Source organism: Barbatula barbatula (assembly GCF_947034865.1).
Source record: "Barbatula barbatula genome assembly, chromosome: 17".
Classification (NCBI taxonomy): Eukaryota; Metazoa; Chordata; class Actinopteri; order Cypriniformes; family Nemacheilidae; genus Barbatula; species Barbatula barbatula.
In genome coordinates, this window is record NC_136780.1 from 20,185,925 (window position 1) to 20,258,013 (window position 72,089).

Below are 72,089 nucleotides of genomic sequence, written 5' to 3' on the forward strand. Positions count from 1 at the left end.
GGAGGTTACACACGTAACCGAGACGTTTACAAACATCGACACCCTTGAAATAATTGAACTACAAAAAGCGACAACAGACATTAATGAGGAACTTCTGGACATTACCTTTGATCATGACTTAACCCTCTCCCTCTTCACTGCAGTTGACAACAAATCAACCCGGTCACCAAAAAGACCAGCAGAAGAAGGTGATGAATGTGGGAATTAAGATCAATATATGGATCGATATAAAAATGGATGATTGATGTTGTTTAAATCAGATGTATTTTCCTACATGACATGATTGTGAACAAAAGCTTGAAGCTGAGAGTTCTACAGTTGCTAGATGTTGCCAGAGATCGGAATGTGGTCAGTAAGTGGGGGGTTGCCTGTTCTGCTTATGTGTGTGGGGGAACAAGAAGCATCTTCTTTTTTGGGGAAGAAATGTGTACACTGAAGGATCTTATTGTGGTATTAAACGTGCCTTTACATTTAATATGCTTTAGGATTTCATTACAGATTACTAATTGTACATAATATGTTGAAAATATAACCAAGTGTGTGAGTTGTGTTAGCCAAGAGTTGGGGATGATATTGAGGGTATTTTTCCACAGGAAACGGTATATGTGTGTGTAAAGATTAGATTACACGGGGAGCCCCATGGAATGTGGTGGATTGTGGGGGCCTCTATATAATTTGTTACAGATGGTGATTTGAAAAACAGGGCAGGGAGCTGATTGGCTGGAGACCAAACAAAGGGGAGAAGAGCTGATTGGACCCGAGCTGAAGAAGAGACTCGGCGAGAAATACCATATAAATAGCTGTAAAACTGTTTCTCGTGGTCGATTCTTTGTGAGACGTTTTTGTGTCTGAGAATCCACTGAAACAGCTGTTTGTTTGAGACTTCTGATCAATAAATTTCAACGTTTTCTGAACTGACCTCTCTCCAATTTTTGAACGCGCAGAACATTGCCAAAATGTTCATCATGAACCATGTAAGAAAAGTCTTCTCATAAGTGAAGCTATTTATCTGTCATTATTGGTTTCCTCCTTTGGGGAAAAATATTTTTGTATCGATTAATTTGAGTTAATGGAAAAGTAACCTTCTCTTAGCTTCTTAAAAAATAAAAGTACTTTAGTTTCTTACTATATTAGGAAAAAAAAATTCTAAATTTCATAAATTTAGCTTTATTACAATTTAGCTTTATTATTTAGCCAATTATTACAAACTCTGCGTACACACACATCTATAAAACACTCGCACATACATATAAACTCTGCACACACGTCTATAAAATTCTCGCATATACATATACACTCGATGCGTGCAAAACACATCCATGAAACACTGAGAGCTATAATAGCATTGACGTTCATAGTCCTTTACTTGCTTGTGCAAGTTGCAATGAAGATGATATAGCCGATTTATTTAATAGCATTTTACACTGCCTTACACGTATACAGCAGGATCCCAGGGAGACACTATATAGAGATTTAGAACAATTGCCAGAACAATTGACAATCTTTTGTCCGTGGTTAGTTATGGTCAAAATGTTGAAACCAGAGAACTCGTTGTTCTCGAAACCATGCTTGAGGGTGGGAGAGCTGCTGGACAACTACCAGTCCCACCACCGATATCTAGAACAGGCCAAATATATAGAGGCCATACACAATATGACATCTCGTATGAGTAAATGTTGTTGAGTAAACGTTGTTCTCGAAACCAAGTTTGAGGGTGGGAGAGCTGCTGGACAACTACCAGTCCCACCACCGATATCTAGAACAGGCCAAATATATAGAGGCCATACACAATATGACATCTCGTATGAGTAAATGTTGTTGAGTAAACGTTGTTCTCGAAACCAAGTTTGAGGGTGGGAGAGCTGCTGGACAACTACCAGTCCCACCACCGATATCTAGAACAGGCCAAATATATAGAGGCCATACACAATATGACATCTCGTATGAGTAAATGTGCCAGTTAAACAGAAGCCGGAGACAATGGAACATTTCCCCCAATCCCTGGGATCCTGCTGTACACGTGTAAGGCAGTGTAAAACGCTATTTAAGAAAACGGCTATATCTTCATTGCAACTTGCACGAGCAAGTAAAGGACTAACTTCAACGCTATTATCGCTCTCAGTGTTAGATGTGTTTTGCACGCATCGAGTGTATATGTATGTGCGAGTGTTTTATAGATGTGTTTTGTACGCATCAAGTGTATATGTATGTGCAAGAGTTTTATAGACTTGTGTGTGTGCAGAGTTTATATGTATGTGCGAGTGTTTTATAGATGTGTGTGTGCAGAGATTATATGTATGTGCGAGTGTTTTATAGATGAGTGTGTGCAGAGTTTGTTTTATAGATGTGTGTGTGCAGAGTTTGTTTTATAGATGTGTGTGTGCAGAGTTTGTATGTATGTGCGAGTGTTTTATAGATGAGTGTGTGCAGAGTTTATATGTATGTGCGAGTGTTTTATAGATGAGTGTTTGCAGAGTTTATATGTATGTGCGAGTGTTTTACAGATGAGTGTGTGCAGAGTTTGTTTTATAGATGAGTGTGTGCAGAGTTTGTATGTATGTGCGAGTGTTTTATAGATGAGTGTGTGCAGAGTTTGAATGTATGTGCAAGTGTTTTAAAGATGTGTGTGTGCAGAGTTTGTTTTATAGATGTGTGTGTGCAGAGTTTATATGTATGTGCGAGTGTTTTATAGATGTGTGTGTGCAGAGTTTGTTTTATAGATGTGTGTGTGCAGAGTTTATATGTATGTGCGAGTGTTTTATAGATGCGTGTGTGCAGAGTTTATATGTATGTGCGAGTGTTTTATAGATGAGTGTTTGCAGAATTTATATGTTTGTGCGAGTGTTTTATATATGTGTGTGTGCAGAGTTTGTTTTATAGATGTGTGTGTGCAGAGTTTATATGTATGTGCGAGTGTTTTATAGATGTGTGTGTGCAGAGTTTGTTTTATAGATGTGTGTGTGCAGTGTTTATATGTATGTGCGAGTGTTTTATAGATGTGTGTGTGCAGAGTTTGTTTTATAGATGTGTGTGTGCAGTGTTTATATGTATGTGCGAGTGTTTTATAGATGTGTGTGTGCAGAGTTTATATGTATGTGCGAGTGTTTTATAGATGCGTGTGTGCAGAGTTTATATGTATGTGCGAGTGTTTTATAGATGAGTGTTTGCAGAATTTATATGTTTGTGCGAGTGTTTTATATATGTGTGTGTGCAGAGTGTGGCAAGCATAGACGAGACAGACACAGTACTTCGAATCTTTCTAGCCCCGGAGGGTGGTTTAATGGGAGACACAGCAAAAGGGTTACAGGTAAGTGCAGCTGTGGGGAAGTTAGCTCCTCGTGTGCTCCCGGGTTCAGAGGTGGTGCTCGTGCCTCTTAGGTGAAAGGTGGTGAAGTGTCTGTGCCTGGTGAGCGGTGCCTTGGTGATCGTCACTCGCTGGTCTCTGTTAAAGGAAGCAAACGACACGTTAGACAATAACATCTCCGTTGAGAACAAGCTCACCCTTTCCTCTTCCTCCTCTGTTTATAAAGGGTGAGCTTGATAGGGACCAGGTGGTGACGATCTGCCGGTGTGGTGGCTTGATTACGCCGTTGCCATGACGACGCTGATTGGCCACTGGCCCGCTCGTCATACTCCCCCCCCCTAAGCGTCGACATGGTATGGCGGCTCGCTCTGTACGGAATTAGGGGGCACTGGGGGGGAATTTGTGCCCCTGACCTTGATGCCCAACCTGACCACATCCGGGATAGGCCATCGGCGTTGCCATGGGAAGCCCCCGCCCGATGTGTGACTGTGAAGTGGTAGTCCTGGAGCGCAAGGAACCACCTGGTCACCCTGGAATTGGAGTCCTTGGCTTTGGCCATCCAGGTCAATGGTTCGTGGTCTGTAACCAGGGTGAAGCTCCTTCCCAGCAGGTAATAGCGGAGCTCCAGGACAGCCCACTTTATGGCGAGGGCTTCTTTCTCCACCGTGGCATACCGGGTTTCCGCTGGGGTGAGCTTCCGACTGATGTAGACGACCGGGTGTTCCTTTCCATCCAGGTCCTGGGACAGGACCGCTCCCAACCCGGTGTCGGAAGCATCAGTCTGGAGTGTGAAGGGGCAGCCGAAGTCTGGGGCGTGTAAGACGGGCGAGGAGGAGAGAGCCTGTTTCAGGGCCCGAAACGCTGCCTGGGCCTCCTGGTTCCAGATGACTTTCTCCGGCTGCCCCTTCTTGGTCAGGTCGGTCAGGGGGCTGGCTAGAGAGGAGAAAGCAGGGATGAAGCACCTGTAATAGCCGGCTAACCCGAGAAACGCACGCACCTGGGTCTTCGTGGTAGGTCGGGGAGCCTTCTGGACGGCCTCTGTTTTGTTGGGCTGTGGTTGGATTAATCTGCGTCCAACTCTGAAGCCGAGGTAGTGGGCTTCCGCCAGGCCCAGGTGGCACTTTCTCGGGTTCGCAGCGAGCCCTGCCTTCCGCAGGTCCAGCAGGATCTTCCGGAGCCTCGTCAAATGTTCCTCCCACGACCCCGAGTGGATAACCAAGTCATCCAAGTAGGCTGCCGCGTAACTTTGGTGGGGCCTCAACAGAATGTCCATCATGCGTTGGAACGTGGCAGGTGCTCCATGCAGTCCAAAGGGCAAGACCCTATATTGCCAATGGCCCGACGGTGTACTGAAGGCAGTTTTCTCCTTGGCCTCCGGGGAAAGGGGTACCTGCCAGTAGCCCTTGGTAAGGTCAAGCGTTGAGATAAACCGTGCCTTCCCTAACCGGTCCAGGAGTTCATCCACTCGGGGCATGGGGTAGCTGTCGAAAGCGGAGACCTCGTTGAGGCGCCGAAAGTCATTGCAGAACCGTAATGTTCCATCTGGCTTTGGTACCATTACGATTGGGCTGGACCAGGGGCTACGTGAGGGTTCAATCACCTGCAGATCTTTCATCCTGGTAATTTCTTCCTCAATAGCCAGCCGACGAGCCTCAGGGACCCGGTAGGGCCGATGTCGGATGACGACTCCCGGGGGTGTCCGAATCTCATGTTGGATGATTCGAGTCTGCCCGGGTCGTTCCCGGAATACATCAGAGAACTGACTGACCAAGGTCTCTAGATCGCCCTTCTGGTCTGGGGAAAGGTGCTCGCCCACTTGAACCACTGGTGGTTCCATCTCCGCGAAGGCGGCCATCTCTTGGTTCCATCTCCGCGAAGGCGGCCATCTCTTGGGCTGGGGCCACCCACTTTTTTAGCAAGTTCACGTGGTAGAGCTGTTCGAGTTTCCTTCTGCCCGGCTGACGGACCCGGTAGTTGACCGGCCCAACCTTCTCGACGATGGTGTAGGGGCCCTTCCAGGACGCCAGGAACTTCGAGGTAGCCGAGGGGGTCAACAGTAACACGCGGTCACCTGGCTGGAATTCTCTTGGCTGTGTGGGCCGGTCATACAACCGCTTCTGGGCGCGCTGGGCCTCGAGCAGATGCTCCTTCACGAGTGGCATGACTCGGTCGATGCGTTCTCTCATCTGTTGAACATGCTCCGCAATATTCCGATGCGGGGCGGGTTGTTGCTCCCAGGCATCTCGGGCTACATCCAGGAGCCCCCGAGGTTGACGGCCAAACAGAAGTTCAAACGGGGTAAACCCGGTAGACGCCTGGGGTACCTCTCTCACGCCGAAGAGCACGTAGGGAAGCATGAGGTCCCAGTCACGCCCATCCTCTGCCACCACTCGCCGTAACATCCTCTTCAGGGTTTGGTTGAATCTCTCTACTAAGCCGTCCGTCTGAGGGTGATATACCGAAGTGCGGAGCTGTTTCACCTTGAGTAGGTGGCAGAGATCGGCCATCAGCCGAGACATGAAGGGGGTCCCTTGGTCCGTCAATATCTCGGAGGGGATTCCCACCCTGCTGAACAGCATGAAGACCTCTTTGGCAATCGCCTTGGTGGTGGCTTTTCGAAGAGGGAGGGCTTCCGGATACCGGATGGCATAATCAACGATTACGAGAATGTATTCATGACCACGGGCAGACTTCGGAAGGGGCCCCACCAGGTCCAGGCCAATGCGCGAGAAGGGTATCTCTATCACGGGGAGAGGGATCAAGGGGCTAGGGGGAGGTCGTTGGGGGGACGTCAGCTGGCAGGTGGGACATCCTTGGCAGAACCTTTTTACCTCCGCTTCGAGTCCTGGCCAGTGGAAACGGTCCCTTATCCGCTGGGCCGTGTTGGCGGCCGCGAGATGTCCGGCCATCGGGTGAACATGTGCAAGCTCCATAACTACCCCCGTCTTCGCCTTGGGAACGACCAACAAGGATTTTTCCTCCCCCCGCCTTAGGGCGACACAGTACAGCAGCCCGTTCTTCACGATGAAGTGAGGAAGAGGGTGAGGAGCTGGATGTCTGACTTCCTCGTCGACTAGTCGAACTTGGTTCCAACAGTTGCGTAAGCGGTCATCCTCCCGTTGCTCCCTTCCAAACGAACCCCCTTCGGTGACCCTCTGAAAAAGATCAACATCCAGGTTAGTGGAACGAGGAACACACTCACCCCCTTGCTCACTTTCGGTGGCCATCAGCGCTGGCTGAGTTCTCGCTGTGCGTCGGCGTCGCGGGGGCTTGGTCCTCCATCGATTGGGCTGCATCGTCGCGGCCAACAGTTGGTCGAACCCTGGCCAGTCACGTCCGAGGAGAAGAGGTACAGGGAGGTCATTCACCATGCCTACTTCCAAAGGCCAGGACCCGGGGCTTGCCGCGATCTCAACTCGACGGCTCGGGACCTCGCGGGTGTCTCCATGGACACATTTTATAGGAAGTCGGGTGTTCCGCATCGGACGAGGGGAGAGTACGCCGTCTCGAACCAGGGTAATGGAACTGCCGGAGTCGAGGGTGGCCACCAGGGTCTTGCCGTCGACTCGTACGACCCTCTCTGGGGCGCTTGGTGGAAGTTTCCTATGGACGATGCAACCCGCCAGCCACGCCCGTGGTGAAGGAGATGCCGGCTCCGTGGGCATCGGCTCGTCCTGCGGTGAGGCCACCGGGGGTCTGCTGACTGGCCGAGAGATACCCTCCTGCGGTCGCCAAGGGGAGTTCACCCTCCGGGGCTGAGGAATCGCTCTCTCTCCTCCTTCCCGGGCGAGTGCTGCATCCGCCAGCTCGACAGACTCCACAAGCTCTCGGAGGGAGGTGGGGTTACGCATGCTCACCGGATTTCTAACACGGCGAGGCAGGGCCCGGAGTAGGCGATCAAGGACGACCTTCTCTGCGACTTGTCTGGCCGAGAGTTCCTCGGTTAGGAGCCACAACTGGGCGAGCCTCGACAGCTGCGCAGCCTGTACCCGAATGGGAAGTTGTTCGTTGTACGCCCACTGCTGGAACTGTTGCGCCGCGGCTACCGGTGATAACCCCACCCGGGCGAGGATTTCGGCTTTCAGCCTCTCGTAATCCTCTTGATGTTGGGCGGGGAGAGCGAAATATGCCCTCTGTGCCTCGCCGGTCAAGAAGGGCGCCAGCAGTCGTGCCCAATCGCCTTTGTCCCAAGCCTCTCTGGTAGCGATTACCTCAAATGTGTGGAGGTACGCATCGATGTCATCTAGCTCGGTGAGCTTGGTGAGATGGTGGTGGGCTGTGGCACGGCCATCTGGGAGGGGAACCCGCGCTGCGGTGGCCCGGATGGTTTCGAGCTGGTGCTCCAAACGCTCTTGCCGGCGAGCGAGCTGTTCGCTGAACACATGTTGTTGGGCGGAGATGTCCGTGAGGCGCTGAATAATTCCTTCCATCTTCATCCGAACTCGGGTTGGAGCGGAGAGAGAGAGAGAGAGCGATTTCCTACAGACGACAAGAAAAAAACCAGACGGATTCTGTTAGAAGCTGTCCCGTCAATGTGCCCGCATTCTCCACCACTGTGGCAAGCATAGACGAGACAGACACAGTACTTCGAATCTTTCTAGCCCCGGAGGGTGGTTTAATGGGAGACACAGCAAAAGGGTTACAGGTAAGTGCAGCTGTGGGGAAGTTAGCTCCTCGTGTGCTCCCGGGTTCAGAGGTGGTGCTCGTGCCTCTTAGGTGAAAGGTGGTGAAGTGTCTGTGCCTGGTGAGCGGTGCCTTGGTGATCGTCACTCGCTGGTCTCTGTTAAAGGAAGCAAACGACACGTTAGACAATAACATCTCCATTGAGAACAAGCTCACCCTTTCCTCTTCCTCCTCTGTTTATAAAGGGTGAGCTTGATAGGGACCAGGTGGTGACGATCTGCCGGTGTGGTGGCTTGATTACGCCGTTGCCATGACGACGCTGATTGGCCACTGGCCCGCTCGTCACAAGAGTTTGTTTTATAGATGTGTGTGTGCAGAGTTTATATGTATGTGCGAGTGTTTTATAGATGTGTGTGTGCAGAGTTTGTTTTATAGATGTGTGTGTGCAGTGTTTATATGTATGTGCGAGTGTTTTATAGATGTGTGTGTGCAGAGTTTATATGTATGTGCGAGTGTTTTATAGATGAGTGCGTGCAGAGTTTATATGTATGTGCGAGTGTTTTATAGATAAGTGTGTGCAGAGATTGTTTTATAGATGTGTGTGTGCAGAGTTTATATGTATGTGAGAGTGTTTTATAGATGCGTGTGTGCAGAGTTTATATGTATGTGCGAGTGTTTTATAGATGAGTGTTTGCAGAGTTTATATGTATGTGCGAGTGTTTTATAGATGTGTGTGTGCAGAGATTGTTTTATAGATGTGTGTGTGCAGTGTTTATATGTATGTGCGAGTGTTTTATAGATGTGTGTGTGCAGTGTTTATATGTATGTGCGAGTGTTTTATAGATGTGTGTGTGCAGAGTTTATATGTATGTGCGAGTGTTTTATAGATGAGTGTGTGCAGAGTTTATATGTATGTGCGAGTGTTTTATAGATGAGTGCGTGCAGAGTTTATATGTATGTGCGAGTGTTTTATAGATGAGTGTGTGCAGAGATTGTTTTATAGATGTGTGTGTGCAGAGTTTATATGTATGTGCGAGTGTTTTATAGATGCGTGTGTGCGGAGTTTATATGTATGTGCGAGTGTTTTATAGATGTGTGTGTGCAGAGTTTATATGTATGTGCGAGTGTTTTATAGATGAGTGCGTGCAGAGTTTATATGTATGTGCGAGTGTTTTATAGATGAGTGTGTGCAGAGTTTATATGTATGTGCGAGTGTTTTATAGATGAGTGTGTGCAGAGTTTATATGTATGTGCGAGTGTTTTATAGATGTGTGTGTGCAGAGTTTATATGTATGTGCGAGTGTTTTATAGATGAGTGTGTGCAGAGTTTATATGTATGTGCGAGTGTTTTATAGATGAGTGTGTGCAGAGTTTATATGTATGTGCGAGTGTTTTATAGATGAGTGTGTGCAGAGTTTATATGTATGTGCGAGTGTTTTATAGATGAGTGTGTGCAGAGTTTATATGTATGTGCGAGTGTTTTATAGATGAGTGTGTGCAGAGTTTATATGTATGTGCGAGTGTTTTATAGATGTGTGTGTGCAGAGTTTATATGTATGTGCGAGTGTTTTATAGATGTGTGTGTGCAGAGTTTATATGTATGTGCGAGTGTTTTATAGATGAGTGTGTGCAGAGATTGTTTTATAGATGTGTGTGTGCAGAGTTTATATGTATGTGCGAGTGTTTTATAGATGCGTGTGTGCAGAGTTTATATGTATGTGCGAGTGTTTTATAGATGTGTGTGTGCAGAGTTTATATGTATGTGCGAGTGTTTTATAGATTAGTGAGTGCAGAGTTTATATGTATGTGCGAGTGTTTTATAGATGAGTGTGTGCAGAGTTTATATGTATGTGCGAGTGTTTTATAGATGAGTGTGTGCAGAGATTGTTTTATAGATGTGTGTGTGCAGAGTTTATATGTATGTGAGAGTGTTTTATAGATGCGTGTGTGCAGAGTTTATATGTATGTGCGAGTGTTTTATAGATGAGTGTTTGCAGAATGTATATGTATGTGCGGATGTTTTATATATGTGTGTGTGCAGAGATTGTTTTATAGATGTGTGTGTGCAGAGTTTATATGTATGTGCGAGTGTTTTATAGATGAGTGTTTGCAGAGTTTATATGTATGTGTGAGTGTTTTATAGATGTGTGTGTGCAGAGATTGTTTTATAGATGTGTGTGTGCAGAGTTTATATGTATGTGCGAGTGTTTTATAGATGAGTGTTTGCAGAGTTTATATGTATGTGCGAGTGTTTTATAGATGTGTGTGTGCAGAGATTGTTTTATAGATAAGTGTGTGCAGAGTTTGTTTTATAGATGTGTGTGTGCAGTGTTTATATGTATGTGCGAGCGTTTTATAGATGTGTGTGTGCAGAGTTTATATGTATGTGCGAGTGTTTTATAGATGAGTGAGTGCAGAGTTTATATGTATGTGCGAGTGTTTTATAGATGAGTGTGTGCAGAGTTTATATGTATGTGCGAGTGTTTTATAGATGTGTGTGTGCAGAGATTGTTTTATAGATAAGTGTGTGCAGAGTTTGTTTTATAGATGAGTGCGTGCAGAGTTTATATGTATGTGCGAGTGTTTTATAGATGAGTGTGTGCAGAGATTGTTTTATAGATGTGTGTGTGCAGAGTTTATATGTATGTGCGAGTGTTTTATAGATGAGTGTGTGCAGAGATTGTTTTATAGATGTGTGTGTGCAGAGTTTATATGTATGTGCGAGTGTTTTATAGATGAGTGTGTGCAGAGATTGTTTTATAGATGTGTGTGTGCAGAGTTTATATGTATGTGCGAGTGTTTTATAGATGTGTGTGTGCAGAGTTTATATGTATGTGCGAGTGTTTTATAGATGAGTGTGTGCAGAGATTGTTTTATAGATGTGTGTGTGCAGAGTTTATATGTATGTGCTAGTGTTTTATAGATGAGTGTGTGCAGAGTTTATATGTATGTGCGAGTGTTTTATAGATGAGTGCGTGCAGAGTTTATATGTATGTGCGAGTGTTTTATAGATGAGTGTGTGCAGAGATTGTTTTATAGATGTGTGTGTGCAGAGTTTATATGTATGTGCGAGTGTTTTATAGATGCGTGTGTGCAGAGTTTATATGTATGTGCGAGTGTTTTATAGATGAGTGCGTGCAGAGTTTGTATGTATGTGAGAGTGTTTTATAGATGTGTGTGTGCAGAGTTTGTATGAATGTGCGAGTGTTTTATAGATGTGTGTGTGCAGAGTTTGTATGAATGTGCGAGTGTTTTATAGATGTGTGTGTGCAGAGTTTGTATGTATGTGCGAGTGTTTTATAGATGTGTGTGTGCAGAGTTTATATGTATGTGCGAGTGTTTTATAGATGAGTGTGTGCAGAGTTTATATGTATGTGCGAGTGTTTTATAGATGAGTGTGTGCAGAGATTGTTTTATAGATGCGTGTGTGCAGAGTTTATATGTATGTGCGAGTGTTTTATAGATGAGTGTTTGCAGAATGTATATGTATGTGCGAGTGTTTTATATATGTGTGTGTGCAGAGATTGTTTTATAGATGTGTGTGTGCAGAGTTTATATGTATGTGCGAGTGTTTTATAGATGAGTGTTTGCAGAGTTTATATGTATGTGTGAGTGTTTTATAGATGTGTGTGTGCAGAGATTGTTTTATAGATGTGTGTGTGCAGAGTTTATATGTATGTGCGAGTGTTTTATAGATGAGTGTTTGCAGAGTTTATATGTATGTGCGAGTGTTTTATAGATGTGTGTGTGCAGAGATTGTTTTATAGATAAGTGTGTGCAGAGTTTGTTTTATAGATGTGTGTGTGCAGTGTTTATATGTATGTGCGAGTGTTTTATAGATGTGTGTGTGCAGAGTTTATATGTATGTGCAAGTGTTTTATAGATGAGTGTGTGCAGAGTTTATATGTATGTGCGAGTGTTTTATAGATGTGTGTGTGCAGAGTTTATATGTATGTGCGAGTGTTTTATAGATGAGTGTGTGCAGAGATTGTTTTATAGATGTGTGTGTGCAGAGTTTATATGTATGTGCGAGTGTTTTATAGATGAGTGTGTGCAGAGATTGTTTTATAGATGTGTGTGTGCAGAGTTTATATGTATGTGCGAGTGTTTTATAGATGAGTGTGTGCAGAGTTTATATGTATGTGCGAGTGTTTTATAGATGAGTGCGTGCAGAGTTTATATGTATGTGCGAGTGTTTTATAGATGAGTGTGTGCAGAGATTGTTTTATAGATGTGTGTGTGCAGAGTTTATATGTATGTGCGAGTGTTTTATAGATGCGTGTGTGCAGAGTTTATATGTATGTGCGAGTGTTTTATAGATGAGTGCGTGCAGAGTTTGTATGTATGTGAGAGTGTTTTATAGATGTGTGTGTGCAGAGTTTGTATGAATGTGCGAGTGTTTTATAGATGTGTGTGTGCAGAGTTTGTATGAATGTGCGAGTGTTTTATAGATGTGTGTGTGCAGAGTTTGTATGTATGTGCGAGTGTTTTATAGATGTGTGTGTGCAGAGTTTATATGTATGTGCGAGTGTTTTATAGATGAGTGCGTGCAGAGTTTATATGTATGTGAGAGTGTTTTATAGATGCGTGTGTGCAGAGTTTATATGTATGTGCGAGTGTTTTATAGATGAGTGTTTGCAGAATGTATATGTATGTGCGAGTGTTTTATATATGTGTGTGTGCAGAGATTGTTTTATAGATGTGTGTGTGCAGAGTTTATATGTATGTGCGAGTGTTTTATAGATGAGTGTTTGCAGAGTTTATATGTATGTGCGAGTGTTTTATAGATGTGTGTGTGCAGAGATTGTTTTATAGATGTGTGTGTGCAGAGTTTATATGTATGTGCGAGTGTTTTATAGATGTGTGTGTGCAGAGTTTGTATGTATGTGCGAGTGTTTTATAGATGAGTGTGTGCAGAGATTGTTTTATAGATGTGTGTGTGCAGTGTTTATATGTATGTGCGAGTGTTTTATAGATGTGTGTGTGCAGAGTTTACATGTATGTGAGAGTGTTTTATAGATGCGTGTGTGCAGAGTTTATATGTATGTGCGAGTGTTTTATAGATGAGTGTGTGCAGAGTTTATATGTATGTGCGAGTGTTTTATAGATGAGTGTGTGCAGAGATTGTTTTATAGATGTGTGTGTGCAGAGTTTATATGTATGTGAGAGTGTTTTATAGATGCGTGTGTGCAGAGTTTATATGTATGTGCGAGTGTTTTATAGATGAGTGTTTGCAGAATGTATATGTATGTGCGAGTGTTTTATATATGTGTGTGTGCAGAGATTGTTTTATAGATGTGTGTGTGCAGAGTTTATATGTATGTGCGAGTGTTTTATAGATGAGTGTTTGCAGAGTTTATATGTATGTGCGAGTGTTTTATAGATGTGTGTGTGCAGAGATTGTTTTATAGATGTGTGTGTGCAGAGTTTATATGTATGTGCGAGTGTTTTATAGATGTGTGTGTGCAGAGATTGTTTTATAGATGTGTGTGTGCAGAGTTTATATGTATGTGCGAGTGTTTTATAGATGTGTGTGTGCAGAGATTGTTTTATAGATGAGTGTGTGCAGAGTTTATATGTATGTGCGAGTGTTTTATAGATGTGTGTGTGCAGAGATTGTTTTATAGATGTGTGTGTGCAGAGTTTACATGTATGTGAGAGTGTTTTATAGATGCGTGTGTGCAGAGTTTATATGTATGTGCGAGTGTTTTATAGATGAGTGTTTGCAGAATTTATATGTATGTGCGAGTGTTTTATAGATGTGTGTGTGCAGAGTTTATATGTATGTGTGAGTGTTTTATAGATGTGTGTGTGCAGAGTTTGTTTTATAGATGTGTGTGTGCAAAGTTTATATGTATGTGCGAGTGTTTTATAGATGAGTGAGTGCCAGTGTTGCCAGGTTCGCGGGTTTCCCGCACAATTGGGCTATTTTTAAAATGCTGCCGCGGGAAAAAATACAGAGTCGCGGGCTGCGTGTTTTTGGGCTACTTTTAAAATGTGCCGCGGCCGCAAATTTGTTTATGTAAACTTTAACAATAAATAAAATTGTTCCGTTTTCAGTGTATTTATCTCATTTAGGAAAACCTGCCAACCCAAGTAACAACGCAGCAAACGTGAGTGAATGGGCACGTTAACCTTGCGGCTTGCGTCATCATTACGTGCGCTTCGTTTTCCCGGGATGTTGAGGTGGTTCGTTAGTGCGCGGCTTGGGTGAAAAAGCAACAAGTATTCACAATGGCAGGTAAATGGGGGAAATATGGTAAAAAATACCGCAAAGAATGGGAGACGGAAAATGGTTTAATGGGATGGATTCGAAGTGTTCCAAATGATGACAAAAAAGCTTTCTGCAAATATTGCAAAAGTGAAATTCGAGCTCACCACAGTGATCTAATAGCACACGGAGCTACTGAGAAGCATAGAAAAAATGCAGCTCCCTTCTCAAATTCAAGAACATTATTTGACACAGGCTGTTCCTTTCAAAGAACAAATATTGCTGCGAAAGAGGCAGAGTTACAGATGGCTGTTCACGTTGCGTGCCACTCAAGCACCTTAACTGTTGATCATTTAGGAAGCGTTGTGGAAGGAATTTCCAAGAAAGGGATCAGTTTACACCGAACTAAGTGCACAGCATTAATTAATTCAGTAATAGGACCAGTAATGCATGAAGACCTTCTGGAGGATATAGGGAGTGGACCGTACTCTCTTATAATTGATGAGAGCACTGATGTCACGAGCAAAAAACAACTATGCATAGTCATCAGATATTACAGCAAAAAGCTCTCACAAATTATTAGCACCTTTGCCGGAATGTTACATATAGTATCTGGTGATTCACTCACCATAGCAAATGCTTTGTTCAAATTCCTGGATGACAACAAACTGTCCATACTAAATTGCATAGGTCTTGCAACAGATGGATGTAACACTATGTGTGGGCAACATAACTCAGTGCTACAGAAATTCCGTGACCGTAATCCTCATATTGTTTACATAAAGTGTGTGTGCCATTCTCTTCAGCTCTGTGCATCTAAAGCTGTCAGTGTCTTGCCCAGAAATGTAGAGTACATGGTTTCTCAGACCTACAGCTGGTTTTCAAATGCTACCCAGCGTCAGCAAAAATATTCAGAACTCTACAAAACCATAAACGTAGGTGAAAAGCCTTTGAAGATTCTGCAACTATCTGACACCAGATGGCTCTCTATCAGTGAGTGTGTCAAGCGTGTCCTTTCACAGTATGATGAGCTTAAGTTGCATTTCCAGTTGACAAAAGAAAGTGAGAGAAGCTATGCTGCAGAATTGCTGTACCAAATGTACAGTGACAGAATAAACCTGATTTACCTAAAATTCCTCCAACCGATTGTGTCTGAGCTAAACAGACTTAATAAAATATTTCAGCTTGACAAGCCTGATCCTGCAAAGCTCCTTACAGAACTTTTAACATTTTACCAGTCCCTTCTTGAACGTATAGCATTGCCAAAGACATTTCTGAACTGGCAAGACGTTATGGAGTTTAACCTTTCTGATGAGAATCTTTTGCCCCTTAATGCAGTAGACTTTGGGGTCCAGTACCGCCTTGCATTGCTTGAATCAAAGGGAATAAGCGAACAAGCAGAACAGGACATGAAACGTAGGTGCAGGGACTACATGCTGGAGTTATCTAAGGAGATTAGGAAGAGACTTCCAGACAACATGAAACAATTAGAGGCTCTCAAATTCCTGTCACCAAGACATGTTGTGACTTCAAGCAAGCCAATGCTTGATGATCTTCCTTTTTTCTACCTCTTCAAGGGAGATGTAGGAAAAGCAGAGCAACAGTGGAGAATAATTCACACTCTAGAGTGGGAAAATAAAGAGGATAGCAAAACTGAGGACTTCTGGGTAGAAGTCTCTGGGTATACAGATACTGCAGGTGACAGAAGCTTTGAAGAACTTGGCAATTTTGCATTGTGTCTTCTTGCTTTACCATTCAGCAATGCAGCAGTCGAGCGTGCCTTTTCCCAAATGTCACTAATAAAGAACAAGCTCAGGAACAGGTTAGAGCAGACTTCTCTGTTAAATATAATGAGGATCCGAGCCTACATGCAAAGAAGAAAAATCTGCTGCCATGAATTTAAACCATCACCAAGCATGCTATCCCTCTTTACTGCTGAAATATATTCAACACCAGCTGAAGAGGGTAGAGAGGAGAGCACAGATTTCTAAATGAAAACAACCCTAAGACTGTACATAGTTCTTGTTCAAGCTGTAATAAAAAGGAGGCAGCACAGTTTTGCAGTATAAAGTTTTAAGTTCTGAAAAGAAGGCAACCAAGAACAGCTTTCAAGTTTTCCAGGACAGTGTTCAAGTTATCCAGTAAGCATATATACTGTATTGCTAACAATATTAAAATGCCAGTTTATGTTCATTTAATTTGCCTGTGTGTTAAGTTTTGTTTTGATGCTTGTGTGTTGACAGAACAACAGTGAATAAGAATGAGAAGAGAGCAGTGAAATGAACAGAAAATGTAAGTACACGTCATTTTAATTTGTTCATATATGGTAGGTGCAGGGTGTATTATGTAATACTATGCAATACATATAGGCAAGCCAAGATAATATAATCTAAACAAGACTCAAGTAAAATAAATAAAAAGTAATGCTAAACATATATTTTAATGCATTTTGTGGTAAACACACTGTTGTCAACTGCGATTGGACACGAGAAAGATTGGGCTAGTTTTTATTAGTTTTGGGCGGGTTTTAAGTTGCCTTTGGGCTGGAAATTTTTATTGGACCTGGCAACCCTGGTGAGTGCAGAGTTTATATGTATGTGCGAGTGTTTTATAGATGAGTGTGTGCAGAGTTTGTTTTATAGATGTGTGTGTGCAGAGTTTATATGTATGTGCGAGTGTTTTATAGATGTGTGTGTGCAAAGTTTATATGTATGTGCGAGTGTTTTATAGATGAGTGAGTGCAGAGTTTATACGTATGTGCGAGTGTTTTATAGATGAGTGTGTGCAGAGTTTATATGTATGTGCGAGTGTTTTATAGATGAGTGAGTGCAGAGTTTATACGTATGTGCGAGTGTTTTAAAGATGTGTGAGTGCAGAGATTGTTTTATAGATGTGTGTGTGCAGAGTTTGTTTTATAGATGTGTGTGTGCAGAGTTTATATGTATGTGCGAGTGTTTTATAGATGTGTGTGTGCAGAGTTTATATGTATGTGCGAGTGTTTTATAGATGAGTGTGTGCAGAGTTTGTTTTATAGATGTGTGTGTGCAGAGTTTATATGTATGTGCGAGTGTTTTATAGATGAGTGTGTGCAGAGTTTGTTTTATAGATGTGTGTGTGCAGAGTTTATATGTATGTGCGAGTGTTTTATAGATGTGTGTGTGCAGAGTTTATATGTATGTGCGAGTGTTTTATAGATGAGTGTGTGCAGAGTTTGTTTTATAGATGTGTGTGTGCAGAGTTTATATGTATGTGCGAGTGTTTTATAGATGAGTGTGTGCAGAGTTTGTTTTATAGATGTGTGTGTGCAGAGTTTATATGTATGTGCGAGTGTTTTATAGATGTGTGTGTGCAGAGTTTATATGTATGTGCGAGTGTTTTATAGATGTGTGTGTGCAGAGTTTGTATGTATGTGCGAGTGTTTTATAGATGTGTGTGTGCAAAGTTTATATGTATGTGCGAGTGTTTTATAGATGTGTGTGTGCAGAGTTTGTTTTATAGATGTGTGTGTGCAGAGCTTATATGTATGTGCGGATGTTTTATAGATGAGTGTGTGCAAAGTTTATATGTATGTGCGAGTGTTTTAAAGATGTGTGTGTGCAGAGTTTGTTTTATAGATGTGTGTGTGCAGAGTTTATATGTATGTGCGAGTGTTTTATAGATGTGTGTGTGCAAAGTTTATATGTATGTGCGAGTGTTTTAAAGATGTGTGTGTGCAGAGTTTGTTTTATAGATGTGTGTGTGCAGAGTTTATATGTATGTGCGAGTGTTTTATAGATGAGTGTGTGCAGAGTTTGTTTTATAGATGTGTGTGTGCAGAGTTTATATGTATGTGCGGATGTTTTATAGATGAGTGTGTGCAGAGTTTATATGTATGTGCGGGTGTTTTATAGATGAGTGTGTGCAGAGTTTGTTTTATAGATGTGTGTGTGCAGAGTTTATATGTATGTGCGGATGTTTTATAGATGAGTGTGTGCAGAGATTGTTTTATAGATGTGTGTGTGCAGAGTTTATATGTATGTGCGGATGTTTTATAGATGAGTGAGTGCAGAGTTTATATGTATGTGCGAGTGTTTTATAGATGAGTGTGTGCAGAGTTTGTTTTATAGATGTGTGTGTGCAGAGTTTATATGTATGTGCGGATGTTTTATAGATGAGTGTGTGCAGAGTTTATATGTATGTGCGGGTGTTTTATAGATGAGTGTGTGCAGAGTTTGTTTTATAGATGTGTGTGTGCAGAGTTTATATGTATGTGCGGATGTTTTATAGATGAGTGTGTGCAGAGTTTATATGTATGTGCGAGTGTTTTATAGATGTGTGTGTGCAGAGTTTATATGTATGTGCGGATGTTTTATAGATGAGTGTGTGCAGAGTTTATATGTATGTGCGAGTGTTTTATAGATGAGTGAGTGCAGAGTTTATATGTATGTGCGAGTGTTTTATAGATGAGTGTGTGCAGAGTTTGTTTTATAGATGTGTGTGTGCAGAGTTTATATGTATGTGCGGATGTTTTATAGATGAGTGTGTGCAGAGTTTATATGTATGTGCGAGTGTTTTATAGATGTGTGTGTGCAGAGTTTATATGTATGTGCGGGTGTTTTATAGATGTGTGTGTGCAGAGTTTATATGTATGTGCGGGTGTTTTATAGATGTGTGTGTGCAGAGTTTATATGTATGTGCGGGTGTTTTATAGATGTGTGTGTGCAGAGTTTATATGTATGTGCGGGTGTTTTATAGATGAGTGTGTGCAGAGTTTATATGTAAATGCGAGTTTCCTGGAGTGAAAAGTCTGCCCCCGCAGGCCACACCTTGATGGTCTTCACTGATGGCTTCACACGATTAATGTACTTGGGGGTGAGGAACAAAGAAATGTGATCAGATTGACCCAGGTGGGGGAGGGGGGTCGCGGTGTAAGCTTCAGCCATGTTTGTCTAGACATGATCCAAAGTTTTGTTTCCTCTTGTGTGGCAGGAAACATGCTGGTGGAATTTAGGGAGCACTGTCTTTAAGTTTGAGTGATTAAAATCTCCCGCAACAATAAATGCAGCCTCCGGGTGAGCAGACTGAAAATACAGCAAACTCATTGAAAGGTACGTAATTTAATACAATTGCTGATACATGTGTGAAGTGGGCAGGAATTCATTGGTATTTGCCACGCCTGAGATATCAAACAGTATTTTGGTATAAAATTTGGTATCCAGCTAGCGATCATATTATACACTAGATAAAACACATCTATTTTTTTAGCTATCTATATTGTTCAAGTCCTCTGGGGATGGCTTCACAAATTGAAATGACTGGTTATGAGGATTGAAAACATTTGGCTTCTGACATAGGCATTTCGATCAACTTCATCTCTGTATTGTGAAAAATGGCTTGTTTCATGTCAACTTTAAAACTATTTAAGCTCTGCCTGTTTCTTTCCTCAAACAAAGCTCGTTCTCAAATGCTGTATTTTAAGTTGAGTTGGTGTTTTGTTTAGTTTTTTCAGGACTTCAGCAAACCAGTGAAACAGAAGGTTTGTTTGTAGCCTTTTCTACATTGACATGCAAGAAATATATTTTTTCCTGTAATCTTTACATAAGACAATGATAATTGTAATTTTCATTAAGATATTTAATTTGTGTAATTTCGTTCACAGAAAAGTGGCTGTTAATGTGTAAAGTATAAATTATGTTGAATTAGGCCTTTATCAATAGGCCACATTTTTGTTATTCTGCTTTCAGAGATTTTGATTTCTCTTTTATAAGGTGCACCCACTTTACAGATTGCTCTTGACAAAGCAAAACAGACAATAGAGATCCAAAAGCAGAAGATTCTTCATCTTCAGGAAAAAGTTGACTCTCTGACAGATGGGTCATTCTATAATTAGGGGTACATTTCAGATCAACATAAAAGTGAAGAAATCAGTGTGATTTTCTGCAAAAAAATCTAGTTGTTACCATAATATAGCCCCATATTGTTCTAAATTCATTAGTTGCCAAGCTTAAGCTCAAATTACTTTTTAAATATTTAAATGAAAATAAATATTCGATTCATTGTTTTGTCAACTGTGTTACAGACAAATGTGGTGTCATAAAATACATAAATGAAGTACTACACATATGATAAAACATTTGTTTGAAAGTTCTTGAGTCTATTCACCAGGGGTTTTGAGGTTGTATGTCTAACTGATTTAAAAAATATGAATTTTAAACTGAATAACGGATATTCTTTGGTATACTATCATCAAGGATGGATATTTTTTCAACATAATTCTCCATTACACTGAATTTAGAATTATTTAACGTCTTTATGTAATACTGGTCACTCTAGAGATGTCATTTTTTATCATTTTTATACAATTTTAGCCTACAATTAAAGATTGTAGCAAACCCATTTTGTTGTGCTTGCTGTTTCCTATTTTGTACACTAGAGGGCAGCTGCATTGTTTGATCTGCTTTAGATGCATTTGTTCTTATTTTTGATTTTATCTCTATATATATGTTTATATATATATATATATTTCGTAATTTGGGTTGGTGTCATGAAAATGTAATTGAATCTGTTGTGTATATATATATATATTTGCCTGTTTTAAAGGCCTGTTGAAGATAATTGTTCCGTTTTTAGGATACTTGACTTTTATTTTGAAAACCATTTCTTCCTACCTGCTTACAGTGTTGTATTGCCTAACGAAGAAGCTGCTTAACCACGGAATGAATGCGCTAACACTAAGCAGTAAAGGTTTATGGTAAGCTAAGGAAAATACGACAACAGAGTCAGAAACGGCATGTTAACAATAGAAACGGCAAAGGCTGATTGTATTTTGGCAACCCCCGAAGAGGCACAAGGTTGGTGTTTGTTGCACGTACTGTGATTATTTTATAATTTGTGTCGGAAAATATGCTAACTCTTTTTACCTCATGCTTGGGGAATTAGCGGTTTATTGCTTGGTATAATTTTGATTTATATGAGAAAGTACAGTGATCATTTACCAATTATTGTGGACAAAAGGGGACACAAATGTGAATGCTTTGTTTTCTTTCTTTTTTTTGTCAGTTCTCACGTTGGTTTATGGAGTTGATTTTCGACAATAAATAATAAAACCATCAGTCGAGTCTCTTACCATCTTTCGGAGGGTATGTCACAGTGAGAACTTCACCCAGCAAGGGACCAGTGACAACTTTACCACATGCAACACCATTCTGCCTGTGAACGCCACGATCAAAACGGCACGGTAAGGCACAGAGCAGCGCTGCAGTATCGTATGTATGGTAAAGTGATGGTCAAGGAACACAATTACAGTCAAAATGGATGCCTTAAAGGATCAGATAAATAATCTACATGCAGAAATTGAAGAAAGTAGAGGCTTACTAAATCAAGGGGATATAGAAGGCTCGTCAAGGCAGGAATTAAAGGAGCTAATTGAAACCAAAAGAAAGGAACTACTTAAGCTGCAGCAGGAAATTGATGACAATGAGAAATTAAAGACATTACGTCATTCAGATCGCAAAAGTGTACCCACAGAGAAATTTCTCGCTTACCAAAAGGAGGAGCAAAGTAAAAAAGAAAGGAGACTGCTTAATCTTTATGAACAATGGAAAGTTCAAATCAGAACAACCAAAGAGAATTTAAAGAAGAATGCATCAGATACGGAACTAGCTGAAATGGTGGACGTCATTGAAAAGGGAAAAGATGACATCATGAAAGTTTACAGTGAAATAAGACAGGGTGCCATACCATCCAATGATCTAAGACGAAAAATAGATGCTTGCGAGGCAGTCACCAAAGACATTATGAGAATAATCAATGAGCGCTTATCCGGAATAGACGGTGACTTTGATGCAGAGCGTGAAAGGCGCAAACTCCGTGAGCTACATGCACATGACTATGCCCACTCCATATATGGAACTGCTTCTCAGGCAGCTAGCAGTCACTTCTCTGAAACAACAGTCATAACAGCAAAGAGGGCGGAAGCAGCCGCAGAGCTCGCAGCAAAGGAGGCTCAATATAAACTAATGGAGGAAGAAAGAACGCAGAAAGAAAAAATAAGGATGATGGAGTCTGAATTAGAGCGTTTGCAAGCAGAAAGGGATATAAAAGTAGCACGCGTCAGATTTGAAAGCTATGACAGGGAAATCAGACAGGAAACGGAGAGTCAGCTCTCACAGCAAACAAATAATACACACAGCAGGCAGAACCCTGCTATTTCCTTTGAGTATCAGCAGAATCCTTTTATCGTCCCACCAAATCCCTCCATTGACGTCTCTTCTCTAGCCCATGCAATACAAGACAGCATAGCCATTAACAGACTTCCCATGCCAATGCCCACAATGTTTAGCGGAGACCCTATCCACTACATTGAATGGAGAGCATCATTCATGTCGCTGATAGACAGAAAAGGTATCTCAGTAGCCGACAAACTTTATTATCTAAAGAAATATGTCAGTGGCCCTGCTCATAAATGTATTGAAGGCACCTTCTATCGAGACGATAATGAAGCATACAAAGATGCATGGAGTAAACTCAACCAACGCTACGGACAGCCATTCGTCATTCAAAGGGCCTTCAGAGACAAGCTGTCAAAATGGCCAAAAGTACAGGCCAAAGATGCTGAAGGGTTAAGGGCCTACTCGGATTTCCTAAATGCCTGTCACCAAGCCATGCCTCATGTGAAAGGTTTAGAAATATTAAATGATTGTGAAGAGAACCAGAAGCTGACACAGAAAGTTCCCGATTGGCTAGTAGCACGCTGGAACCGTCGGGTCTCAAAGGCCCTCATGGACAGCGGAGACTTCCCCACTTTTGAAGATTTCGCAAAATTTGTGTCGATAGAAGCAGAGATAGCATGTAATCCGATCACTTCCCTACATGCTCTGCATTCATCTGGCTCATCCTATATCAAAAGAGGCACAAATGAAACAAAGGGAAGTAAAGTAAGTGTCTTCAGCACTCAAACAAATGCAAACACTGAAAACTTAAGGTCAAACAATGGAAAAGAAAAACTTCCCTGCATGTGGTGCAAAGACGAAAAGCATCAACTGTCCAAGTGCACAAATTTCAAGGAAAGGTCTCTTGAGGAACGACGAACATTCATAAAAGACAATAAGCTGTGTTATGGATGTGTCAAACCAGGCCACAGTGCCAAAGACTGTCGTCACCGTCACACTTGTGAGCTATGTAAGGGAAGGCATCCCACCTGTCTACATGACGAAAATTACAAAAGGCATGAAGAGAAAGACAGACATTTAGTCATGGAGAGAAAGAGATCTCCAACTGAGGTGAACGCAGCTTCAAACCGTGCAAATGAAATTGTGACAGCTAGCCCACTCTGTGTCACTAAAGAGGGTCAGTCCTGCAGCACATCCATGATCGTCCCGGTGTGGGTCTCCTCTGCCACACAGCCATCCAAAGAGCAGCTCATCTATGCACTGTTAGACACACAGAGCGACAGCACCTTCATTGAAAGAGAAGTAAGTGATGAATTACAATCAAATGCTTTCCCTGTACAACTAAAACTCACTACTATGATGGGAGAGAGCATGATACTGAAAAGTAAAAGAGTAGATGGACTCCGCGTCAGAGGCTATAATTCAGGCGTTTACATCGACCTTCCTCCTTCGTACACAAAAGACTGCATTCCCATGAACCGTGATCACATACCTACCTATCAAACAGCGAAACAATGGCCTCATTTGGCAGCAATCGCAGATCAGATGCCACCTCTCCTGAGCTGTGATGTGGGACTCCTCATTGGGTATAACTGCCCCAGAGCTATAAAACCCAAACTTATAATTGATGGAACGGACAATGAGCCCTACGCCGTACTTACAGATTTAGGGTGGAGCGTTGTAGGCTGCTCTACACCTGGCCTTAATGAAGAACAATCTAGCCTGTGTCATAGAGTCACAGTAAAGGAACTCCCTCCAGTAACGCCAATGGACATAATAAGCATTCTGGAGTCAGACTTTAAGGACACCAAAGGAGACGACAAAACTGTCTCACAAGAGGATCTAATGTTCCTGAGCAAACTCGAAGATGGTATAAAAAGAAATGCCCAGAGACATTATGAGATGCCTCTCCCCTTTAAAAAACGGCCATCCCTACCTGATAACAAAAGGCTCGCTGAAATCAGGCTCAATCATCTACGGCGGAAGTTCGGCAAGGATGAGAAATACAAAAGAGACTACACAACGTACATGAAGGAAATCATCGAGAGGGGTGATGTGGAAGAGGTGCCTACAGATGGAGTTCAAGGTGAACGATGGTATATTCCCCATCATGGCATCTATCATCCTCAGAAGCCTGACAAACTACGTGTTGTGTTTGATTGCTCTGCAAAATACTGTGGCACAAGCCTAAATGAACACCTGCTTCCGGGGCCAGACATGATCAATAATCTAACAGGCATCCTCATAAGGTTCAGACAGCATCCCATTGCTCTTCTATGTGACATAGAAAAAATGTTTCACCAATTTCACGTCCATGAAGAAGACCGCAACTACCTCCGGTTCCTCTGGTGGAAGGATGGAGACATAACCACACAACCTCAGGAGTATCGCATGAAAGTACACCTTTTCGGTGCGGCGTCATCCCCTGGGTGTGCGAATTATGGACTAAAATATCTCGCCAAAGAACACAGCCACTCCCATCCAGTAGGAGCCCAATTTGTTGCAAAAGACTTTTATGTGGATGACGGAGTCACAAGTACTGATACGGTGGAAAGGGCCATTCAGGTGGCACAGGAGGCAAGAGAAATATGCGCATACGGTGGTCTTCGTCTCCACAAATTTGTATCAAACAACCAAGCTGTATTACAAAGCCTACCCCCATCAGAGTGTGCAGCAGAGGCAAAGACAAAGGACTTGACTTTCGATGACACACTGGCGCGAGCTTTAGGAATTCAATGGAGTATAAAAGAAGACAGCTTCAGATTCAACAGCATCTTAAAGGACCAACCAGCCACACGTAGAGGCATATTGTCTACAGTTGCCTCCATATATGACCCTCTTGGCTTTCTCGCTCCATATGTCCTCAATGGGAAAAGAATTCTTCAAGAAATGTGCAACCAGGGCACTGGCTGGGATGAACCCCTACCAGAGAGGCTAAAACCACGGTGGGAGAGTTGGCAACGTGACTTTACCAACCTACAGAAAATAAACATAGCTCGCTGTTACTTACCTGCTAACTTCGGAGAAGCCGTCGAAACAGAACTACACCACTTCTCGGATGCGAGCACCAGCGGATACGGACAATGCTCTTATCTGAGAGTCAAGAACAAGAAAGGAGAGGTTCACTGTTCCCTAGTGATAGGAAAGGCCCGTGTTTCTCCCACAAATGTGACTACGATACCACGGCTTGAATTAACCGCAGCAGTGGTTTCAGTCTCCATCAGCAATATGCTCAGAGAAGAATTGAGAATTGTCAACGGAAAAGAATACTTTTGGACGGACTCAAAGGTAGTGTTAGGCTACATAAATAACGATGCTCGCCGATTTCACACCTTCGTCGCCAACCGGGTCCAGAAGATCCGCCACTGCACAAACCCCCAGCAATGGCACTACGTTCCCACGGATGAGAATCCTGCAGATGGGGCATCCCGAGGTAAAACTGTACATGAACTTCTCACCTCCAACTGGTTCACTGGCCCTATGTTTCTCTGGGAAAGGAAGATACCCACGGTAAATGATGCAGTGCCAGACCTATCTATAGGGGATCCAGAAGTCAAAAAGGCACAAGCTTTGCAAACAAAAACCTCAGAAATAATGAGCCTTGCCGACCGTCTGTCCAGGTTCTCATCATGGTCTCGAGCTACAAGAGCCGTGGCCCGTCTGCTTCGCCGAGCTAAAAAGGTTGTATCACATGCTCTTTCTACAGTGAGCGAAAGAGAAAGTGCCGAACGTTTCATAATCCGGGATCTGCAAAGGCAAGCATATGAAAAGGAAATCAAATTGTTGAGCAAAGGTAATCAACTTCAGCATTGCAACAAATTACACCATCTTGATGCTTTTCTCGACACAGACGGACTCCTCAAGGTGGGAGGACGACTCCGCCACTCATCGCTCACTGACTCTTTCAAGCATCCAATTGTCATCCCCAAAGAGCACCATGTAACAAAGTTGATAATAGCTCACAACCATGAAAAGACAAAACACCAAGGGAAAGGCTTCACAATCAATGAAATTAGAGCCAGTGGATATTGGATTCCTGGAATGAGCAGAGCAATAGCATCATACATTCATCAATGTGTGAGTTGTCGTAAACTCAGAAGAGCTGCAGAGGGTCAAAGAATGAGTGACTTACCTGTAGAGCGTGTTGAGCCATCCCCCCCTTTCACATACTGTGGGATGGATTGCTTCGGTCCTTTCACTACTACACAGGGAAGAAAACAGCACAAACGATACGGCCTACTCCTTACCTGCTTTTGCTCACGAGCCATTCACCTAGAGATGTTAGAGGATATGTCCACTGATACCTTCATCAATGCTCTGCGATGCTTTATTGCTGTTCGAGGTGCAGTCCGTCAAATTCGGTGTGATCAAGGCACTAATTTCGTTGGTGCTAAAAATGAATTCAAGACAGCTCTACAAGAGCTTGACACACAGAGACTGAGCACATTTCTCTCACAAAACCAGTGTGACTTTGTCATGAATGCACCCCACTCCAGTCACGCAGGGGGAGTGTGGGAACGCCAGATAAAGACTGTTAAAAGCGTTCTGAGCTCCACTCTGTCACCTTCTCAAGGCAGACTCAATGATGCTTCATTACGGACTCTACTGTATGAAGCCATGGCCATAGTCAACAGTCGACCCCTCACTGTGGATAACTTAAACTGCCCTGACAGCCTTGAACCTCTCACTCCCAACCACCTAATCAACATGAAATCCAGTACAACACTCCCTCCACCAGGCAAGTTCCCTACAGAGGACCTGTATGGAGTAAAAAGATGGCGTCGAGTACAGTTTCTAGCAGAACAGTTCTGGAGTAGGTGGAAACGGGAATATTTGCACAACATCGCCACAAGGCAGCGGTGGCATACACCGAAGAGAAATCTAATGGTGGGTGATATTGTGATGGACAAAGATGAAACGTCGCCCAGAGGCGAATGGCGACTCGCAAGGGTCATAGAGACTGTCAGCGGTAAGGATGGATTTGTAAGGAGAGTGAAAATCTCATTAGGAGATAAGAGACTGAGTAAGAAAGGTGAACGTCTTGCTAAACCTTCCATATTGGAACGCCCAGTGCAGAAGTTGGTTCTGCTGGTTGAAGCTCCTTAAGCTTTTGGCTACATAAGGACAATGACATTCTTATTGACAAAATTATTTGTAGTTCATGGCACTTAATATGAAACACTCATAATTTTGGTGGGAGTGTAGCAAACCCATTTTGTTGTGCTTGCTGTTTCCTATTTTGTACACTAGAGGGCAGCTGCATTGTTTGATCTGCTTTAGATGCATTTGTTCTTATTTTTGATTTTATCTCTATATATATGTTTATATATATATATATATTTCGTAATTTGGGTTGGTGTCATGAAAATGTAATTGAATCTGTTGTGTATATATATATATATTTGCCTGTTTTAAAGGCCTGTTGAAGATAATTGTTCCGTTTTTAGGATACTTGACTTTTATTTTGAAAACCATTTCTTCCTACCTGCTTACAGTGTTGTATTGCCTAACGAAGAAGCTGCTTAACCACGGAATGAATGCGCTAACACTAAGCAGTAAAGGTTTATGGTAAGCTAAGGAAAATACGACAACAGAGTCAGAAACGGCATGTTAACAATAGAAACGGCAAAGGCTGATTGTATTTTGGCAACCCCCGAAGAGGCACAAGGTTGGTGTTTGTTGCACGTACTGTGATTATTTTATAATTTGTGTCGGAAAATATGCTAACTCTTTTTACCTCATGCTTGGGGAATTAGCGGTTTATTGCTTGGTATAATTTTGATTTATATGAGAAAGTACAGTGATCATTTACCAATTATTGTGGACAAAAGGGGACACAAATGTGAATGCTTTGTTTTCTTTCTTTTTTTTGTCAGTTCTCACGTTGGTTTATGGAGTTGATTTTCGACAATAAATAATAAAACCATCAGTCGAGTCTCTTACCATCTTTCGGAGGGTATGTCACAAAGATTTATGACACAAATATCACACGTAACACAATTGACAGATGCATTAGGAGAAAAAGAGAAACCTTTCTTTAAAATAAAACCTTTTTATTTTGACAAGTGTCAGCAACAAGAGATTATAATTAATTAACTCTCTTGGAACAATGGAGAAAACAAACAAAAACTTAAAAAAATGCTGTTAATACTATAGTCTCATTCACAAAACAGTCCTTTACAACTCATCCTACATATAGTCCATTTCATCTTCCAGTTTCTTTTGTCCTTTCATGTTTCTTTTGATTTCCAACAGTTCACATTTCTGAGATCTTGGACCATATGTCTCTGTCGATCTCCACATGATCTCGACGTGAGGTCACAAAAGTTGGAGGAGGAATCATCCTGATGACGTCATCATGCAAATACCATAGGACATCATCCCGTGTTGGCCAGAAAAAGCGGTTGACTCCAATCCGGTGCATACATTTGACTTCGACATGCGTTTCAGTCACCTCTTGTATAATGCCAGGATAAATATCATCGTCATATTTGAGAGAACACCACTTGCCAATGATGTCTGAGTTTTGCCAAGAAATTTCAGACAGGTCTTCACTGTTATTCTTCTGTGTGGGTGCTGTTGCCTGAACCTCAAAGGTAAACGTTTTTGTGTCATCACATTGACACTCCAGGGTCTGTCTCGTTGAGCAAAGGCAGCTCACATCTCGGTAACTGATTTTTCTTGGGGTAACTGTTACCACTTGGTGAATGCGCATGGTTGATGGTACCACCGGGAGACTATGTGGCATATTCTTTGTGGCTTCATCTACATCATCCTCATTTATGTAGAACAGTTTTACTGAGGTCTGTGCATCCACCAGTGCCTTGAAGAAGATCTCAGCATTTGGGATGTCTTTTCCATGGCTGACAAGTCGGTCAGCAGTCCTTTTGAGGAGGCCTCCAACTCCATCTGGAGCACCCTTGCCGTGGCTCGCCTCAAAAAAGTTCCAAGTGCCTGATTTGAACCCATATTGCTGCAGCTTAGTGCAAAACATATAGAAATTGCCTTTTTGTCTGTATTGTGTGCATGGCCCATCGCTGAAGAAATGCACCACAGTCACATTGGGATAGGAAGCCTTGACCAGATCGAGGATTGGGGAAAGATGGGTCCATATGGCTGCTGGGCCTTTCTCTTTTGATGAGCTGATTGTGCCAAAGCACACATGTTCTTCCACTCCACCAACATGTAGAACTCCAGTGTGAAGTGTTGCCTGCTGCTGGTTCGAAGCGAAGTGTACAGCTTGTATTTCAGAGGAGTACTTACAAGCATAGTTTTCTGAGAAATCTACATGAATTAAGCATTCATAATCTTTCATACTTCTCCTTAGTTCCTGATGGTAGGTGAATTGCCGTTTTATGTTAAATAGATGTCTTCTGAAGTTTTTTAGTTGGCACTGGAAGAGCTCTAGCAGGCTCTCCAAAGTCGTCTCCGTCGTCTTTTTCACTGTTGTTTTGACAGACACTTTCTCCTTTTCACCTTCCTTGTTCTTTTTCTCTCTGAGAACATTCTCTGTTGTCCACTGTGTGAAAAAAAACCTTTCTTGCAAATCCCCCTCAGTTGCAACTGGAAAGTCTCTAACTTTGCAGTTGGGACATTCATTGTACATGCAGTCCTTCAAGTTTGAGTCACAGCATATTGACTCTGCCATGTTCTCCAAATCAGTGCTTCCAATTAATCGGAGAGAATGTTGCTTTTCTACAAGAAAACAGAGATTCTCATGTACCTTGCAGAGGCAGGTCTCTCTGTCTGCAATGGATGGATGGACCACCCAGAAGGGCCGCATACGGCAGAACAAACTGTAGCAAATGCTGTTGTTGGGGCTCTCAAGGAGGAATTTCCTATGCAGGTTTTCATGGTGTCATTTAGGAACCTTTTCTGTTTCTTTATCTTTCCTCTTGTTATTGTTTGCGATTTTCCAGCTGTTAGGCGACTGTTGTCATCCCTTGTCCAGAAGGACATAACTTTGTCATGCTGTTTAAAACATAGGGATCTGTACTTCATCTTGTTGGAGATTATGGATATATCACAGTGGTTCTGCTGTTTTCTCGAAATTGCTAGAGTCTCCTGAATTTTTTTTTTCAACCTATATTTTTTCAAAATTCTTCCTGACACTACAGCTGCAATTACCTGTCTAGATTTCTTGTGTTTGGTAGAGGCGTACTTTTTGCGGATGCTGTCCACTAGGGCATGGTGGAAAACTAACGTTCTGTGCACTTCTCTAGGCACAGGAAATCTTCCTAAAAGGCGCTTGGTTTTTGATCTGGGTGAGTCTGAATCTTTCTGTAGTCTAGCAAATCTTTTTCTGTATTTGTCTGTTTGTCTTTTCTGTTGTTTGAGTGATTCCCTCAAAGCCTGAATCTCCCTGTACAATTTTGACTCCCTTCTCTGCACTTTCTTCCTTCCAGCAATTCTCTGTCTGAAATCATACACAAAGCATCGTGTTTTCATTTATGCTCAATGGACAGAAGAAGGATGACCAGCAATTGCTATTATAATTTGTTTCGATTATATTGTTAAAACTATTTTCTGCATGTTGTTCACAAAACCTCTACCTTGACATCTGAGGCTGTGGATCAACTTCAGAACTCAAGGGTGGAGTAACCTGGTTCACTATCACTTGCTTTCTCTCTCTGGACTGGTGTTGGGCTTTTCTCCAATATGCTCGTTTCCTTCTCTTCTCCCTCTCACTTAAATCTTTCACTGTCTTCACCTTTCCTAGCTTTTTGTCCTCATGCCACGTATCTCTATGTTTTTGTAAATAAGCAGTCCTTCTCTCAGGATCAGCATCACGCCGAGCCCTGTACTGGCGCTGCTTCTCAGCAGCAGATAACCTCATTTCCCTAAAACAAGATTAAGAGCACTTTATAGTTTTTCAACCTTGATTGATAGGGATCACATTAAATAAATGTCAGCAGAAACCCACCAGTCCAAACCATAAAATCATATAAAAATGAACCATACTTCATGAAATCCTTGTTTGTTGATATATGTATATTTCTGGAGATAATATAGATTTAGCTGAAAAGCTTTGGAATGCTCCTTTAATCAAGTGTAATGATTTATTCAGTGTAATATATAGATAATATAATAGTGCTAAGATTACGGTAGTTAAATTAATCCCTTAATGTGAATCACATGTTTTTATAAAATATCTATTACTATGTAATTACACTTACATTTTACCATGTCATTCCTGTGTAATAACAATAGTTAATGTATGTTTTTATCAACAATACTCAATATATAGACATAAACTATGACAAGAAACCCAGCCAACATTATCAACCGTGTTAATCCCTGTCAACTGTGTTACACTTGATGGGTAACACAGTTGACAAGTAACACAGTTGACATTTCTTCCATTTTAGGGCTTTGTGCAAACTGTAGACCTTTGAACATGTCCCCACATTACCTTGATCAACTGGTGTTTTTATACATTTTCTTTACATTTTTGTAAATATAATATCTAAAGTAAGTACACAAGACCATGATGATAACACAGTTGATGAGCAATTCATCTACTCTTTGTGTAGACAATAATAATGATTACAAATTGAAGTGGAGGAGTAGAAACTTACCACACTGTATTTCAAATTCCCGCCACTGAAGGTCGTGACATCACATGATGTTGGACATGTGACTTTGGAACAAACCATTGCTGATTTATAGGGGTTTTGTCAATGGGTAACACAGTTGACAAAGATTTCTCGGACACACACAAAGTTAATAATTTAATAGATATAAACGAGTGAATTAGTTTTTATAATACATTTGCCTTGTTTAAATGATTATTTTTAACAAAAATGATGAAAATAATATAAATGTAGTGTTAATTTGAAAGGCAAAACTTAACTTTTAGCAAATCGGACGGCACAAAAAACTGTTATTTCCAGTACAGCATATGCATTTTCTCCTATTTAACTTATGGAACTGGTTTACTTTTCAACATGAAATAAAGAGGAATGTGCCCAAATATAAAAGTGATCATTGCTTGAAGTGAATTTTCAGTAAAAATTATAAAAACAACCCATGGACTTGAAATGTACCCCTAATTATAGAATGACCCAGATTACAAAAAAATTCTCCGATCAAGATTGGAGGATGGTACGTAATAGGGTCACAAACTTGTTTTAAGAACAATTCTGCCAGTCATGTTGCAACTTTTAATTAGAAATGCTTTCATCAGACAAGAAGGGCTGTGGACCCTGAGGGTGACATTAGTTGTTTTAGGAATTTGGTTTTAGGAACCAGCCACAAGGGTGGTTCCCTAAGAACTAAATGATCCCCTAGGGCCATTTTCCTAGTTGCATTTACACCAAGCATTGAGTCTTCATTAGTTAACAGTCCTGTCTAATATGGTATAAGATTAGAAGTGTTATACAAAGAAAGTAATCAATATAAGACAAAGAATTAGTTTTTGCCATGTGGTTGATATCGAATGTCGCTAGCTGAGCAGAAATTGATAGTCATGTATCGCCCGGTCATATCAAACTTGGGTTGGATTTTATCCTCCGTGTAAAGTTCAGAGGTCCATCTATCATGGTTTTCCGTGTTCGTAGAGTTAGTTCAGCCAATTAGCCTACACTTACTGTCACTGGTAGTTCCTATTTTGCTGGGTAAGACCCTACTCTGAAGCAGGAGCTAAAGGATTTTGTAGAACTAAATTCATTCTGATTTCCTGCAGTGTGAACACACCAAAAAGCGGGTACTTCTGCCAATAGTTATAGGAACTGTAAAAGATTCCTCTAGTGAGAAACCCCCTATTCCTAAATGCTAAATTGTAATCAGTGAGCCATTAGGGTGACAATAGTTTACATGCCCTGTCAAAAGACTGGTTGTTAAAGAATTTTGTTTTAAGAAGGTTGTTGACCAATAAGGTCACCCCTCTTTTTTGCGTTTGAGACATTTAAAATGTTTTCCTAAATTAAGTGTGGTTAAAAAAAATATATGTAAAGTATTTACATATTGTTTTGTTCTCCACACATTTTTTCTTTGTCATAGCACTTCTTAGGCAAGAAGCAGTTATCTCGCTTTGACTGGCACTGACTGCATCACAGGAGAAAGAGTCCAGTGATGAATCTTCTGATTCCTCAGAATCTTCAGATTCATCAGATTCTGAACCAAGCGCAAAGAAGAAAAAGGATAAGTATAAAAAGCGAAGAAACAAGAAGAAATCCAAGAAACTGAGGGTTGATTTTAGGAGAGGTATGTTTATTCTATCAAAAGTATTAAAAGGTATAGTTCATCCAGAAATGAAAATTGTCAAGGCTTTAAGTGAATAACCGGATAACATGTCTCAACGCACCTGGTGATTAACACATGAAAGTGTTTATAATAATAAACTTAATTTTTTATAGTGCCTTTAAAAGTTGCATCTCAAAGCACTTTACAAGAACATACAAATTAAATACATTGACACCAAAAATAGAAACATGCATCAAAACAAATGTAAGAGACAGATGTATTAACCCCCCCGAGGCCGTGTAGGTAAACATGATGGCAATATATGGGCGGTTGATGGCAATATGGACTGACGGCCAAATGTACACCATGTCACTTTTTGTGCTGTAGCGGTTCATAAACAAAACTGCATCTGTCTCGCAGTTACAAACTTTTAATGTCTAAAAGGTATTTCGCAACACTTATTTTGAAACCACTGCTGATGTCTGAGTAGGGTGGAATAAACACATGACACACTCGATTTGATGCAGATAAAAACTGGAATTTATTACAGAAAAGCCGAAGCCACTAGATCCAGTTCGTTACTATTAAATGTAGTGTGCTATGTACAATCTCAAGAGTAGGAAACAGTTTAGAATAAATGGTTGGTGAGGGGCTAGCGAGCAGGCAATGGAGTAGGTTACAAGTTTAGAGAGCTCTGCACAAAATTATATTTTTTTACCCTTTTAAATGGTGCTTTAATTGACTATGTGATACAAACGATTATCTAAGACTGCCCTGCATATTCGGAGACGATTTATTCCCTTATAAATATAAATGGCGAGCAACCTGCGTAAATATAAGTATACGGGCAAGGCCTCTACTAACAAGACGAGCACCGAGAAACCTAGCGTTAGCAACGAAGCTAATACGATACCCGAGACGGCTGAACGAGCTCAACGAACTGGAGAACAGATTGATGTGACGACGGTGACGAAGGAAGAGTTATTGTCCTCTATAAAAACGGAGATGACCACGCTTTTCCAAACTGAGTTGAAGTCTATTATGGCTAAAGAGTTTGGAGTTAGATCAGAGCTACAAGCAGTTAGGCAGGAGATAGCTAACAACACATCAGCTTTTCGGTCAGACCTGGAAGTGATTCGAACGACTGTGTCAGACATGGAAAGAGGACTCTCAGGATGCTCGGATGATATCACGGAGCTACAAAACACTGTGCGCAAGCTGGAGGGAAATGTTCAAAATTTACAAGAGAAATGTTTGGACATGGAAGGTCGGATGCGGAGGTCAAATATCCGCATTTTGAATGTTGCTGAGGAAGATGGCCCCAGTACTCCTGCTTCTGTTTCAAGGCTAATTAAAAAAGTCCTTAAAATAGATAAAGATGTGCTGATTGACCGATCCCACCGCACTCTACAGGCGAAACGGATGGATGGCAAACCAAGAGTGATTATTGCAAATTTACACTACCATCAAGACTGTGTAGAAATCCTCCGCCTCGCATGGGAATCCGGCCCGCTACAACACAACGGCTCAACCCTACTAATCTTTCCTGATTATCTACCCAGTGTAGCGCGCGCCAGGTCGGCATTTAACGAGGTTCCGTAAACTGCTTCGAGGACGAGAAGGGGTCCGATATGGTCTTCTACACCCAGCCCGATTTCGTATTACGTATAAAGGGACGGATAAGCAGTTTCAAGACGCAGTGGAGGCCATGGCGTATGTTAAGAACAACATCCTGCGTGAGGTGGCTTAGCTTCGCTTTTTTCGTCTCAGTCTATTGACAGCAGACTGTTTTTTTTTGTGAGTGTACGAGCTTAGGTTTGGTAAATAATGCAAAATACTAGAATGAGACTTTTCGATATGGGACTTAACACTTCGTTTCTTTTAAGGATTTTTTTTCCCTCATCTCTTTTCTTTTTCTCGTCAATGAAAGACTATGCTACATATTATGTTCTTTTTCTCTTTTTTTTTTTTTTTTTTGAGGGGATATTTGGGGTTATATTCAAATATTTTGTCAACATGTCTGTGCAAAGCGAGCTGCAGAGCTAGAGTTCTTTAAAAGCACTTTATGTGTGGATTTGTTATTTGCGAGATGTTAATTTTTCACCATGTTCTAGTTGGTGACTGGGGAAGTTACTGTTGCACTAAATTAATTGCTCCTATTTTTTGTTTTGCTAATTCTGGGTTAATAGAGGGACCCTCTTCTGTCTACATGGCACAAAAGTTACTTAGGTTGGATCCGTACTACTACAAATTATAAATATTTAATACTAATATAAATGAACGCTTACACTAATGTATCAGGTAGATAAACTTTGTTAGTTGGAATGTTAAATCACTAAATCACCCAGTGAAACGCCGAAAAGTACTCTCACATCTTAAGGATTTGAATACCGATATTGCCTTCCTGCAAGAAACTCATTTGAAGGCATCTGACCATTTTAGACTTAGAGGGGGATGTGTGGGACAAATTTTTCACTCTATTTTTAATTCCAAATCTAGGGGAACGGCTATTTTGATCAAAAAGACTATCCCGTTTGTAGTGTCAAAAGTTGATGCTGACTCTGCTGGTCGTTATATAATAGTAGTGGGCAGACTAAACAGTGCCCCAGTAGTTCTAGTGAATGTGTACGCACCTAACTGGGATGATAGTGCATTTTTTACCAACCTCTTCTCTCGAATTCCTGATATAGATACACATCGTGTCATATTAGGAGGAGATATTAATTGTGTATTGTCACCCTCACTGGATCGTAGTTCACCTAAGACTATGCAACTAACTCGTTCTACAGTAGTACTTAATCAACTTCTTAAAACTTATGGATTGACTGATGTTTGGCGCTTTCAGAATCCTGGGTGCAGGTGCTATTCTTTCAATTCACCAGTTCACAAAACATATTTTCTTGAATCGATTATTTTTTGTTGATAATAGTTTACTTTCATTAGTTAGTAAATGTGAATACCAGGCTATAGTAATATCGGACCATGCTCCACTATTAATCACTTTAAACTTGCCTACTACAAGTAGTGGATATCGGCCATGGCGATTCAATACATTACTACTCTCAGATACTGAGTTTGTAAAATTTATTTCCAAGGAAATACATGAGTTTTTAGAGTGTAACCGGACCCCAGGGGTGTCTTATTGTCTAATTTGGGAAATGTTAAAAGCCTATCTCAGAGGCCAAATCATATCGTATAGTGCTCGTGTAAAGAAAAAGCAACAGGAAAGGCTTAAAAAGATAGAAAGTGATATTCTGCAAATTGATAGGGTTCTCTCACACTCGCCATCAGCGGATTTATTTAAGGAACCTTCAGACAGAGTTCAATCTGTTATCTACTAAACTTATTGAGAACCTTTTGAATAAGTCCAGACACAAGTCTTATGAACACGGTGAAAAAATAGGAAAAATCTTAGCTCATCAACTACGGCAACAAAGTGTCGACCAGTCAATCCTTGAAATTATTGATGAACAAGACAAAAAATTAACTGATCCATTAGAGATTAATAATAGGTTTAGGGAGTATTATTCGCAATTATATACATCTGAATCCAGTAGAAATGAGGCACTGTTTGACTCATTTTTTAGCAAATTCACTCTGCCCACTATTGATGAACACTATGCCTCAGATTTGGAAAAAACATTTTCAAAGGCTGAAATATTGAAAGCAATTGCCACCATGCAAAGTGGAAAATCGGCAGGTCCAGATGGCTTTCCGAGCGAATTTTTCAAAAAATTACTTTTTACTCACTGTATATGATGAGTCCTTCATGTCAGGGTCATTACCAGAAACCATGAAGCAAGCAGTTATTTCTTTAATTCATAAAAAGGGTAAAAGTAAATTAGATTGTAGCTCATATCGACCCATTTCATTATTAAACGTTGATAGTAAAATATTTGCCAAACTTTTAGCATGCCGATTAGAGACGGTTATACCTTCAATAGTGTCTGATGATCAGATTGGCTTTATCAAAAATCGATTTTAGTTCTATAATATACGCAGACTTTTGAATATCCTTCATTATCCCACTCCACCCGATATACCTGAGGTGATTTTGTCACTTGATGCTGAAAAAGCATTTGATCGGGTGGAGTGGGACTATCTCTTCTATACCTTGAAGAAATTTGGCTTTGGTCCTAAATTCATTTCATGGATTAATGTTTTATATTCTTCTCCTGTAGCAGCAATTTGTACAAACAATAACATATCATCCTTTTTCCAATTAGGCCGTGGGACTAGGCAGGGTTGCCCATTATCCCCCTCCTTATTTGCGCTGATGATTGAACCCCTGGCAGTGGCAATACGGTCCGATAATGCTATTAAAGGCATACTGAGGGGTGAATTCGAACATAAAGTGTCCCTTTATGCAGATGATACCCTCTTGTATGTGTCTGAACCGCTTAAGACCCTGCCTCGTCTACTGTCATTACTTAGTAGCTTTGGGAAAATATCAGGATAAAAAAAAATAAACATGCAAAAAAGTGAACTTATGCCGATTAATGCTGCTGCCAGACTTATCTAATTTAACTCCTTACCATTTAAATTGAGTAAAGATAAATTTAAGTATTTAGGTGTATGGGTTACTAATAATTACAAGAACCTCTATAAAACAAATTTTATTCCATTGATAGATTCTATAAAACAAGATTTTGAGCGCTGGGGTACACTACCGCTATCACTAGGAGGCAGGATAAACACTGTCAAGATGAATATCCTACCTAGATTTCTATATCTGTTCCAGTGTATACCGATATTTTTAACCAAATCGTTTTTCCTACTGATAGACAAGCTGATATCAGCATTTATATGGAATGGGAAAAATGCACGCATCCGTAAAAGTGTTCTGCAGCGGCACCGAGAGCATGGAGGACTATCATTACCCAATTTTCAGCACTATTATTGGGCAGCTAATGCTCGTTCTATGTAATATTGGTTTAATTTGCATGCTGGTGGGCCTAAGTGGCTGTCCCTTGAGAATTTATCATGCCATCCTGCTTCTTTACATGCATTGCTCTGCTCAACTTTGCCGTCACCTCATCCAATATACAAATACTCTTTGAATCCAGTGGTTAAGCACTATTTTAAAATATGGGGACAGTTTAGAAGACATTTTTCACTTAATGATCTATCAGAAATCACATGTTTACTCCATAGGCGGAGTTTGACATTCGAGCCAGGGGGGCAAAAAAAAAGTCTGGAAATGGCGACAAGCAAAACAGTAGACTGAATCATTTCTAACGGAATACTCAAGCCAAGGGTAATTCTTGTAGAAGTAAGTGGAAAACGATCGTTTTGTACTTCCAAAACATTTTGAGGGGAATTGGGGCAGAGCAGGTTGCTTGGGACAGCCGTGTTTTTCTCCAAGATCATCTGTGTTGGTGTTAGCTAGTGCATCTGTGGCCGTGGGGTGAACGTCAGGACTGCTAGCGGTTGCTGCTGATCCAGAGCTGCTCGGTGTATCCTCCAAGTTCAAAGCGGTGTCTGTTTGCCTGTCGTCATCACCGGTTACTGTTGTTTGTGTTGTATCTTTGTTAGATCCAGAAGACTGAATATCTGTGTCATTTGGAGCTCGACGTTTTAAAAATCTCCTTGTGTCCATATTTTTGTGTAACGAGTCCGACCAGGTAACTACAACGGTATTACATGCTAGCTAGCTGAGAATCGCTGGACTTACGTTACTTGTCACATGACCCAGAGCCCTGAATTTTTTTTTTACTAAAGGAGTATATGAAATCAGATGTATTACCTACCACCATTTAGTTGTTTTATTTAAGATATTTATAATATATAATTTTTTTTAAAGAATGCAATTATTTTTTTTGTTGAAACAATGCAATTACCCGTTTCAGCCGCCGGGGGGAAATGCTCCCCCTGTCCCCCCGCAAACTCCGCGCATGGTTTACTCCTACTATTATAGATGATTTTTTTGGTGCCTGGTCTGTAAATAGCCTTAGGGTTCTAAAGGATATGTATATTGATGGCACTTTTGCAACCTTTCAACAAGTGAAAGTTAAATTCCAAATTCCCAACACTCACTTCTTTTAATATCTTCAAGTTCGCAGTTTTTTTGCATCTTCTGTTAGTCACTTTCCCTCACTACCACCTGACTCACTTCTTGAGACTGTTCTAAAAGTGAATCCATACTCTAAAGGAGCCATTGGCAAAATCTATAATGCTATGAACACTCATAATATGGAACCTCTAGCTCACGTGAAAAGATTATGGGAAGAGGAACTGGTCATAACAATTTCTGAAGATACATGGGAATCTATATTGAGAAACATTCATTCATCTTCAATATGTCAAAGACACAGAGTGATTCAATTTAAAGTTGTTCATAGATTGCATTGGTCTAAAGTAAAGCTGGCAAAATTTAAATCAGATATAAATCCTCACTGTGATAGATGTGAAGCCAATCCAGGCACTCTGTCTCACATGTTTTGGTTCTGTCCAAAGCTTGAAGTTTTTTGGAAGTCTATATTTAAATTTATTTCCGACACATTGGGGACAGACATAGAGCCTGATGCCATGATCTCTGTATTCGACATTGTGCCACAGCAGTTTTACTTAAATCAAAACAACAAAAGACTCATAGCATTTGCTACTCTTTTAGCACGGCGACAGATACTGCTTAAATGGAAAGACAAGTTCCCTCCAACTTTTAAAATGTGGCTCATTGATCTTTTATACAATCTAACCATGGAAAAAATAAGGTATACTACAGCAGGCTGTGCCTATACATTTTTTTATATCTGGCAACCAGTTTTGGATCAAATTAGAATGGTGGATCCTTCTCTAATCTCAATTTCAGAGGAGTACTTGTGTTTTTTTTTTTAATCTAAAACATGTTAATGATTGTTTTTATTTAATTTTTTTGATGTGTATTGGTGCAACAGGTGGGGATTGTTCATGGGTGGGTGGGTTAATATAAAAAGAAAATGAATTTTAAAGTGTATATCTTATGTTTGATATAAGATGTTCAATAAAAATACTTTGAGGGAAAAAAAGAATAAATGGTTGGTAAGAGAACATAAAGTGGCGTCAAAGAAAAGAACAGAGTATAACAAAACAATCCGTAAACTAATCCTAATCCTAACCAAAGAAAAATGTGAAAAGAAAACCGAGAACTTCAGTGCATGCGGGCACCTAAATACGCTAGCTAAATAACAAAACATACAGGGAGTGGCGCTCACTCCTAACCTAGTGTGTCTAACAACTTCACACTACGGGCGTTATGTATACCGCGGCATACTAACCTGACATTCTCTTACCAAAAGAGCAGTTTGTAGGCAACCTCGTAGTGTTGAACTTGAACACACAGTTCTCAGTTTCGCTATCTCAAAAGTAAACTGGTCGAGTTCCAAACAACAGATGAACAGGGCGGCACGTATATATCTCACGATGATGTCAACAGGATTTCACATAGTTCTCAGTTTAGAAATAACAAGCTAGTCATAGTCATAGACAGAACCGTGAACAAAGCGCTCCACACGCTGAGAGAGAAAGAGCATGAATGAACAGGTCGTTCTTTTTAAGTCATCTGGCAACCTCTGATTGGTTCCCAGACGCCGCCCCTAATGATGGAATGATGAGTGACATACTGCTAGACCAACCACAGCAGAGTGGACTAAAATACTAAACACACAGAGAGAGGATAATGAGCAACAATCATTCACACAGGCAAAGCACACTAGCGTATCGCTAGTCTCTAAACTAAATGAAAACAAAACCCACGTGGAACGTAAAACACCGGTGATACTTCTCTGTTTATGTCAATGATGAGTCACGCAGGTAGGCTACTAGGCTCCTCCACAGAGGTTGGCATCCCGCTCTGTCTAAACATAAAGAACATAAACAACTTTAGTGATAAATGTACCGTAGTGATTCTGTAGAAGACAAAAACATAGTTTAGATGATGGATTCATGATGTACTTGCTGATTTTAGAAATTCTGTAAATTTTAAGGTAAAAAAAGGTAATCTGGTAACCTAGCTAGTTATTTTTATTGTTCAAGTTTAATATCCAATTGCTAGTGAGAAGAAAAAATATATATTTTAGATATAAATATGCATTTGCAATGAACATTATAAAAAATAAAAAGTATTTAGTAGCTCCTTGCACAGTATTTATTGAAGCACATGCAATGCAACCTGTATTACAGTTGTCATAACCACATTTTGGCTTGAAGTCTGCTCTGAAAGCAAAAGCACACACCAAAATTATTCTCATTATTAATACAATTTACTCACCTTTGTTGTATCAACTCGTACAACATCTTTTTTTCTTCCTCCCAGTAAGAACCCCTGAAGACTCCATCAAGCGCTACCACAAAGTGTTACAACTGGTAAATGGTGGTTCCAGTAAAGCTGAAGCATACAACAAAATGAATGTTGACAGAAATACGATTGTCATGCAGGCCCCCATTGCTCAGTTGGCAATTGCAAATCCGGAGGAGTACAAATCTTTGAGAGCAACCTTTAAAAAGGGAGAAAGCATCCAAATATTTTCTGATATCCATCTTGCACGGTGCCTGGCTCAGCCTAATGTAGAGATGATAAAACATTTGAAAGAGAGCAGTGCCCTTCTTGATATCTCAAAGAAGTGAGGTATATACTTGTTGCTTAAAGGATTAGTTCGGCCAAAAATGATTTTACTAGAGGTAGTTCCAAATATGTAAGAGTTTCTTTCCTTTGCTGTACACAAAGGAAGCTATTTGGAAGAATGTTTCTATCCAAGCAGATCTTGGGCATCACTGACTGCAATAGTAGGAAAACAATACTATGGTAGTGTCATGAACTGCTCCGAGACTTGAAGGTGAGATCCAATTGCAGCTTTATTATAGGGTAATCCAAAGGCGTAATCTAAATATTTGGCAGGGGTCATACACAGACAGGCAGTCCAAACAAAGCAACAAACAAAACAAAGAAACAAACAAAACAGGCAGGGACCAGAGGCAAAAGGGTAATCAGTGAACAAGGCAAGAAATCCAAAAACCAAAAGACCAGGAACCAGGGAAAGGCTCAGAAATGCAGTATAAACTAAACAAGACTTCGCAAAGAATGGGTGTGTGGAAGTGGTATATATGTGTGTATGTGAATGATATGCAGGTGTATGTGCAATCAGTGCTGATGAGTCCGGGTAGTGAGTTATGGGAAATGTAGTTTGTGAGTGAGTGAAAAGTCTGATGTGGAGTGCCCTCTGGTGGTTCTCAGGGGCACTCCAGCTGGTGACTGTTACATAGCCCCCCCTTTAAGGAATGGATTCCAGAACAGTCTCTAGCTGGGCGGACGTGACGTGAACAGTCTCTGGAAGATCGATTCGGACGTGACGTGAACAGTCTCTGGAAGATCGACTCGGACGTGACGTGAACAGTCTCTGGAAGATCGACTCGGACTTGACTCTACTCGACTCCTCTCTTGAAGATCGACTCGGACTTGACTCGACTCGTCTCTGGAAGATCGACTCGGACTTGACTCGACTCGTCTCTGGAAGATCGACTCGGACTTGACTCGACTCGTCTCTGGAAGATCAACTCGGACTCGACTCGTCTCTGGAAGATCGACTCGTACTTGACTCGACTCGACTCATCTCTGGAAGATCGACTCAGACTTGACTCGACTTGTCTCTGGAAGATCGACTCGGACTTGACTTGACTCATCTCTGGAAGATCGACTCGGACTTGACTCGGACTTGACTCGGACTTGACTCGACTCGTCTCTGGAAGATCGACTCGGACTTGACTCGACACGTCTCTGGAAGATCGACTCGGACTTAAAAATAAAAGTAAAAAATATAACCAGTGTGTGAGTTGAGTTAGCCAAGAGTTAGGGGGTTGAAATTGAGTGTATTTTCCACAGGAAATGGTATGTGTGTCTGTAAAGATCAGATTACACACGGAGCCCCATGGAATTTGGTGGGGTGTGGGGTGTTTTCCGTATGATGTGTTGCAGATGGTCCGAAAGCAAAGGAGGCCTCTCTCCAATTTTGAACACGCCGAACATTGCTGAAATGTTCATCACCTGCAGCAAACTCTGAAAAGGCATCTTTTGGAGGAGCTTCTCTCTAAGTTTGAGAGAGCACTTCTCAGATCCCCGCTTGACCCTGAATACATAGAATTTGTATGTCACCAGCAGCTCTACCTCATGCAAGCACTCTGTAGACATGTGGAAAGACCCACTGATATCATTCAGGCTGTTGTCTTTAGGTATGCGTGTGCAATGGCACAGAATAACTGCCTCAATGCATCGAGTTGATTCAGTTGGAATCCTTTCAAGACTGGCCAGATTGGGATGTGTGATGAGAAGAACCTACTCTGTTCTGGGGCCCCTTTCTCTTGTCCACATAGACACAAACCACAAATCGATACGGTAAGTGTTTTCTAAGCATAAATATATATAAATGTCCTCTTAATTTTTACTACTTTTATTTCCAGTGACTGAGGGGGCATGGTTACACGTGGTTTGCCACTGCAAGGGCAATCAGCCATCCTTCCTTTCTTACGCATTTTACATTAGATATTGCTATTTGTTGATAGTCAGTAGAAAATCTAAAATGAATAATACAAAGAAAGAAAATCGAAGTGTAGCATAAAAGAATATCACAAGAACATTACAAGGCATGTTTTGGTCTTGAATAGGCACAACATCATAATATTTGGTGGTGTGGATGGTTACTCCAGGAAGGTATGTTTACACTCTTGTTTCTGTAAAAAACAAACAGTTTTACCAGGTTTGTATTTGATTTACAATGTAACTATGGTATCAAGATGAAGCCCAGTCAATATGATTCCTGTTTATTGAAAAAACAATTGATTCCCGTGTAACATTTCCTCCTACCTATACTTGCTTATTGTTTCATTATTGTTTCTTTTCCTTAGTTTTTTGAGGTTCTGTACTTGAACACAGCAAACAATAACCGTTCATTAACAGCATACAACTTCTTCTCAGTAGGAGTCTAAAAATAAGGTTTACCATCAAGGTGAGTATTAGCTTTTCAATTTAATGTCCCCAAATGTATTTAAAGATTTGTTTTAAATCAGGGTCAGAGGAGACCAAGGAATGGAGAATGTACAGATTGCCAGGTTCATGTTTACTTCAAGAGGCACTGACCGGGGAAGTTTCATTTCCGGTAAAAGCGTCCATAATCAGAGGTCAAGTGCAATTTTCAGAAATTTCCAAAATGAAAAGACTTTGTAATTTCAGTAACTACACATTATTACATCTGTTTTAAAGTAGTTTTAGGTGACCAAATATTTTACCTTTATTTATTATACTTCACCTCGAAATTCTTGTTCACAGAATTGATTTTAAAACAAAGAAATAGGATTTAAAATGTAAAATTTACTGCATTTCTAATAGGATTGAGCGTCTTTGGCGAGATGTCAGAATCATGGTGACCAAAAAATACTTAGACATGCTACACTCCCTGGAGTCTAAAGGACTGCTTGACATATCAGTGGTTGAGGACCTTTTCAGTGTGCACGACAATTTTCTCCCAAGACTTCAGCAGACTTGGACACATTTGCAGAAGCCTGGAATCAAACTCCACTCTCAACAGAAGGCAATCGAAGCCCAGAGCAGCTGTGGCAGATTTGACCGATGCACAAATGTTGACCAGTTGGACAGTTATGTGATATTGTGGCCCTGCTTTAGTACCTCTGTCATCACACTGCTGTTTATGCATACATTAACTGAATTTTTTTGACCATGTCTTTAACTGCTTTTCCTTAGGACATTAAAGAGCCAGATCTAGACTGGGACGTGGCAGCTTCATATGATGCCTGTGAAGATTTGGGAGTTGTTGTTCCAGAACTTGAATGTCCTATCAGTTCAGATGGGTTGAGTGGTCTTGAAGACCTGCAAAATTTTGCTGGTTATAATACCCCTGCCAAAGAACTGTATTTGGTTTGTCGGGAGTTTGTTTCAACAAATATTGTTTAATTTAAAAAAACACAAAGCAAAAAGATTGCATATCGTTTTTATTTAGCATTGAAACTGACTGTACATTGAGAATGCCTATTACATCTTGTCCTTGTTTTTGAATTGAAACTGGATTGAATTTTTTGCCAATAAATGTCAATGATAAACAATAAAAGAAATACAATTGCTATAAAATCAAATCATTTTAGCATACAAACAACACTATATCAGTAACAGAATACACAGTACAGTGAGCAAACACTCATCTCATGAACGACCAAATTCTCTGCTGTTCCTCACAGCCTGACTTATAATGAAAAGGAACTCCGCGTGAGTCCCTAGGTGCCGTGTAGGCAAGGTCATGGTACAGGAACATGCATTTACGAGAGGGTAGCATATACTGTGTTTGCCATACAGCTAACAGTCGTGATCAAATTCTACATATATTTTACTCTCTGTGCAGAAGTAATGGGAACATGTCCCTGACCACTGAATAAAACTGCTGACAGTGATCTTGTCTTTCTCTGTTGCTTCTTTAGTGCACTCCTGCTGTTTGTCGTCACATTCACCTCTCCATTCCTGACCACTGCCCCCTTCTGCAAAAAACAAGATCAAAAGCATTTCCATGGCTGCTCTTTTTCTTTTCCTTATGATTCATGGCATAGTATTTTTAAATTATGGTGGCTGAATGCACCATACTGGAATGTATGTAAGTGGAATATAATTCAGAGTAATGTTACCTTCATCTTCAAGGCTTTGAATGAAGTCCTGCAAGAAATTTCTCTGCCGCTTGACTGAACCCGCCTCACTTAAAACGGTTGACAGGGCCATCACAAGAAAATCTGCATCAGGCTGCAAGTCAGAGAGAACAACCTTGCATGTTAACCAGATTGCTTTTGATTTGTATTGAGCGTAAAATAAATGTTGACGCGGTGCACTTAAGTTTCATGTGTCTTTTTATGTTATGCAACCCTTACGTAGCCACTTTTAAAGAGGGGTTCGTAACAATAATAAACACAACTGTAATTGTCATGTGTCGAACATTCGTGCTATGTTCTGCGTGTTTAAAATTGGAGAGAGGCCAGTTAAGAAAATGTTGAAATTTATTGATCAGAAGTCTCAAACAGTACAGCTGCTGGGTGGGTCCTCAGACGCAAACATCTCACAAAGGACCGACCAAGAAAAACAAAATCACAGCCTTTTTATAATATTTCATGACGTGTCTCTGGTTTCAGATGGGGGTTGGGGAAGCCTGGGACTCGTCCAATCCGCTTTCTCTCCTTTGTTCTGCCTCAGCCAACCAGCTCACACTCCTTTGCTTTCGGACCTTCTGTAACACATCTTACGGAAAACACCCCACACCCCACCAAATTCCATGGGGCTCCGTGTGTAATCTGATCTTTACACACACACATACCATTTCCTGTGGAAAATACACTCAATTTCGACCTCCTAACTCTTGGTTAACCCAACTCACACACTGGTTATATTTTCAACATATTATGCACGGTTAGTAATCAATAATGAAATCATAAAGCATATTAAATGTAAAGGCATGTTTAAACCACAATACAAATCCTTCATATGCTGAAACTCTGTGATAGAATACTTCAAATTTCTCCCAGAATCCCCTCCCTCAAAGAATTTTGCCCCAATCCCAGCGATCATTTCTGTTAAAAAAGTATATTATTATTATTAATAAACAAATGCGCTAACCTTAGTGGAAAAAATGATGATTATATTTCATAACAATGCATAAACTATTTAATGGCACTACTGCATCTAAGGAAAACAAAAACAAACCTGTCAGAAACCTGCGACTTTTTTCGGAAGTATGCTAATGTTTCAGCTCCCCAAGAGTTAATAAATTGAGTTTTGGAGTTTATACCTTTCTCCGGGTCTGGCGATAGTACTTTTAGCATAGCTTTGCCCAGACCATTGAATCCAATTACACCAGTAGCATCGCGTTAAAAAATGACCAAAGTTTCGATATTTTTCCTATTCAAAACTTGCATCCCCTGTAGTTATATCGTGTGCTAAAATAGGCGGAAAATGTAAAGTTGCTATTTTCTTGGCCTATTTGATTAGGAACTATACCACCCGTACGAACCCTGCAATTAACATGACTAAATCAACACTTTTAAACCTGCATTCAATGGTTGCTCTCTATCAGGGAAGTAACATCTTTATGGCAAGTGCAGATAAGCTACACGTTAATAAACTTGAGTTCATAGAATAACACTAAACTAAATATAAATCTAACGTTAATCATGGCCAGTAAGTATACTAAAACATAAATGTTAAAGTAAAAATCTAATTTTGCAATAACTTCTTACCTCTCGTTGGTTATCCATGCTGTTTCAATCTTGATCATCGTCACTTAGCCCTTAGGTCAAGATTGATGATCACAGAGGTCCAATCACAAGTGACTTCCGGAAAAGGGGAAGTAACCAATGACATCAACCAAACAGCAAGTTCTGCCCTGCGACTGCCAAAATTAAAAATGTTTGTGCGAGCAAAAGCAGCAGGCGAGAGTGCGAGACTGTATATGCGCGTCCTTTAATTGCGCGAGTCAGTACACGATCCGTGTATAATGACGTTGTAGAAACTGCTCATGCACAAATTATTATTTTGTTTTGCGATGATTTATGACACTGCACAATCTGTTCCATGCTTGCGCAGCTTTGTATCGCAAAACCTTTTCATTCATTCACAAAAAAGTAATTGTGTCAAAACTCTGTCAAATTGTTCAATTGTTCAAAATGTCGTCATATTGTATTGTATTGACACTTAATGACATTTTAATATAAGTTAATTATGACAAGGATAGGGTTATGTTGTCTTGGTAATGTGAAGTTGTCATTTGTCATGACAAATTTTTCTCTTTAACAGTGGCCCTCTGCATCTGTACTGGTGCCCAGTTTCACTTTTTGGATGTAAGTTGTATTCATGTAATGTGTGTATCCAAGAATGTTAGAAAACAATCAATACAATCTCCAATATTACATGTGTATACACAAATTGACATACCATCATTCGGAAGGGGTAGTGTCTCCAGATTCTGGAGAAATTCTCAATCACAAGGTTGGACACATTTCAAGCAGTTAAACATTGTTATGCTTTACAATTAGGCTATATAAAAGTACCATACTCTGACTTTTGAAAAGGCATGGGCAGCACTTTGCCTTTTGAACCGAGGAGGCTGAACAGCTGATGGTAGGCACCCTACCACCTATTTATAGGATTCTTGATCCCAAATAGTCAAGGTATGGCCAAACTAACCAGACAACCATTTTCACCTATGCTATCTATACAGGTAAGTCTCACAAAATAGGAATATTTTGGAAAAGTTTGTCAATTCAATAATTCTATGTAAAATTTATAAAACTCATACATTATATAGCTTTATACACCATAACAGGTGAAATCAAGTGGATTTTATTGTAATTTCAACCATATTAAAAGCAACCTTTTTTACTTTATTAAAGGGGCAACAGGTTGAAGTCGAGGAGCTGCCCCTCACATTGAAACACATGTACCAGGCGAAATAAATTGTCCTGGGCTTTTCACTGGCAAGGTGCAAGAACCGCCATACATGCTGTTGGATCATGATGACCCAGGGCCGGATTAACCATATGGGCAATTGCCCAGGGGCCCCCGACCTCTAAAGGGCCCCGCGGTCGGTAACACCAATCAATGTGCACTGAACCGGTTGCGTGACGGCAAGCGCTACAACTCAACACAACTCAAAAAATGCAAACATGGAGTAGCTAAGTGGGAGCGCTAATCGGAAATTAGAAAGGGAGAAGGAAATCAGGAACGCAGAAAATTTAAAATATATACCGAAAATAGGGAATATCTTTACGCTAGTAAACATTAGTAACTAGTCTGCTAAGGCACCATCCGTCAATTAGGACAGCTCAGCTAGCCAGGACATTTCTTCACTGCCGGCTCTAGCTAATGTTCACAGCCCCGAAAGCGATGAGCTCCCAGCAGCATCTTCAACCTACGACCCAGATTCTGCTGCGAGTTCGACCATTGAGGGAAGCGGTGATGGGTCTTGAATCTAACCGCCATCTGAACCACTCGTCGAGTCTGCGAGCAGCCCCTGTTTCAATTCAAAGTCAAGAAAAATGCTAGTGTAAGATGTGTTTGCCAAATGAAATCAAGCGTTTCAAAATGAAACATACTCTTCCCCATTATTCAGGATTCAAATTGTGTATTTTGCCAGATTATTTAGCATTTCTTTTTGTCTTGTCTAATTGAGATAAATTGACAGATTTCCAAATGTTTATATTGCACTAAAATGTTTAACCCTTGCCTGTCTTGTTGAACTGTGATGTGACAGGTTGTTCTCTGTTTTAAATCAAGTTCAAAAGACTTTAGGAGCAGATGATACTGCATTTGATACATTTGTTCCCTGTGGTGGCTCCATGAAAATGCTGTAAATTTTGTTTGTTTATTGTTGTTGCGAGAAAACAGCAGATTTCAAAATGTTTATATTGCACTCTAACTTGATTGTCCTATTGAATTCTCAGGTGACGGTGATTTCTGTTTAAAATGAGCTGAGGACCAAAATGCTACTTGATTCTAGGAGATGGATTCAATGGATTTTTGTTTGTGTCTTGTCTGTGAATTTCCTCTGTAATGGCTCTATCAATTCTATGCATTTGTGTTGGGAGTAGGTGATGTTAAATAAACATTGGATGCTTTGAAAGTCGTTGCTTATTTATTTTTTGTGACTATGTAGTGGGTCAATTTTGATGCTGATGTGTTTTGTTTTCATAACATAATGACTGAGTGGTCTTGACAAGAGAACACAGTGGTGCATTTGTAGTTCTATGAGCATTTTCACATCTGTACATCAAAATGCACTTGATGGTAGTTAGTCATTGAAATATTGAGTATATTAATTCTGTATTTTGCCAGATTATGGTGATCCTGGGGTTATGATGACGGGGCCCTTGAAAATTGTTGCCCAGGGTAGGCTACAGTGAAGTGTTAATCTGGCCCTGTGATGACCAGATGAATGCGTGGAGGGTGCTGATTGAGTCGACGGAGTGGGATGCCAAGGAGCCTTTCACTTTCATTTTTGAAAATAACCAGGACATGGAAACTTTCATTACAATTTGCAGAGACACCCTTGACCTGAGAGTAAATACTGGATGTGGCGTGCACAGTCACCCATAGACAGTGTTGGGGTGTGTGTGTGTGTGCGTGCTTGGGTGTGCGTGTGGTGGGGGGAGTGGGTACAATTTGTTATATTTTGTAATGTTTTTTAAAAATACAATACAATTCAAAAATCCCTTATGATGTTAAATATACCAAGGACCGTGACGTCGCACGGTATGGCGCAACCAGGGCACCACCCTGGAGCCAGGCCCAGGGTCGGTGCTCGTATGTGAGCGTCTGGTGGCCGGGCCTTTCCCCACGGGGTCCGGCCGGGCTCAGCCCGAAGGAGCGAAGTGGGGCCGCCTTCCCGTGGGCTCACCACGTGCGGGAGGGACCATAGGGGTCGGTGCATTGTGGATCGCTGGATCCCTGGATATGGAAGCTAGCGTTAGGGACGTGGAACGTCACGTCGCTGGCGAGGAAGGAGCCTGAGATGGTGCGTGAAGTTGAGAGGTTCCGACTAGAGATAGTCAGGATCACCTCTACGCATGGCTTGGGCTCTGGAACCACACTCGAGAGAGGATAGACACTTCATCACTCTGGAGTTGCCCATGGTGAGAGGGGGCGGGCTGGTGTGGGTTTGCTTATAGCCCCCCAGCTCTTCCCGCCATGTGTTGGAGTTTACCCCGGTGAACGAGAGGGTCATTTCCCTGCGCCTACGGGTCGGGGTTAGGTCTCTCACTGTTGTTTGTGCCTACGGGCCGAACGGCAGTGCAGAGTACCCGACCTTCTTGGAGTCCCTGGGAGGGGTGCTGGAAAGTGCTCCGATTGGGGACTCCGTCGTCCTACTGGAGGACTTCAACGCCCATGTGGGCAACGATAGTGACACCTGGAGGGGCGTGATTGGGAGGAACGGCCCCCCTGATCTGAACCCGAGCGATGTTCAGTTATTGGACTTCTGTGCTAGTCATAGTTTGTCTCTAACGAACACCATGTTCAAGCATAAGTGTGTCCATCAGTGCACGTGGCACCAGGACACCCTAGGCGGTAAGCTGTTGACCTCAACTGGGGATGTCGTCGGACGGTGGAAGGAGTACTTTGAGGATCTCCTCAATCCCACCGTCACGTCTTCCATTGAGGAAGCAGAGGCTAAGGGCTCAGAGGTGGACTCGTCCCTCACCCAAGCCGAATTCACTGAGGTAGTCAAGAAACTCCTCGGTGGCAAGGCTCCGGGGTGGATGAGATTCGCCCTGAGTACCTCAAGTCTCTGGATGTTGTGGGGCTGTCTTGGCTGACACGCCTCTGCAGCATCGCGTGACGGTCGGGGACAGTGCCTCTGGGATGGCAGACCGGGGTGGTGGTCCCTCTTTTTAAGAAGGGGGACCGGAGGGTGTGTTCCAACTATAGGGGGATCACACTTCTCAGCCTTCCCGGTAAAGTCTATGCCAGGGTACTGGAAAGGAGAATACGGCCGATAGTAGAACCTCGGATTCAGGAGGAACAGTGTGGTTTTCGTCCGGGCTTTGGAACGCTGGACCAGCTCTATACCCTTTACAGAGTGCTGGAGGGTTCATGGGAGTTTGCCCAACCAATCCACATGTGTTTTGTGGATTTGGAGAAGGCATTCGACTGTGTCCCTCACAGCATCCTGTGGAGGGTGCTTCGGGAGTATGGGGTCTGTGGTCCTTTGCTAAGGGCTGTCAGGTCCCTGTACGACCGAAGCAGGAGCTTGGTTCGCATTGCCGGCAGTAAGTCGGGTTTGTTCCCAGTGCATGTCGGACTCCGGCAGGGCTGCCCTTTGTCACCGGTTCTGTTCGTAATTTTTATGGACAGAATTTCTAGGCGCGGCCAGGGGCCGGAGGGTGTCAGGTTTGGGGACCACACGATCTCGTCTCTGCTATTTGCGGATTATGTTGTTGTGTTGGCCCCTTCAAACCAGGACCTTCAGCATGCACTGGGACGGTTTGACGGACAGCCGAGTGTGAAGCGGCTGGAATGAAAATCAGTACCTCCAAATCCGAGGCCATGGTCCTCAGTCGGAAAAGGGTGACTTGCCCACTTCAGGTTGGTGGAGAGTTCCTGCCTCAAGTGGAGGAGTTTAAGTATCTTGGGGTCTTGTTCACGAGTGAGGGAAGGATGGAACGGGAGATTGATAGACGGATCGGTGCAGCTTCTGCAGTAATGCGGTCGATGTTCTGGTCTGTCGTGGTAAAGAAAATGCTAAGCCGCAGGGCGAAGCTCCCAATTTACCGGTCAATCTATGTTCCTACTCTAACCCATGGCCATGAGCTTTGGGTCATGACCGAAAGGACAAGATCCCGGATACAGGCGGCCGAAATGAGCTTCCTCCGCAGGGTGGCTGGGCGATCCCTTAGAGAGAGGGTGAGAAGCTCGGTCACCTGGGAGGAGCTCGGAGTAGAGCCGCTGCTCCTCCACATCGAGAGGGGTCAGTTGAGGTGGCTTGGGCATCTGTTCCGGATGCCTACCGGACGCCTTCCCCGGAAGGTATTCCAGGCCCGTCCGACCGGGAGGAGACCCCGGGGAAGACCTTGGACACGCTGGTGGGAATATATCTCCCGGCTGGCCTGGGAACGCCTCGGTGTCCCCCCGGAAGAGCTAGAGGAAGTGTCTAGGGTGAGGGATGTCTGGGCATCTGCTTAGACTGCTGCCCCCGCGACCCGGCCCCGTATAAGCATAAGAAAATGGATGGATGGAAAATACAATACTCAATTTACTTTGCTGCTGTCCACCTGGTCTCATTTCAATATGCGTTCTGTCAAGTCAGTTTGAAATACTGTAATGTTTCCCCGTACTTTGTAGTTTGTAGTTCTTTCTTTATGTAAATTAATATAGTCTAGTTAGACATAGGTGTTATGTTCCTTATTGGCTTCTGTAAACACCATTGAAGGGATTATTTTACTAATTTAGATTAAATGGATAGATATATTAGCCTTTATAGACCCATACTAATAAATTACTACATTTAAAGTTAACTAGTATTATCAGATTTTAATAAAACAAAACGACACAAACAGTCTTTGACAATACTACTGACCTCAGATCGAAACACGGTAAGGTAAATAGAGATGCCATACAGCAATGAATCGCAAAATGTAGTTTGGAGGAAACTGAAGATTTGCAGTCGATAAAATTAATTTATTCCACGTGTAACCAAAATCATTAACACTCACTGGCCACTTTATTAGGTACACCTGTCCAACTGGTCGTCAACACAAATTTCTATTCAGCCAATCACATGACAGACATGGTCAGGACAATCTGCTGCAGTTCAAACCAAGCGTCAGAATGGGGAAGAAAGGTGATTTAAGTGACTTTGAAGATGGCATGGTTGTTGGTGCCAGACGGGCTGGTCTGAGTATTTCAGAAACTGCTGATGTACTGGGATTTTCACGCACAACCATCTCTAGGGTTTACAGAGAATGGTCCGAAAAAGAGAAAATATCCAGTGAGCGACAGTTCTGTGGACACAAATGCCTTGTTGATGCCAGAGGAGACTGGCCAGATGGTTCGAGCTGATAGAAAGGCAACAGTAACTGAAATACCACTCGTTACAACCGAGGTATGCAGAAGAGCATCCCTGAATGCACAACACGTCAAACCTTGAGGCGGATTGGCTACAGCAGCAGAAAACCACACCGGGTGCCACTCCTGACCGCTAAGAACAGGAAACTGAGGCTACAAATCACACAGTCTCACCAAAATTGGACAATAGAAGATTGGAAAAACGTTGCCTGGTCTGAGTCTCAATTTCTGCTGCAATATTCGGATGGTAGGGTCAGAATTTGGCGTCAACAACATGAAAGCATGGATCCATCCTGCCTTGTATCAACGGTTCAGGCTGGTGGTGGTGGTGTAATGGTGTGGGGGATATTTTCTTGGCACACTTTGGGTCCATTAGTACCAATTGAGCATCATCTCAACGCCACAGCCTACCTGAGTATTGTTGTTGGATTGTCCATCCCTTTATGACCACAGTGTACCCCTCTTCTGATGGCTACTTACAGCAGGATAACGAGCCATGTCATAAAGCGAATCATCTCAGACTGGTTTATTGAACATGACAATGAATTCACTGTACTCAAATGGCCTCCACGGTCACCCGATCTCAATCCAATAGAGCAACTTTGGAATGTAGTGGAACGGGAGATTCGCATCATGGATGTGCAGCCGACAAATCTGATGCAACTGCGTGAAGCTATCATGTCAATATGGACCAAAATCTCTTGAGGAATGTTTCCAGTACCTTGTTGAATCTATGCCACGAAAGATTAAGACAGTTCTGAAGGCAAAAGGGGGTCCAACCCGGTACTAGTAAGGTGTACCTAATAAAGTGGCCAGTGAGTGTATGTTCATGTAACTACTCTATTATTTTGGGATTGGCAACCACATAAACACATCATAATGGTAAAGTAAGCAGCATTTAAAAACATAAAAACAGACTCGCCGTGAACGGTTAAACTATGTAACGTTAGCCTACAAAACAAAAAATATGCAGCCTGGCCGTCAAATGTTTCATCGCCTGCGTGGTATCAATAGTGTAGGTAAACCATTACGTTTTCTAATACGTAAGTATCTACACACAAGATGTCATGCGCGCGCGAGGGTTTGTATTGCATGCACATTGGATGCCATGCTCGCGCCAAGGTTTCAAACAAGCTCGGGGGATATGGAATATGGCGGGAATTGTTTTTCAAACGCTTTTGTGTTATCAATCTTTCTGCATGTGTGATTTTGATTGCGTTGTTAATAGATTAGAAATTATGGTAAGGACATTTAGTGGGTTCGTGGGATTTTCGGCCATTGATATAAATTGCCATTGGACGAATAGTAGTGCAAAGGAATCATAACCTCCAAAATTTCCCCTTACCATGGGGATTTAGCGCTGTAATGGGGAAATGGGCTCCACTCGAGGCGCCATCGAGCCATGGTGGTCCCTTGTGTGCCTTCGAAGCTGGTTTTTCGCCCACCTAACATCAACACCAAAGGGGTCAACGCCCACTCGTCCCGGCAAAGTACTATGTTGCCCCCTGACCACATGTGACCCACTAAGCCACGCCCCCTCGCCCACAAAACACCTATTGTGCCCCCTGACCACTTACCAACCCATCCTGTTGCCCGTTGAAGCACTATTGTGCCCACTGACCCATTAAGCTCCACCCCCTCGCCCACGAACCAACTATTGTGCCCCCTGACCACATATGGGTTGCCCACGAAACCACTATTGCGCCCGCTGGCCCACTAAGCACCGCCTGCTCGCCCACAAACCAACTATTGTGCCCCTTGACCACATATGACTTGCCCGTGCAGGCACTATCACGCCCACTGACCCACTAAGCTCCAGCACTGACCATGTTTTAACTGGGGAGCCTTCAAGACAACTCGTTGCCAGCGTGGAAGCGCTTGGTCCTGTGGTTCTGAATTTCGCATCGTGCGGACTATGAGAAGTGAGCGTTGGGTGGCCGTATGCGAGGGTCTTTCTGTGACCAAGATCGGCAACCGCGGACCTGGTATGGAAGATGAATGGCTTTAATGGGGAAATGTGATGGCTTCCGTGCTGAGCAGCATGCTCGCGCATCTACGAAATTACAGATTGTGACACGACACGCATCCATCGCGTGCCTCAAGGAAAATATTTGCTCTGACAATGTAAGAACGTCCAAAAATATATCTCCTTGCAGAAATGTATCTTCCAATGCAAAGTCAATGAGGACTGATGGATATGAATGGGAAGATCTTTGAGGAAGCCTCGCGTGTTGAGCTCCGGTCTCGACCTAGTCGCCTCGACGGGTCTTCTTGAGCAAGGCACCTTACCCCTGATTGCTTTGCAGTAATGTGTCACTGTATAAAAAACTACATGTAAGTCGCTTTGGATAAAAGCGTCTGCCAAATGAATAAATGTAAATGTAAAATGAGCCCGCGTGCAGTTTATTCCTATTTATCCTTTTCGTGGCCTACTCAAATGGAAGCCCATTCATTTCAATGGCCACTCTTTCCGATATAATGCCCAAGGCCACCAGAAAGGCCTCATTCACACTACCCATCTTTACTAGTCGTCATCATCTTCGTAGCATCATGCCTATCGAGACGTGCCCGATTTGTAGCAGGGGATATTGCCAGCTAAGCCAGCATTTTAGGGTGACCTAAGAGGTCAAAAATCAGCACAAGAGGAGGCTGCTCCTGGCGCTGCAGTCCGGCAGGGTCATTGCCCTGTCCTGGGCTGTAACAAGAATCGGTACAGCTGGACCGCCACCTGAAGGCACACACTGAGCTAACAGTGGCAGCTCGTAGGGACCTGGTGTCAAAGCGGAAGAGAATGCACATCCAGGGTGATTTGGCTGCTCTGCGGGCCTCAGACCTGAGGTGCCCATGGCGTCCATCCTGGACCTGCTGGAGGAGGAATGGAATTCCCGTAGTGTTCTGCAGAGGAGCAGGAGCCGGAGGAGCAAGTTTGCATGAATTTGACTTTGCCCCTGTGGCCCCTTGAAAGTTACGTGATGTTTTGTGTGTCTTTGAGTTAACCTGTCTCTTTTTTGTTGTTTCTCTTTCCAGATCAACTGATGGAGCAATATAGCGCACACCAAGAGGGTCCGGACCCCACCCCGAAGCTGCGCGATAACGTGGTTAGCAAAGTATACAGAATAAAAAAATGTATCGCTTATATGGCCGAAGGAGGGGGCAAGCTCCAGACCCTGGAGTTCTTAAATGGCACCGAGAGGATGCGTAGGTGAGTCCAGTTGCACATGTTTTTTGTGACAAAACAGTGTTTCGCAATTGCCGACTGACCGTTTGTCTGTCTCTTTGTCTGTCTGTCTGTCTGCAGGTGGGTGAAGAAATTGAAGGTGATGGAAATAAAGGACACGACCATCAACCATTACCTAAAAAATGTCAGCCAGTTTCTGGACTACGTGGCCGCCACACCCCCTCCGAACTGCCGCCTGTTCAAGGTGGTCTTGTTCGCAATCAGAAGGGAGGTGAGGATGATGCTGCGGTGCATGAAGCGCCCGGTCACGTTGCACCCCATGGCCGTGAAACGGGCCAAAGACGGGCAGCTGATCTCCAAGGCCCTCTTGGAGAAGTGCAGGGAGGAGGCCAAGAGAAGCATCCCAAAGATTCTCGGTAAGTCGATGTCCTTAGTTGTTAGTTACAGTTCACTAACCTTTACTAATGGTGCTGTTTTGTGTGTTTCCACAGATGAACTAGAGAAGGATAAGACCCAAAAGACCCAGTTCCGATTGTAAGGGAATGTCACTGCGTTCCTGGCCTCCATGGTCACCGCTGTGGGGTGTTCCAGAATATGACCATAGATGAGGTCAGGAACGCGACTAAGACAGCAATTACATACTTGATCAATGTAAGTGATCTACCTCTGTGTGTGTCTGTGTGTCTCTTCTCATGCCACGTCTCAATTCTGACACACGTTTTCTTGCATTTTGTTTCGCAGGTCAACATGCACAAGACCAATCAGGCCTTCGGACCGCCCAAGTCGCACTCTCCATGGAGGAGTTTAAGTGGTTTGAGCGGTTCCTGAACATGAAGGACGAATTGGTGGGCGGGACGGAGGCAGAGTTCATTTTTTTCACATCGACCCCGAATCCTAGCAAGAACCAGAATAACTATTTTCAGGTGGCTTGGGCGGAGACTGGAGAAATGCCATTCCATTTTTGGGAATTTCAATGGAATGGCTTGGGCGGACTTCCGAAAACATCAAAGGGGCTTCCTACTTTCACTGACCTCCGGTCGGCCACGTAAGCTGCGGGTCCCACTTTTTTTGAGCTTATTTCTGTTTCTGTGTGGTTATTGTGTCTAAATCCTATTTTCTTCTTTCTACAGGCAATGTATTACATTCAATGGCATGTGTTTGCATTCTAACTTGTGTATTTTTACTGCATCTGATGTCTGCCCTGCATGCATGTCAGCTCATTTGAACCTTCTGCATGATCGAATTACATGAAACTTCCTTTGTGTTTTTTTGTTTCCCAGGTTCCACAGTCTAACTCTACCCTGTGCAACAGGGACATTACCAACTTTAAGCAGCACCTGAGGGGGTTCCATGGAATCCAAAACCTACAGGAGCGCAAGCTATGGCAGAAGTTGGCAGGGTAGGGTCTATCTCGGAGGACAGACCTGCCCCTTTTGTAATGTGTTCTTTAAACAGTTCGAAAAACACTTTAAAGCTTCACACAAAGACATATCTGTAAGTCATTCATAAAACACATTTCATTGCTTCCTTTGTGCTTTGTTTTCTAAAAGGTTATTTGTCAATTTGTATTTTCCAGTCAAATACGAAGAAACGTTTGATTAAAAAAAATGGAGAGAGAGGTCACCATGGAGAATTTGCGGCAGCTGGAGGCCAGCAACCCTGCCATCCCCATGGTAACCAGGATGGATGAGGTAGGTGTTAGGTTGTCAATTAAAAGTGTGTAGACTACTCAACTGCTCTCCCATGACATAATACATCTGAAGTGTTCTGTGACACTCGTGTTTTTTTTCCAGGAAACCCCATCGCTCCTGAGACCCTTACCCCCAGCGTCAGCTCAGACAGCTCGACCGCCCTCCCTTCTTCCCCTGCCTCACCTGCCACCAGCTGTCCCTGTGTGACTCCTGAGGCAACCACCCCTAACCTCAGCCCTCCTGGCAGTGCCGTGCCTGCCACCCCTCCCTTCAGCCTCTCTCTTACACCTGATCAACTGGTAACGTCCTACATTTAATAAAGTCGTATGGGTGTCGTTTCATGTTAAGGGACAAAGTAAGCACAGAGTAACAAGCTTAATTTAAATAATCTCATCATTTGAGAGTATAGTTTATTTATGCTCAAACATTTACTATCAGTTAGCAATAAACCAGTGCAGTAATTTTCTGTCGTGACGTTTAACTTGGCAACATATTATTGATGTAGCTGTTCTATGGAGTTTGGGTAAGATTTCTATCAAATTGCTTGCTAAAATGCCAAACACTTGTGTAAATGGCGGATGTTTATACCTAATGGTCATCTAAAGATTGCCTGGCCATCATCATGAGTAAAAGAATAATTTTAGGAACAGTTAATCAATGGATCTAAAATATAGATTAACGTTTATGTATAATTATCAAAATATTTACTTGCTAAAGAACTTTCACGGTTGGGAAATTCATTGATTCCTCCTTGCACTGTTTTTATGTATGTACCGGATTGTGTAGGCGTGGTCACTGATGATCCTCCGGGAGAATCAGCACCAGCTGATTTTCATCATCATTTGTATATATATACTCACCTTGAACATCTTGTGTTGTCAGATCGTTGTCTCCGGTGTTGTGCAGTCCTCACCTTTCGGACTCTGTCTGCGAACTCTTGGACAGTCGCTGAGGATTATTTACGGCTCTTTGTTTAGCTGGATTACTCTGCACATTGAACCAGATTACTTGCATTTGCCTCCACTGTTCTTATTTGCGTGACAAGAACAAGCCCATTATTACTTGTTTAATAAAATAACATGCATAAACTTTGTTTAGGCTCTCATGTACCTTAGTTGTTAAAGCAAGGCCGAGGTCATGGGTTTGATACTGGGGATTGCACATAATCAGAAACAAATTTATAGCACTGCATGAAAATAATTCATATTTCACGGGGAGAACAATGCTGTTTGACTTTTCATGGAAGTTTTTCAAGGGCATGGCAGAGGTAGTGCAATGAGAGGCAGTATCACCCACAACCAAAGAATTGAAAGGTTGTGGGGAGATGTTTGGAGAGGTACTGTAAATGTTTACCACTCTCTTCACACAGCTGGAAGAAGATTGGTTGATTGATCCTATTAATGAGATGCACATGTGGGCTCTGCATTATGTGTACCTGCCCAGGATCAATAGGGATTTAAAGTTTTTTGTTAATCAGTGGAATTACCACAGATTGAGAACTGCAAGGTACATGTCACCGTACCAAATGTTTGTAAGAGGCTGCCTTGCAATGCAACGTCGAAGTCTTACAGGATTACGTGGAATTTTCCAAAATGATGCAGACACACCTCAAGGAGTCCCAAATCCTTTACCTGACTTTCACTGGTCTCAGGAAGTTGTAGTCCCAGACAACCAGTTTACAATGTCTGAAGAACACCAGCAAAAGACAGATTGACCCATTAAGTGGAGCAAGAGACAGCCTTGGAATTGATGTGCTTCAGGATGTCCTTGGCTTCTTATCATTGCACTATCAATAGTGACTAATTTAATTGTGTTCACATGTACTCTGTATGTAATATTTTCTTTTAATAAAAGCTAGCAATACCTAACAATGTTTTATGCAAGGATACTATGCTGCATACTAAGAGAATGTTATACCTTTATACATTTAAAGTGTAATACATATTAAAAGAACAGAAAATATAGTTTAACAATTTAATTAATACTCCTAAACAGTTACTTTAAATGTTACGGACCTTATAAGAATTAAGAAACATAGAACATTGTTTTAAACACAAAATGTTAGAACTGGGGAATAGGCCTATAGCTGAATGTATTATGGTAACACATGCAAATAGCATTGAGATTTTTTTTTAATAATGCATTAAGCCACTTTCATGGACTGTGCTCCATTGAGCTTAAACACTACCAATAAACTCCAGGGCACAGATGATACATTTCCATGAAGTTTACTGAGAATATTGCGAAACTGCAATACAATACAAATGAAGTATATATTAATATTAAATCCAAATACAAAGTAACAGAGGGAACAGCACGGATTATCTACACAGCGGTGATCTATTTGTTAACGCAATCGAGCTAGTAAACAATCGGCAGTAATAAACATAATGCTAACATAGCTGTCTCAATATTCTTACAAAAGGTGAAAATAGGCACTATTCTAATATTGCACGATAAGAAATACTCAGACGTTGCTTTAGCAAAAGAGAAGAGGAAAAGGCGACTGGTAGAGCTCCCACACTGCTGCAACTGACTACCGCACAGCGATCTACTTCCTGATGCATGAGCCGGTATTATGTTGCTATAGTTACAAAGGTAAACAGATTGCGCTATACTGCTGTAACAAAATAAAATATTTCTCTTCTCCCGCGGCATGACAGCCACTCCAAATGTAGGGGCCTGAATGATTCCAGACTAAATAGGTAAACGAAGTACTATACTGCAGGTATTGGCTTCGGGGAGAGGCTTGTCTTTGTTGTCTATAGAAATTAAAAATTCCAGCGCAGGTTGGACTGGAAATCCAAGTGGAGGAATCCTGGCGAGTCCAGATGCAAAAATAAGGATATCCTCAAGAGTTACATTTGCACATTCTCCACCTGCAAAGCAATGCACACTCACTTATTCAGCTTAACCTCCTAGTACAGGGGTCGGCAACCCGCGGCTCTAGAGCTGCATGCGGCTCTTAAGCGCCGCCCTAGTGGCTCCCTAGAGCTTTTTCAAAAATATGAAAATTTAAATATAATTTCTGTAGGAGGAAAAACATGACAAACATTCTTAAAGTTTTTCAACGTTGTAAAAAATGTGTATAATATTTAATTTCAACATTTCTGTCAACGAAGATTTACGTCATATACTGCGACACGCGTTTCTGTCCGATCGGCGGCGCGCGTGATGCCAGACCGGTGGCTGACAGACACACAAACAAACCGGCGGGTGTGTCATGGATCCCAAGGGGAAAAATAGAAAGATAGTTGAGGAGAACAGATGATTCAACAGTTCTTGGACCAAATCATTTGCTTTCATTGCCAATGTGGAAAATTAGAGGAGCGCAAAGATAAATTTAAGAAGTGGATTGCATCTCCAAACTCCACTACTGCTGCTAGTTTTGTTGCAACCCGGGATATAATAAAGCGTGGGAAAACGTTCAGTTCACAGATGATACTGATTTTTGTCAGTATATAGTATATAGTTTGGGGGAAGAGGATTGTATTGTATTATTGAGGATTGAAGAGGACTGCATTTTATATCCATGGGGATGTCTGAAATTACAGGATGCATATGCAGTGCCGGCTGGTGAAAAATATTCTCGGTGGGGCTGTGCCATACTTTTTTGTTTCCGTAACCATCGCAATAAAATTTAACACAAACTGCAGGACAGCAGTGCTCAGTGAAATAGTCAGTAATTATTTAATGCCAATATTAAAAAGTTGAGGCATTCGTACACAAAAACATAAACATCATGATGCACAAACACAAGCCTTTTATTTGCATTTAAACTGAACTTGTAAACAATTGACTATTTCTACATATAGAAATGGATATCAAGTGGCTGAACTCAAACCTTTGACTGGAAGAATAGCATAAAGTATTTTATGATCAAACTAAATGTAACTAATTGTTAATGTGCTCCAGAACTGCAACAATTAATTGATACAAAACATATATACAGTAATATTAGCAAACACACTATTAACATTTTTTAGAGTACCATATATAACTGAATGATTTTTATGCTAAGGTCAACTATATACAAAGAAACGTGTGTGTGTGTGTGTGTGTATCTGTGTGTGTGTGTGTGTGTGTGTCATCTTATTTGTACAGGAATTTTGCCCGTCTGTCCTTCTGAGTGGCAAACCTCTCAATGACCCTTTTATTAAAGTCAGGAATGTCCCTGACAAGTTTCTACTCCATGGAGAGCATAGCCAGAGCATTCAGGCGATCCTGTGTCATGCTGTTTCTCAGGAAGGTCTTGATCCTCTTCAGTGTAGAGAAGCACCTTTCTGACTCAGCTGTTGTCATGGGTGTGGTGATGAGGATCTTCAGGAGGCTGACAGTCTCTGTGAAAGTGCTCTGAAGGTTGTTCTCCATGAAGAACTGGAACAGGGGCACTGCACCACTACAAGCCTTGAACTCACTGTTCTCATAGATGAGGGACAGTTCAGTTTTAAGCTTGGCCTTGTCCAACATGGGGTATGCCTCCACAGTTGTTTCAAGCGCTGTATCGGGAAACTTCACACTGTGTTGTGTGAACAACTCTCCGTGCAACAGTGTTGCGCTGATGAGGTGCTGGGTGAAGGAGAACCTCTCCTTGGCATGAATCAGGATGGTATCACATACCTGTAAAAGATACATCCTCAGCTTTAATTTGCAATAAAGCTATTTTGATGCAAGTGATCCTGACTGAACACATGCCTATGTCCAAGTCAAGTATATGATTACTAAGGTACTGATTGTTCAGGGTTTTTGGTTTTGGCTACATACTACCAGGCCTGAAAAAAAGTTCTAGGGAAAACACTGACAATTACATCACAACTTACCTCTGTAGCCAACCTCTGTTGTTCTCCTGGTCCCAGCATCCTCCGTCGCTTTATGGGATGCTGCTGCTCGTCAGATGCGCTGTCCCCACACAAAGAGGGAACGGAGGCCCTGGGTCAAAAAGTAAAGTTTAATTTGATAACTTGCCATCAGACTTCTTAACTCACTGTAACCCCCCCTCAACACACAGACATAACCAGCGACTATATATATATATATATATATATACATATTTGTGTGTGTGTGTATGACACACACAAACTGTCTAGTAACTGCTTTTAACCTGTGATGTACATAATTAACTTATGTTATTACGTTTTTAAGCCATTTTTAAGGGATGCAAACATAATTTTGTTCTGCTGTGCACTTGTCCTATGTAAGTAATAGTCTGAATGACAATAAAGTTAATCTTGAATCTTCAATAACAACTAGGCCTCTTCTAGAAACTGACCTGGTGGACACCTGAATAAGTCTGTTATTACAAACGGTGTAATACTTTCCTGCATTATTATCAAAGTCTGATTGTGTATTATCTTTCCTTTTAAAATCCTAAAACAAATATAATTGTGATGTGCTCTATGATAATCACTCACTTTGATGACAAGACACATTTAGGCTTTTGCACTGTTGGAAGTGAGCTATTCATCTTTCTAACAACAATTAGAAACAGCCAATAGTAAATATAGTTATTTACCTGATTGTTAGCATGCTGTCTGTGAACCTCTGGACAAGTGCTTTAATGAAGACAGGGTCGATGTTCCTCTTCTGCAGCTGGCTGAAAAGCATGTCCACATTTGGCATGATCTTGTGGAACAGTGCCAGGAAAAAACAGAAAGCCTCGTCTTCGAGCATCCTCACAAAGCCCCCAGCCTCTCTGACAGTCGGGGGGTCAAAGTTCCCAGAGTCTCTGATGGTCTGGAAACACGATAGGAGGTCTTCCTTGTGCTCGTACACAGTGTTTACAGCGCGACTGTGGAAGTTCCACCGTGTTGTAGAGGCTCTGGGGAGTCTATGCGCAACCACTTGGTCAAGCACGGTGGTTCGCTTGGGAGACCTGGAGAAGAAAGCAGAAAATCCTGCAAGGTCGGAAAAGAAAGTGCCGATCCTGGGGATGCCTGAAGTAGCCTGCTGCATGATGAGGTTCAGCTGATGTGCATAGCAGTGGACGTAGTGCGCATTTTCGTACACATCCACTATTTTACGCTGCACTCCGCCGGTGGCTCCCCTCATCACACTTGCTCCGTCGTAAGCCTGGGCAATAAGTTTGGCCTTTTGTCCATGTGAGAGTATGGTGCTGAGCCTCTCCAGCAGCGCTGTAGCGATGGTGTCGGCGGTTGCGTTCTGGATCGTAATGAACTCGAAAAACCGCTCTTGGATGTTACTGTTAGCATCGATGTAGCGTAGCACCAGCACCAGCTGGCAGTGGGTGGAAACGTCAGTCGTCTCGTCGGCTTGAATTGCGATAAAATCAGCACTCTTTACTTCCTCCAGGATGTAATCCTTAAGCACTGACAGCATGCAGTCCAACAGCTCGTTCTGTATCGTCTTTGACGTGCCCTTAAAAACAGTAGCTGTCTTCAGGTGCTCCTCCAGCACACTGTCAAGGGAGGCAACAAAATCCACCAAGCCCCGGAAAATGCCGGGGTTGTCCGAGGAGTCAGTCTCCTCATGCCCACGCAAGGCCAACTCAAAAGCACCACAAAACTTCACACAATCGATAATTTTGGATAAAATGTGCCTGTTTTTATCCACCTCCTCATTATGTTTTCTCACCGCAATTCTGTGGCCGTCATCCAGCTGCGTAGCAATGTTCACCCTTCCTAATATGGCTAGCTTTACAGAGTTATCCATATGTGCCCTGGTGTTCTCGTGTTTCTTTACCTTCTCTGACAGGTGCTTCATATCCCTCACTCCGGTAACTGTCCATGCTGGATCTGTCCCCGTCGTTTTAAAAAGCAAGCACGGAAAGCAAAATAAAGCATTAGCATGGGTGCACCCAGCTAGCCAAGCCTTCCTGGTGTACCAGCTACGGGAGAAGCCGCGCATATACTGCTTCCCTTTTTCGCTAGCCTGCTGTTTAATTGAGAGGTCAGCTTGTTCTGGGCCCAGCTCTTTCACCCGAACTTTCTCCGACAAAGTTCTCCTCTCAAACGGATCTTGGAGGAGAGATTTCACCGAGTTAGGGTTGGGTCTTGGAGGAGTAACGTCCGCGCTCGCCATTGTCGTTTAGTAAAAATGGCGCCCCTAGAGGCGAGCCCAGACCTTATTTTATCAGGGCTTGGGGCGATAAAATTATCGCCCTTCTTGGATTCTATTTAAGAACGCTGATTGGCTAAATTTTATGTCATACATTCATACCTTAAATTAGCAATTGGCTTAACTGCTACATAGACCCGCCTCCTTGGGGCGCTTTCTCTATCGCCCCAGAGCTGATGAAGCGGTCAGACAGGCAGAGGAAAGGTTGCAAATATGATTTTGTATCATATTTTACATGTATTACTGGGTGCATTCCATATTTAAAACACACAAATATTGACATACTGATGTTTTTCTCATTATTATTACTATTTTTGTTTTAATTGTTTTAATTTTTTTTTTTTGTGGCTTAAGGGGGCGGCGCCCTAGCGCCCTCTATTGGCCGGCCGCCACTGTGCATATGCACGTTGCACATTTTGTTGTTTTTCCGAATCCTAAAGTAAAAATGACATAAAAAATCTGATTTCTTTATTGTATTTCTTTAATTTCATCAATGCAACGAAACATAATACATTAAAATTATAATGGAAGTTAAACCTAAAGCACCATCGTACAGCAGAGTAGTCACGTGGTGCGTCATTCTCTCCAGGATGCGCTGCAGGGGAAAATAAACATTTAATCATGAATGCTCATTAGGTATTTGTAGCCTACTTATCATTTTGATACTAGGGGGGTAATAAAGCTAATATAGACACTTACAGCATGTGTTGCCTTCATTATAAGGCTTATATAAGGCTTTTAATTTTTTGCGGCTCCAGACAGCTGTTTTTTATTTTTTTTTGTCCAATATGGCTCTTTCAACATTTTGGGTTGCCGACCCCTGTCCTAGTACAAGGTATGAAACTTTTCTAAACTTTACAGCAGCAAATTTGAGTACCGTAATTACCTCACAAAAACAATACTAAACATACAACAATACAGAATTAAATGCTATAGAACAAAATATTTAGTCAGTTACCTTCTATATCAATCAAGCAATCTCTCCAGTAGCACAGCACTCTGCTCTCCTCTCTTCGCCAGCTACTCCCTACACTGGAAAGTATCGGCTGAAATAAGTCAATTACATTTTCTGCAGTGAGCTAATTGTGGGTTTCCCAGAAATATTGATCTGAAGTGTGCTGGATAGGACTGGATTGTCTCAGCAAGTCCAAGTGTGCTCAAACCATCCATGAATCTAAATGAGGAAACACATTAGTTTTAATACTTAAAAAATATTTCAACCTCATTTACATTATAAAAAATACAAAACTCTCTTTTGATATCCCCTAAACATCCTTCAACATACTGGTCAATAGAGTGATTTACTAGACTGTCTCTTTCTTCCATGGAATTAATGTACCGCATTGTCCCCAGCACTGTCAAGTGTCTCAGAAGCTTGCATTACTGCTTCTCTTGCCTCTGCATTTTGTATCTGTTTGAAGAAAATATACAGACATGTGTCCAGGGTGTATTAAAGAAAAACATATAAGTCATCAATGTTACGTTCATGCCAAAATCTTTTTTTTTTTAATTAAATGTATTAATTTCCATATTTTTAAATAAAGAATCAAAAGGAGAAACAATTCAGATTCTTATTTTTACAGCCATTTTGCTCATATTTACCAATGATACTAAAAAGTTTTAGAACGTCTGTATGTTATTTAAAAATCATTGAAAAAATAAGAAACCAGTTTCTCGTACTTTTTGTGGTCTTTCTTCCATATCTTGGTCTCCAACATCTGAAAGAATAGGAGTGCCTATGGGATTTCCATATTTAGATATATTTTAAAACACACAACATACCAATAAATCCAAAGAAATAATTTGTTTACAGTAAAAATGTACTAAATAACAGTCTTGATCAGTGCATGCTTCAAATGCATTACCATTTACATCTAATGACAAATTTGAGTTGTTTTCAGGTTCCTGAAACATTGACTATGTCTCCCTCCGGTAAGGCCAAACTCATAGTCTGTGCTTCTCAACTGTTGTAAATGTTACTGCTTCAAAATATATAGAGACCGTATGTCCCCCCCTAATAATACTACAAAGTAAATATTTTGGCAAAAGTCAGAGAAAAAATCTGATCGTGATTAAACCTGAAGACAATGTAATAAACAACCAAAACCAATTTATAATGTTCGGCCTACTTAATATTAGATCACTAAATTCAAAGGCAGTTATTGTAAATTAAATGATCACGGACAATAGTTTTGATATACTCTGTCTTACCGAGACCTGGCTTAAACCAAATGATTATTTCGGTCTAAATGAGTGTAGCCCACCAAGCTACTGTTATATGCATGAGCCACGTCCGGTTGGTCGGGGTGGTGGTGTCGCTACAATCTTTAGAAACTTTCTTACTGTAGCTCAGAGCATACATTTTAATCATTTGAAGTGCTTTCGTTGAACAAACAAAAGTAAAAAAACATTGCTTTCTTTTACATTGGCTACTGTGTATAGACCCTGTGGTCCCTACACTGATTTTCTGAAAGAGTTTGTGTTCTTATCGGACCTATTGGTTAACGTTGATAAAATACTAATTGTCGGAGATTTTAATATCCACGTAGATAGCGCTAACGATGTATTAGCAGTGGCGTTTACAGAACTACTACAATCTTTTGGAGTAATACAAAACATCAAAGGACCCACTCATCGATTTAATCATACACTAGACCTGATTATATCTCACGGAGCCGATCTAACCAATATAGATAATATACATCAAAGCGACGATGTTGTGGAATTTTCTTATTCCCTAATCTAGGTTGAGTCAACTTTGACAAACGCAATTCACAGAGAGGTGAAGTTACTTTGCAAAGTATTTTATTGTTGTTTAATCTGCATCATAAGCAATGAGATGGTGCAGAGAAAAGGTGCTCTTTCCTCCTGCACACATAGTTTATATATTAAAATGTGACACCCCCTCCCTTTGCCCCTATTAGTCCACCACACAGATAGGGCTGTTGAGAAAACAGGAAAAGAGGAAGAACAATTAGAAAAGATAAAAATAGAGTTGCTAAAACTACAGTTAGAACAAGCAAAGAATGAGGGAGGGAGAAAAAAGATTAAGCAAATGCCACAACAATCCTATCAGCCACCCCCTTACCAATATAACGGCCCACCCTATGATACAGACGCCCATGCAACAGGTGGGAGGGGAAATAGACAAAGGAGCAATTGGAGGGGTAGTAATAGAGGGAGGGGGTCTTATGGAGGGAGGCAGCAGGGCGGGGAAAATTGTTACGTGTGTGGTGAGGCAGGCCACTGGATGAGAGAGTGTCCACAGCTTTCAGGTCAGTATAACGGACCACCTGCGGAGGGATGGGGTCCTCGAAGAGGTGGTGCCGGTGGTTGCGGCAGGGAACCACAAACCCCATACAACCCGGGGCATCACCCTCCACCACCCTCCAACCTACAGGTGCCCTTGCTCCCGACAGGGGGCCCGGGGGGTGCTGCGAGCGATTGTTGACAGGACCCCCAGAGAGCTTAAATGAGGGCTGGGGCAGAACCTCTCATTTCGTTAATGGTAAACAACAAACCATTTAAAGCTCTGGTGGACACCGGAGCCACCTATTCGACTGTCACAGGCTCTAGACACAGGTTTCTAGATTCCATGGCAGGGAGCTGTCAGATAGTGTGGGAGCACCAGATGTCATAAAAAATTTACCTGAGGATCTTTGGTCTCAGGGCCCAACAGATGTAGGTTTTTGTAACATGTCTCCAGTTTACTTTCAGTTAAGCACACCTGACCCCATCTGGATTCCACAATACCGCAACAAACCTGAGGCGGACGAGGGTGTGGCCGCAACAGTAAAAGGTCTCCTAGAGAGGGGTGTTATTACACCATACAAATCTAGGTGGAACACACCTATTTTTCCGGTGCCGTACATGATTTGAGAGCAATCAATGCTGTTGTGGCTACACCATCGTTAACAGTGCCTAATCCGTATACTGCACTCTCTGTGATAACACCTGAGCACAATTGATTTACATGTATTGATTTGGCTAACGCATTTTTCTGTATCCCTTTAGCAGAGGAATGCAAGGCGTGTGTGGCTTTCACGTACAAAGATTGTCAATATTCTTACAACCGATTACCCCGGGGGTTTGTTTTATCACCAGGAATTTTTAACCATGCACTAAAACAACAATTACAGGACTGTAGTTTGCCTGGAGACTGTGTGTTGATCATGTATGTTGATGACCTCCTTTTGGCAGCCAAAACAGAGCAAGGATGCCTGGAGGGGAGCGAAGCTGTGTTAAGACAATTACACAAAAGTGGCTTCAAGGTAAGCAAGGAAAAGCTGCAATTTTGCAGACCTTGTGTTACATTTCTAGGTCGCATGATCACCCCAGAGGGCTCCACGCTAACTGTAGCCCATAGACGAGGAATTCTGAGTCATCCAAAGCCAACCACGGTTAAGGAGATGTTGTCATTTCTAGGCCTAACAGGGTATAGTAGACATTATATTCCAATGTATGTTTCATTAACAGCCCCTTTGAGAGATCTTGTAAAACAACAGGGTATGAAGAATTTGAGAGCAGACATTGAGTGGACACAGGAAGCTGAACGGACGTTCATTAACCTGAAACAACAAATGGCACATGCAGCTAATCTCAGCAGTGCCGATTACAGATCACTATTTCACTTAGACGTCTCTGAGACAGGGTCAAGTGCACATGGGGTACTTTATCAAAAAGACCAGGGGGGCAGAAAAGTGTTAATGTATGTTAGCATGTTGTTGGACAGTGTAGAACAAAGACAGCCACCATGCAGCAGGTTTGTCGCAGGCCTGGCAAAGATAGTGAAGAAAACGTCTCACATCGTTATGGGCCACCACCTAATTGTTTTAACCACGCATTCAATCGCATCTTTTGTTAATTCAGAATCATTCACATTTTCCCCTTTGCGACAGCGACGCACTGCAGCAATTTTGCTCGCCGACCATATCATATACACACATGAGGGCATTAACATGGCAGATTTGGTGGAGGAGGGAGAACCACACGACTGTGCACCGATCACAGAGAGGGCATCAGTGGTCAGACCAGGTTTTTTTGCAAAACCGTTGACTGGCCCTGAGCCAGTCATGACTTTGTTCACTGACGGGTGCTGTTTCAGGGCGGAGGACGGAAGTTTGAAAGCGGCTTATGCAGTGGTAGAGCAGGTAGGACATGAGATGATTACGAGGGATGCAGCAAGATTAGATGGGAAGCAGTCAGCACAGAGGGCAGAAATGATAGCAGTGATCAAAGCCTTGCGACATACTGGTGGACGCCGTGTAAACATCTATACTGACTCTGCTTATGTTGTTACAGCTGTACATGTAGAAATGCCGTTGTGGAAACGTTGTGGCTTTATCACTTCGTCAGGTCGACCAATAACACATGCATGTGAAGCCAGAGACCTTTTAGAGGCTCTGATGATCCCCTCAGAGGTGGCAGTGATTAAATGCGCTGGTCACTCTAAGGTGGATAGTTCTTTGAGCCGAGGCAATGACACAGCAGACTTGGCGGCAAAAGCTGCTGCTGGTTATGTGTCCTCGCAGATGATGTGCACATCAGAAAGAACATCTAATGATCTATTGCCGAGATTCACAAGGGAATACCTTTGTAAAGAGCATCAGCGCTGTACCCCTGAAGAAGTCTCTGTGTGGGCACAAAATGGAGCTGTTCGTGCCTCTGACGGACTGTGGCAAGCTCCGGACGGACGTCCGGCGCTCCCAGCGAGTCTGTGTTATTCCATCATGGCAGAGGTTCATGTCGGGGACAAACAGATGATAAGAGCGCTTGAATATTGGTGGCATCCTTTTTTAAAAGCTATGGTCTCAGCACATGTGAGCACGTGTGAAGTTTGTCAGGGATATACGATTAAACCAACAGGGGTTCGTTTCCTTTGACCGGTGGTCCAGGGGACGAAATCGTGATTGATTTCACAGACATGATCACGAGGGTACAGGGTAAGCGTTATGTTCTGGTAATCGTAGACTATTTCACTGGATGGCCTGAAGCTTATCCTGTCGGCAGAGAAGACAGTACGGCAGTGATAAAATGTTTAATAAATCATTATATACCTCGTTACGGTTTTCCTCGCCGTTTACGATCAAATTATGGCAGTCA

General features: G+C 42.1%; 1 protein-coding gene and 1 pseudogene across 2 annotated transcripts; one reads left to right on the forward strand and one right to left on the reverse strand.

The window, feature by feature from the left end:
• Positions 1-15,430: 15,430 nt before the first annotated feature.
• Positions 15,431-42,076, forward strand: LOC306907043 (annotated as a pseudogene). Its single transcript has 5 exons — positions 15,431-15,836; positions 19,886-19,987; positions 32,357-32,392; positions 33,290-33,493; positions 41,766-42,076. The product of its transcript is annotated as an uncharacterized misc_RNA (transcript).
• Positions 42,077-63,098: 21,022 nt separating this feature from the next.
• LOC306907045 (zinc finger MYM-type protein 1-like) lies at positions 63,099-65,633 on the reverse strand (the record flags this gene model as incomplete). The annotated part of the gene is made up of 3 exons (XM_079478873.1): positions 63,099-63,533; positions 63,734-63,842; positions 64,426-65,633. 3 exons carry the CDS (start codon positions 65,631-65,633, stop codon positions 63,099-63,101), a joined length of 1,752 nt encoding a protein of 583 aa, XP_079334999.1.
• Between the last annotated feature and the right edge of the window lie 6,456 nt (positions 65,634-72,089).